The sequence below is a fragment of the Cornus florida genome, unplaced genomic scaffold (genome assembly GCF_030987335.1).
Source record: "Cornus florida cultivar Cherokee Brave unplaced genomic scaffold, ASM3098733v1 CherokeeBrave_3.0.0_Hap2_Chr01, whole genome shotgun sequence".
In the NCBI taxonomy this organism is placed as follows: Eukaryota; Viridiplantae; Streptophyta; class Magnoliopsida; order Cornales; family Cornaceae; genus Cornus; species Cornus florida.
Window position 1 is genome coordinate 27,186,606 of NW_026775571.1, and position 72,089 is coordinate 27,258,694.

Consider the following 72,089-nt stretch of genomic DNA (forward strand, 5'->3'; position numbering starts at 1 on the left):
TCAAATTGGTAGAGGCAGTAGTGGCTCTCTTCTTTGCATTGTCAAGATCCTTTTCCAACTTCTTGATGGAGAGGGATTGAGCTTCAGCAGTGGCGCAGAGGGCCATGGTGTGGTATAGACTCTGTGTAACAGGGAAGCAAATATAAGCATAAATAGAAACATAAGCAAGTAAGAGTAACTTAATTCTGAAGGAGCAATGCGAACCTCTATGGCCTGGACTGGGGCAGAAGGGAGTAGTTGCTCCAACCCCATTTGGCTGATGGCTTCCTCGTCCTTTGGGAGCCACATTCCTCGAGCCACCGCCAGTGCAGCTGAAGGGTCTGTAATCACAGAATCCCCTGAGTGCAGAACTGACCTGTCAGCCCTGGTGAAGGAATGAGTCCAAGGAGCCCCAGTCTCAACTAGAACAAAGGCCCTGACTTCATCTTCAGGTTCGGCCTCTCCAGCCTTTTTCCCTCTGCTTTTAGAAGGGACCTTGCCCTTGCCAGAGGATGAGGGGTTGAGGCGAGATTTCTTCAATGGTGGTTCCTCAATCTCCACTTCATCCTCAGTTGATCCAATGATGACCAAGGGTTGGGCATCTTCGGCTTTCTTTTCTAAAGCCTCAGCCCTCTGTATCTCCTCCTCAGTCATGGGGAAACTGTCAAAGGATGGTAGAGACAGATCTATGAGGTCTGCAGCAACGGCACTGGAGGCAATGTCCTTGAGGTTTGAAGAAGTTAGCAGGTCCTCGATAGGCGAGGGGTCACTCCAGACTTGTTCCTCAAGAAAAGAAAGTCTGTTCCTTACTGCGGAGGATGGGAATGTAGCTGAAAAAACACCAAGAAACTCATAAATATGGCGAAATATTAAGACTTGGCAAGGAAAACAGCCAGAACACTTGGTATGAAGGGAGGTTAAATATTCTATACCTAATTTCCCGAATTTGCGCGGGATAGGGAGCGCAATTGATTGGGACACGAACCATTTTCCTTTAACTACAACCATCCTTTCTTTCCATTTCTTTTCGGATGAAGGGAGGTTTGTGCATATCCTCTGATGAAGGGGAGAAGTAAAAAAGAAGCGACCAGGCTCGGTCCCATGCTTAGATATATTGTAAGTAAGCAGAAGGTCGGCAAGGGTCAAATCCAGAGCCTCTAATTTCCGGCGCACCAACAGTGCCGAAAGGATGCGAAAGAAATTAGGATTTACCTGAAGGGGGGCAAGACCTAGTTTATTGAAAACTAAATGATAGAAGGGATGAAGAGGGAATCAGAGGGCGTTAAGGTGCCCTACCGAAAGAAGTAACTCACCCTCCTCAATTCCCTCGCCGGAGGTGAAATCGGCACCCTCGGGATATTCTGCAATTTCTACTCCCTCAGGAATATCAAATTCTTCCATTACCGAAGCAATAGAGAACTTGATGTGGCGAATAGAGATGATTGCTTTCTTCTCTTCATGGGTAAGAACATAATCAGAGCCTGAGGTGGATGTTTCGGTTGGAAGAGGGGAAGTACCTAATGGATTCAACGAAGGGCGATCTGTAGAAACCCTAGGAGGGGGAGCTCTAATGCGAACGGGGGAAGATGAAGGTGTGGATTCAGAATCCCCAAGGTCTACACGTTCGGGAGTAGATGAAGTACTCATAATGAAAGATTAAAGAGAAAGATGCGAAACTAACCTGACAAAGCGAAGGAAGCGATGGAATGAAGGACGCAGAAGTGCAGCAAGGGCAAATGTAACTCTTGCAAAATCTTGTGTGACGGAGTAATAATGAAAGACCACGAACCGTTTCTGAAGCAAAGTAAAAACCGGTTTCAATTCCCTCTTTAATAGGAGCCATCACTCAATTAAAAATGGAATTTGGGGCAAAGTGTGGAGGGAAAAAACTCCCTCCAATAAAAAGCGCACACGTCACCACTACCCATATCTACATTCCAAGGACATATAAGGCCCATCATGCTCAAGCCCAAGATGAGGGTATTTACAGCCCAAGACCATTGTTATTTGTCCTCCAACTTCCATCAAGACCGAATCAAGAAGTCATCAGCCCAGCTTATGAGTATTTAACATCCGGCCTGTTACTCAAGCCCAGCCGGATCAAAATATATTCGGCCCAAGAATGCACAAGTCCTACCATTTGAAGGATTTACTGTAGAAGGAAAATTCTGATAGGAAGTTCTGTACAAGGCAAGTTCTATGTATGGAAAATTCGACAATGGAAAAAACTCTATTAGAAAAGAATGGTTATATAAAAAGAATTGGAGGGCAAGCAACGCGAGTCCTACCATAATCTTGCAATCTTTTGTATATAAATAGAGGCTAAGACCTCCAATAAAGGATCAAGCAATTCTACGCTTCTCTACACACTGTTCTTATTTATTTTTATTGTTTTTGAGTGAGTTGTTTTATTTTTCTCAATCATTATTGGTTGGGCGAAATTTTGCACCTACAATAGAGAGAGAGAGAGAGAGAGAGAGAGAGAGAGATAGACAGGGATATGGATATACAATTCCATTTCCCAAAAAATCATGATACTGTAATTAGCAGCAGAAAATGTAGAGAAAAAAACCTTCCTTTAGCCGTTGGATGCACTGACAATCTGATTTGAACCCACGTGAATGCATCGGGGCTAGAATTCATTGGATCTATAATTTCCATTGTTCACTTTCCACTATAAAGGAACCACCAAACTTAGCACTGTGCGCTCCTAAAAACTGAAACCAAACAAATCCAAGCAAACTTTATTTCGCAGCTTCTCTCAATTCTGATAGAGAGAGAAAGTGTTCTAGAGAGAGAGAGAGAGATGGAAGCACAAGACAGTGAGTGTGACTGTGTGAATGGCATAAACATGCACGTAGCAGAAATGGGCCAAGGCCCAGTGGTCCTTTTCCTCCATGGCTTCCCTGAACTCTGGTACACATGGAGACACCAGATCCTCTACATGGCGGCCCACGGTTACCGGGCAGTGGCTCCGGACCTCCGCGGCTACGGCCACACCACCGGGGCCACCACCACCTCCGCCGCCGCCTACACCACCCTACAAATCGTCGGGATTTCATTGCCCTCCTCGACGCCGTGGCACCGGACCAAAGCCAAGTGTTCGTGGTGGGCCATGACTGGGGTGCAATCATAGCTTGGTGGTTGTGTTTGTACAGACCTGACAGAGTGAAGGCATTGGTGAATATGAGTGTTGTGTTCACGAATCACACCTAGAAGCCCCAAGAGGAAGCCCCTTGAGTCCTTGCGTGCCTACTATGGCAATGACTACTACATCTGCAGATTTCAGGTTCTCTCTCTATCTCATGCATATATGACAATCTTTGTTAGTATATCAAATATATTTGTAGATCTATTTTTGTTATCAATTGATATGGCAATTATTGGCAAAAATCTTATTGAATATTATTTATTAAAATTGCAGAAAAATAAATGGATCGTTACTCTTAATATTAGTGACATGTGAATATAATTTTCGTTTTTCTCTAAATTTATTTAAGTTTGAATTGTTGGAATTCATGAAACTTTAATTTTGCAGAAGTAAGGATCTTAGTGAAGTAAGATTAAATTATTTCTGCAACTATGGAACTATATATGTATATATATATATTTTAATGTAATTTGTCTGTGTATTGTAGCTATCTTCTACATTGCCATGTACCAAATCAAATGATTCATTAATATATATATATATTTTATGTAATTTGTCTGTGTATTGTAGTTATTTATAAGTGTCACATGGCATGGATTGTCCCGTGCACCAAATTCCCACCTTATTCTGTTGCTTCTTTTATGCATTCAATCAATTATTTTTGGGGATTGTACTATGATCTATTCAATATCTTCACATCACAAGTTGTCTAAGATTGCCAAGTGGAAGATCTAGTATTTACTCTCATAGTCTCATCAGACCAAAAATTCGTTAAAACATGGATTTGATTTAATGTTGACTTCAAATTTCAAAATAGTTTTTTTTTTTTTTTTTGTTACCTAAATTTCAAAATTGTAGTGGTACTCAGACGAATGACTTGCCGTGAATAGACTAACCAAATGATTTTTGATTAATTATTTATACTACATATAAGTAAAATACAAGTAAGTGGAAGACTCACCCACTTATTTCTTGCGTAAATGACCAATTAAAAACGGTAAAAAAATGAATCTTGTACCGAATAGTTGCATTGAATTGCTAAACCTATTATTTTTAATTGGTCATTTATGCAACAAATAAGGAAGTGTGACTTTCCACTTACTTGTATTTAGTATAAATAACTAATCAAAAACCATTAGGTTAGACTATTCACTTGTGAGTATTACTTCTGGAAATGAAAAATGATTCATAGCTGCATTGAATTGCTAGACTTAATGTTTTTAATTGGTCATTTATGCAACAAATAAGAAAGTGAGAGTACTCCACTTACTTGTATTTAATATAAATAATCAATCAAAAACCATCCGGTTAGACCACTCACACTACAAACAATTTATACATCTAATTCGTATATTTCAGCAAATGCGCTTGAAAAAACGCTTCTAGATAGCAAAAATAAATGCACTCGGAGACATTCTACATGGCTAACTGCATGCATGGTGTGCTCATTATTAATTGAGTAATAATATAAAGAGAATCTCATGACAAAAGCCACGAGCTCTTCTTATTAATAGATCTCAAAAGCTGTCTCGATTCAGTGGTTAGTCAACAAACAACTTTTGCCATGAGAGAGCTCTTTTAATAGCATCACTCTTTCAAATATGTTCTTATGAGACTAGTTTGAAATGGATTTAGAGAATCTTGTGATACTTAAAGAAGGATTTAGAGCTGCAAATTCTTAATTCTGATGCTCAAGTGTGAACTTCGGTTTTTATAGAAATGCTGATCACATATTTGGGTGAATTTGAAACTACCCTGTTGTTTACTTGTTTCAGGACTGAATGGATTCTTCTCATAACTTGTACCATCTTTACAGATTTATAAAATCAAAGTATAGTTCAACTGTTTTTATGATTTTTATTTATTTTTTTGTAAATATCTGCTGATCAAACTGTGAACGATGTAAAAAGTCCATATGAAAGATAGACAGATTGGTTAATTAGCCAATAATGTTTCAGGAACCAGGAGAAATAGAATCACAGTTTGCCCAGATTGGTACAAAAAGAGTTCTGGAGAATTTTCTGACATACCGCAGTACCGGCCCGCTTTATATACCTAAAGGTAAAGGGTTTGGAGATTCATCTAATGCTCCAATTGTATTGCCCTCTTGGTTGTCAAAAAAAGATGTTGATTATTATGCTTGCAAATATGAAAAGAGTGGCTTCACAGGAGGAGTGAATTACTACAGGGCTCTGGACCTGTAAGTTATTGGCTTCCAAACTTTTATTTCATTTGAGTGTAGTGATAGCTGAATCATGATGATATTAATATTAAGAAAAAAAGTTAAAAAAATATTCCATCACCATTCTGTGGCTTTGGCCTGTGTACAGCACCATGCTGTAGAATTTTTAGACACAATTAAATCTGTTTTCAACACGTTAAATGTACCTATTTCAACTAGATTTTATTTGTTGAAAAATAGAAATAATTTGTGTTTAAACATAATAAATGTGTTGAAAAGTAGAAGTAAATGTGTTGAAAACCATAATTACTGTGTTGACAAATTACAGCACCACTGCAACAGTAAATGTTTGAAATGAGAATGTGAATTGGCTTTGGCCCGTGTACAACACCGTGCTGTAGGATTTTTAGACATAATTAAAACTGTTTTCAACACGTTAAATGTACCTATTTCAGCCAAATTTTATGTGTTGGAAAACATAAATAATTTGTGTTTAAACACAATAAATGTGTTGAAAAGTAGAAGTAAATGTGTTGAAAACCATAATTACTATGTTGACAAATTACAGCACCACTACAACAGTAAATCTGGGAGCCTGAAATTGAACTTGCTAAGGACAGTTTTTCTGGTTCTTGTCCAGTCCCATGTTGTTGATTTCTCAGTACTTGAAACATTCAAAAAAGTACCTTAATGAGAACCACTAACTTTATTTTTTTTCTTTGTTGTAGAAACTGGGAACTAAATGCACCATGGACTGGGGCTCAAGTAAAAGTACAAGTCATGTTTGTTGTGGGTGACCTTGACATGACCTATAATTCCCCAGGCACAAAGGACTATATACACAAAGGTCAGTTCAAGAAAGACGTTCTCTTTTTGCAGGATGTAGTTGTAATGGAAGGGGTGGGACATTTTATCCTAGAAGAAATGCCTGAAGAGATCAACAAACACATCTATGATTTCGTCCGCAAATTTTCCTAGACACTACGTACTGTGTGTTAGTTTATGCATAGCTATTACGTGTGAGGGACGTGTGCGATTCTTGGACAAGTTTTTTTAAGTGACAGTAATATTAATAAAAGTATTCTATCATTTTCTCTGATTGCATTCATATACTTGTATGATGGGGTCATGAGTAGAAATATCGAATTTGTTTTTGTATTGACTCATTTTTGTCATTGATAACTTTCTTCGCCTTCTTGTGTATCATGGAATTTGCATTGGACTAGCTGAAGGAGATGCAAGCTAGATGTGGACTTGATGATTAAAATGTAAGTCAGCATCCTGTCAAAGGTCTTGATGATTAAAATGTATGACAGAACAGAACTGTATGAGGAGTGTCCATAAATCTGTCTTTTGATAAATGTCACCCTGATCATTTCATTTTATTTTCATTTTCCTTCATCTCTTTCCTTGGAAACAATCAGGTATTATTTGTGCGCCATAAAAACAGAAATTGACAAGTCTAAGCAACCAAATTCTTGGTTCACACCCCACGTACTATTTGCTTGAGAGAGAGAGAGAGAGAGAGAGAGAGAGAGAGAGAGAGAGGTGTATGAGATAGAGCACCAGATGGTAACTGTGTAGGGAAACGTGCTAGTTTAAAAACTTTTCGAGGAAGTTTAATTCATAAATCTTGATTCATCACATAGAGACAAGTTTTATGTAAAAATAAAACATGATGTATCATTCAATTAAAAGATTGAATACTTACATCAAGATTTGAGTAAACCTTAGATCTCTCCTGTAAAGTGAATGTTCTCACTTATTGTAAATCCCTTTTACTAGACACCTTTTCCATGGATCTCCATCTTTTTTGTAATGGTCTTACCTTTAGGAATCACTCATAAGCCTCCATGAATGACCTTGGAAAATTAGGCTTGTGGGAGCCTCTATTAGATGAGAACACTAACTCTAATTTTCTAGAGAGAGAAAATTTATTCCTTTTTCCTTCTTTCCAAAAATCACCCCCAAAATATACATAGACTATGTATATTTATAGGCAACATAAAAATAAAGAAAAGGAAACAACAAATCTTTCTCAATCTCTAATTCATATGTCTCAAATCTAATATGATTCCAATATCAAGTTAGGCTATGAGTGAGAATCCATTGGGCCTATTATTTTATTGGCTACAATGAATTAATAATTGGCCCAGTCTATGGACCCAATTCAATTAATTCATAAATTAATTTCTACTCCACTAAAAGAAATTAATTGAACTCCAATTAAATAATAAATATCCTCTAAGTCAATATTGCACTTTGACCCCTCTATTCTTAATTAGTTATCAGATAAATAAAGCCATCAATCCGACTACTTAATTAATATATTTATTTTGGTACCATTGATTATTTCTGGCTCGATCACAATAAAACATTTGTTTGACAAAAATAATAATTTAAATAAATAAATATATAATAAATCATTTTGTCTAAAAACACACGAAGGCCTTCGAATTTACTTTGTGATCAACCATAATCAATACAAAATAAATACAAGTAGCAATGATGCAAATATTGAAAATATAACCCTCTAACTATTAATTACATAACTACCCAAAGTGTCGGTCTAATGATCCCGAAGAATCCGCCGAACAAATCAAAGTAATTATTAATTAATAAAAGAGTTTATACTTTTCTCATGCTTAAGAGTCAAATGCCATGACGGTGATAGGGAGTAATTGCATACGACGGCTCTCGCAATATATCTCAACCTAACGCGAATCCAATTCAAGTCTTAATTAATTATGAGTCCATCCATAATTACTGATTATGAACAATTTGTGATTACTATTTATATATCATGCATTGATTGCCATCACATACATATATATAAATATCTCTTATAATCAAATGGACACTATCAATTCTATAATGAATCGAAATATAATACATTGAATTCACCAATTGTATAAAACATAAATATTTCAGAAACGTCAGGAACATATGTCACTTTAATCCAAATAAGAATTTGCTATGCTAGGACATATAAATCCCAACAGCTCCCACTTGCCCTCATAGCCAATTCAAATTGCACCTAACTCCAATGTTATCCAGATGATAATCAATAATTATTGATCAATGACACCTTTGATAATGGATCAACAAAGTTGTGTTCCAATGCAATGTTCTAGCTACAAGTACATTTTCTTGCCGGACAATATCATGTAGAACATGATACTTCCTCTCAGTGTATCTTGTTCCTCTATAGAACCTTGGGACATTGGTTTGGACTACTTCTACACTATTGTCGCAATATAGCTTGATAGGCAGGCTAGCATGCTCCACAACCTCTAAATCAGTGAGATCAAACCAAAAGGCTTCCTTTGCCGCCTTTAAGGCTACAATATATTCCACCTGCAGGTTTGAGTCAGCAGTTGAAATCTGCTTAACAATCTACCAACTGATTTCCCTTTCATTAAGTGAACATACACTAAGTCATGAACCTCATAGTATCTACTTCTGATTGAAAATCAGAATTAGCATACCTGACTAGGACCATATCAACACATCCATAAATGAGTATGATATCATTGGTTCTCCTTAGGTACTTAATGATATTTTTCACAACAGACCAGTTATCAAGTCCAGAATTGGACTGATATCTACTGACTATCCCTACTATGTAGTAGATGTCCTGTTTAGTATAGACCATGGCATATATGAGACTCCCATATGCCAAAGCATATAGTTCCAGTCTCATTTGCTCAATCTCCTCTGCTAGTCTTGGAAAACTACTTACTAGAGAGAGCAATCCGTATTAATAAAGCAAAAACTCATCCTTTGAGTTATACATACCAAACCTGGTCAAAACTTTATCAATGTAGGATTATTAAGATAAGCCTATTTTCTTTTTAACCCGATCTTGCAAAAGCTTGATCCTAGGAATATAGCTTATATCTTGAAAAATCCTTCATTTAAAAGTAATTGAACAACTACCTCTTTATTGATGACAAACCTTCCACATCATTCTATATGAGTAGGATGTCATCAATATATATAGAATCAGAAAAATAATAACATTCCCTTGTACACTCATAATTTATTCACTAAGAAATCTTCTGGTATCTTTTTATAGATTAACTTGCATTCCATAGGAATCACCCTACTAGAAAGTTTTACAAAATCCCAGAATTTATTAGAATACATAGATTCCAACTCTGATTTCATAGTAACTCGCCAAAACGATCTGTATCCATATCGGTTCACGCTTCCGTGTAGCTTACTGGGTCCAACTCATATTTAACAGGGATGTCCATAACGGTCTCACCTAAAAACATGATTCTGTCAGATTAGATAATTATCCTCCCACTACATCAATGTACCGATGAAGGAATCTGTGTACTAGACGATGCTGACGCATCAATAGGGAATTCATCTATAATTCTAAATCTCTATACAAAGTGTGTTCATATGTGGTACATCTAGTAGTCATACCATATTCTCTAACACTATGCTACTAGGTATGTGATTCATAATATGATTCTCCTATAGATAAACAATGAGTGTAAACAATCAACTTTTATCATTGAGATCATAAAATAATCCGTCCTAGTGACTTTTAGAGTAGTTATCAAATCTATCATGCGTATAATCTGTTTCCAACTTACTTATCCATATCAAGCGCACATGTGCAAGACTACCCCATATGCGCATGTGATTCAAACTAAGATTTAGTCAAAAACACAGCTCAACGGTATCCTTGAGACAGACTAAGATGGAATGCAGTTCATAATGCGCATCGATGTCATTAACGCTAAACTCTTAAATGAAAGAGATAATGTGGCATAACTGATCATAGATCTAACCATGTTAAGTGGAATTCTGTTATTCCTATTTGACACCTAAATGCATTTAGCGTCAATTGCGGAAAACTGGTACACAACACTCTCATTGACCATATAGTCTTTGCACTATCCTAAGAAATACTCATATCCTCGATCAGATCGAAATGTCTTGATAAATTTACCTAATCTGTGCTCCACATCAGTCTTGACCCTCTCGGAATATACCAAAAGTATAAGACTTGTGTCGCAACACGTAAATTTATCCAAAACGTGAGTAATCTTGCTTGGATGTTCACAAGACCACACGTGTCTGTGTGTACTGACTCCAATTGTTCTTTATGTCTATTTCATTTGGCTGATTAAGCCCTTAGAGTTATCTATCCTTCAAAACAGGATTCACAAGTTTGGTTTAGGCTCCTCTGCCTCACTAGGTAATAAACCTTCTTTGACCAATCTTTGACTCTCATTTTGATTGATTAGAACCCAAAAATTGACACCAAAAAATACAATGAGTCAGGAATAACAAATTTTCTCTTAACATTCAATCTAGAGATGCAACATTAGTTTCTACATCCTGCAAATCTTAAGATTTTGTGATTATAGTATATTAACCATCTTTCAATGCACCAGAAGTAATCGCATATCTATTCAATTTTATAAAACCAATTTTACAAAATAACAACACAGTTTTTATAAACCACAAGTGAAACAAGAATAAGATATCGTCTAACTTCTGTGCATAAAGATAGTTCTCTAATACTAATATCCTCATACTCTCTAATTTCAGATGTAAAACTCCCACTGACTTAGCTACAACCTTGACATCAGGTCAGGTACAAATATTTTCCATATCATCGAGGCTTCTGGATTCCTGAAATCCTTGCAACAAATTGCAAAAATGTTTAGTGGCTCCAGAATCTATCCATCAAGAATTAATAGATACAACCACATAACATGGCTCAATGATTAAATATATATTTTCCTATGCCACGTCATTGCTTAGACAGTTCGTCCTTTAGTGTCTTCGTTAGTAGCAAAAGAAACAATTTAATTTGCCCTCAACATACACTACCTTATTCCCTTTAACCTTTTGGATACCCATGTTTTGTGCTAGCCTAGTCCTATTATCATCCTTCTTCTTTACTTTGCCCTTCCATTTGGGCCTAGAAGAAGATGATATAGACTAGGTTAGATTAATAGGATTGCCTATACTTTTGATTATTCCTATATATGTTACCAATTCTATAAGAATATAGCGAGTGAGAACTCAAACTTATTCCTTATTTAGTTCACTCTGGAAAAACCGAACCACTTTGGTAACAAAGCAATAATCATATCAACTTGAAACTTACCACCCAAGTCAGCCCTATTAATCTCCAGCTAATTTTTAAATAATAAACAATCATTTTCCAAAATTCCATTTCATACTGGAGTTCCTTAGGCTATCTTGATGCTATTCAAGTCTGACATAGTACTTTGGCATACTCTCTATCTAATCTCACCAAAACATCTTATTGACATTTAACATGATGCTTCAAGAAAATAAAATAATGTAAATGTTAGCTTTTGAGCGTATTCGAGGTAAACTCTAGAATGTTACACCAAGTCATCTCATTTGCCCTATTTCACTTATTCAAAGCATTAATGTTCTCTTGGGTATCTTAAAGTAAAAGGATTAGGTTTAGGAGTAATAAATATATTTGTACCCTTACGTTGTGAATAAAATATCTAAGTTCCTTTCCCGGTCAATATTAATAAGGTCCAGTTACATTGAATATGTAAGCAAGCAGATAAACTGAATTAGACATAATTAATCTGAATATAAATGCATTCATACAATATGCAAGGTGAATTATTAATATTGTCATGCATATTTAAATCTCAATCGAACAAGAGATCATTATCATTATTGGTGAACAATCCCTTTTAATTAATGCGGGTCCCTCAACTCTGTAGCATAATAAATCAACCAATCAATATGTCAATAACTTATCCTGTTGGAGGAGTTCATTATTACTATTGTAAAGATTCATTTGCTATTAGGTGAGCACTTCCATTAAAATAATAATATGTGGGTCCCTTAACCACTGCATGAAAAATCGGATAACCAATACGCCAATAACTTATTCGGTTGGCGAAGTTCATTATTGCTATTGGCACGCAAATCCCATCATTTCCATATCTCTTAAGACAATGCCTTGCCTATTTATATGGAATGATTCCTGATTTAGTTTAGCCTTTTCTAAAATCACCTAGTGTAGACCACTCCGTTGGGGAGCTAACACTATTGATTTTAGATTGAGTGTATAACGTTATTAAAGTTCTAATGAAAAATAAAACATTAAATATCTTGTCATTATAATCTAGACTCTTTAAATCATGCGTAGGGTCTTATTTTTAAAGATCTAATTACAATGAACATTTAATATTTTTATTTTCATGAGACAACCATTCTTGTAATATTAAGACTCTTCAAATCATGTGTGGGGCCTTATTTTTGAAGATATAATTACAATGGTTTTAATAACGAAGGCCATGGGGTAATGTATACAAATCCCTGCTCCCACTCAATTTTTAATCATTCATAATTAGGGTTTTCATTTTATTCAAATACATGATATGATGCATGCTAAACGTCTTGATTTTAATCCAATTAAATTTAGAAAATATTTGGACTTTAAATGATTCACTAATATTTAATTTGAAGCACACTTTAAAAATAATTTACAAAAATAAATTTTCGTTTCCCAATAAGTGCCCTCAAATTTATTAGTAATCAAATTCAATTAATTTTCATAATTTTATTAATATAAATCAAGTCATTTAATTAAATATCATGGATCCAATGCATGAATAATAATTAATCAACAATTATCTATCCCATGCATCACATAAATAATCAAACTACAGACAGAAGCAATTTAAATGGCCAATGGATTCAACTTTTAACATTTAATTACTCTAAGTATTGTACAGGCGTCCTCCAACAACTTGTAAACACCTGTAGGGAGTTGGTACGCGCTTACGGAGGCAAAACAGCACTTGGAATGCGCCCGGAGGGCCCCACACGCGCTCACACACGCCTGGGGCATGCACCAGGTAATGGCACGCGCTCCCACGCGCCCCCACTCACTGGGACGCGCCTGTGGTGCGTGGGACGCGCCCCCACGCGCCTCCACGCGCATGGGAACAATTTCCCTTGGCTGGCGCGTGATATCCACGCACCAGCCCATGTCCACCTCCTGGCGCGTGTTCCACACGCGCCAGGTGCACTTCCTTGCGCCGCATGGGATAACTTCCCATCATCCAAAAGCTCAGATTCCAGTTGCACCATATAATTGTGTTCCGCGAAGCATGTGATCATCAGTCCTTCTATCTCCGGCCAATACCTCGCCATTGGCAATTTTCCGGTTGCCAGAAAAATGCCGAAAATTAAATTAAGCCTAAAAAAATTCCAGAAAAATTCCAAAAAATTCAGAAAAATTCCAAAAAATTACTGGAGCATAATTTAACCCTTTCGGACCCTCTTGAAGCTTCATAACATCCTTTGATGAATATTATATGGCTTTAAAAATATTTACAATTTGAAATACAATGGAAAAAATTAAATTACATCATTGAACTTTCAAACGACTAAATCAAAGCCTTAATTACATTCATCCAAAAATAAAATTACATTCAATTGACCTATAAGTTTCATCCATGGCCCAAACACGTATCATTATCCATTCACAATTATACATACATCATCATGTATCAATATATTAAATCATACATCAATATATATATATATATATAATTTGGATCCATGATGATGATTTTCGTAAAAAAACATGATCTCTAGTAATGAATCAAACCATGCTCTGATACCACTGTAGGGAAACGTGCTAGTTTAAAAACTTTTCGAGGGATTTTAATTCATAAATCTTGATTCATCACATAGAGACAAGTTTTATGTAAAAATAAAACATGATGTATCATTCAATTAAAAGATTGAATACTTACATCAAGGTTTGAGTAAACCTTATATCTCTCCTCTAAAGTGAATGTTCTCACTTATTGTAGATCCCTTTTGCTAGACACCTTTTCCATGGATCTCCATCTTCTTGGTAATGGTCTTACCTTTAGGAATCACTCATAAGCCTCCATGAATGACCTTGGAAAACTAGGCTTGTGGGAGCCTCTATTAGATGAGAACACTAACTCTAATTTTCTAGAGAGAGAAAATTTATTCATTTTTCCTTCTTTCCAAAAATCACCCCCAAAATATACATAGACCATGTATATTTATAGGCAACATAAAAATAAAGAAAAGGAAACAACAAATCCTTCTCAATCTCTAATTCATATGTCTCAAATCTAATAGGATTCCAATATCAAGTTGGGCTATGAGTGAGAATTCATTGGGCCTATTATTTTATTGGCTACAATGAATTAATAATTGGCCCAGTCTATGGACCCAATTCAATTAATTCATAAATTAATTTCTACTCCACTAAAAGAAATTAATTGAACTCCAATTAAATAATAAATAACCTCTAAGTCAATATTGCACTTTGACCCCTCTATTCTTAATTAGTTATCAGATAAATAAAGCCATCAATCCGACTACTTAATTAATATATTTATTTTGGTACCATTGATTATTTCTGGCTCGATCACAATAAAACATTTGTTTGACAAAAATAATAATTTAAATAAATAAATATATAATAAATCATTTTGTCTAAAAACACACGAAGGCCTTCGAATTTACTTTGTGATCAACCATAATCAATACAAAATAAATACAAGTAGCAATGATGCAAATATTGAAAATATAACCCTCTAACTATTAATTACATAACTACCCAAAGTGTCGATCTAAGGATCCCGAAGAATCCGCCGAACAAATCAAAATAATTATTAATTAATAAAAGAGTTTATACTTTTCTCATGCTTAAGAGTCAAATGCCATGACGGTGATAGGGAGCAATTGCATACGACGGCTCTCGCAATATATCTCAACCTAACGCGGATCCAGTTCAAGTCTTAATTAATTATGAGTCCATCCATAATTACTGACTATGAACAATTTATGATTACTATTTATATATCATGCATTGATTGCCATCACATACATATATATAAATATCTCTTGTAATCAAATGGACACTATCAATTCTATAATGAATCAAAATATAATACATTGAATTCACCAATTGTATAAAACATAAATATTTCAGAAACGTCAGGAACATATGTCACTTTAATCCAAACAGGAATTTGCTATGCCAGGACATATAAATCCCAACAAACTGTGTGTAGGGGTTCATTTTGTAACACAATAAAATATATAAAATGTGGTGATATTTTAACCACAAATATAAAGGTTACAGAGAATGAGTTGGATGAAGAAGGAGAAGAGACTGATCAACTGAGATCCAGGTGGAGGTAGGCAGAATATGGTTGTAGTTGTGACAAGAGTCTCTGATTGAATGCCTTCTCAAAGAGTGGTATTTATAGGACCTGGACCTTCTTAGTATTACCCAACAATCCATCATATGTCTTGTCCTTTGCCTCATGCGTACCTGGGTAGGTATGATGGCGCTTGGATCCTAAGAGGTCACTCCCCCCCCCCCCCACCCCGTTTTTTTTTTTTAAGAGTAGAGGAATATTTTTTATAAATATAAACAATATGATACAAAAATATCATCCCTATTACAATCATCCCCTAAGGGAAAAAGACAGAAAAACCTTACCTTCATTTAGGTTTTCCTTCTCTGTAAGGTTATGCCTCTCTTATCTTGAACATTAAATGCGTTTTGTTATTATTTGATCGGCGGTAGCCGAACTCATAATGATAATGTCAGAGCATTAAATCTGATGTCATATGTCCACTGTCTCGTATCAAGCCTCTTTGCAAGTGTGAGGCATCCTCTAGCTTCTCATCCACCAATCCAAAATCTTTAAAAGTATCCCAAAGTGAGGTCCCAAGCATCCGAGAAGGCCCTACCTTCATTTTGTATTCTACTTTAGCCAAATTCCAATAGTGCTTGTGGCCTCCTCGGTAAACATTTCCAATATTCTTCCACAACCTCCTCCGAAGAAACTGAGGCCATACCATTACTGGAGGAAAGAGGAGCCGGCTAAGTAAGGTGGGGGAGGTAGCGGCGGAGGATCTATTGGTAGTAGGTCCGTGGTGCTGGCAGAAATATGGACAGAAGCCCATCAAATGCTCACTTCATCCTCGAAGCTACTATAAATGTGGCAGTGACACCAATAAGTGTCCGTCGAGGAAACATGAGTGAGATGTAAAATCTGTAATTGGCATATTTTGGAGATCAAAACAAGTCTATATCGAGTTATAATTTTTCATCTATTATTGAGTCTCGATTTTGGAAGCGGAAAATGGATATCTCGGTTCAATAATGAACAACATTTAGTCAAGGTAAGTGTGTGAGGATCGTTTAAAATAGGTTTGAAATTGGAAGAGAGCAATTTGGGTTTTCACATATTGAACCGGTTGCATATAAAATAGAACTAGTTGCACTTTTTTTTTAACCAAGATAAGCACTCGGGATATTTTCAACTGGTTGCATTTAGAATTGAACCGGCTGCATTTTGCAGCAAAAATGGCACTCGGGAAAAATAGAACTGGTTGCATTATAAATAGAAACGGTTGCATTTCTCCAGAACCAAAAAGGAAAGTTTTGTTTTTACCAACTTGAATTACATTTTTTATCTGAATTAAAGGACATCAGAGCACGAAATTCAAGGTGTTTTCTAACCCTAATAGGATTATCTAATTCTCTATATAGACTTAAATTCACACATAATTATTCAAGGCTTTTTCTTTGCAAAATTCAAAACCCTAGAAAGCAATTTTGTGTGACATTTTTTAGAGTTTATTATTTTTTCTATTTTTGAGAGCACAAACCTATCACTGAGTGATTTAGGTCGTTGTTCATTATTCGATCGGGATTTGTATGATTGAAGATTCTAACTACCAACGGGCCAGTGGCCTAGAGGTATCAACCTCTTACCTCCCAAAGGGAGGTCAGGGATTCAAGTCTCAAAAAAGACATGTGTGTGTGAGTACCAACTAGGGGGAAAAAAAAAAAAGGTTCTATTGCTACTAATTGTCAAACAGATTTGTCATCTACTTTAGACATTCAATTTTTGAAGAAAATGAGGAGAAGATAACATTTTGAAGGGATCAAAACATTCATGCAATGTTGGTTTATCTACCAACAATCCTTGTATAAAGATCAAGAGTAAGCCTGAGGTCAAGAGTTGTTGGACGGAAGAGTCGTAAAGTCAGGGATTATCAGTAATTCATTTTTGGTAGAATGATAGGGTGTGAGCCTAAGTTAGAGTCCATTGTACTTTGCTTCAAACATTGTGGATCTTTTTGCTCAGGACACTATAAGTCCTCGAGGTTTTTTTCCAGAACGATTGGTCTCTTCTGCCAATCAAGGTTTCCTCGTTAAAAATCCGATGTCATCTCTCAAAATTTATTTACTTTACTTGCATTTATTGCTTTATGGGTTTGATTTTAGTTTTATTTTAGTAAAAATTAAAATAAGCAAAAATTGAAAAAGGAGCAAGTGAGACCTATTCACCCCCTCTAGGTTATTTTTAATACAAACTTTCACATCCATTCTGCATTGTGAAACTCAAATTTGGTATTAGAGACATCCTCTACACATTGAGTTGTTCCTTGTGGAATAATTTTTTTTTAAAAAAAAAAAAAAAAAATTATTTTTGTTTTCAGAAAATTAATATGGATAGCATTATTAGGGAAGGTGGATCTTTTTAACAAACTCCATTATTTGAAATAGGAAAGATGGTTGTTTCTAAAGGTCAGAGTATTTGCGTGGTAGTTAAGCAATAATATAATAGTTTTAATATGTCCAAAGATAAAGATGATACACTCAATAGACCTTCAGATGACTACAAGATTTTTGAGAAAGAAAAGTTTGTTAAAACCCATTAACTAACTTATGGTTCAGGATATTAGAATGGAAGAAGATGAAACTTTTTCTGAGTTTTATCTTAAACTAATGGACATTGTTACTTGTTCTCAAAACCTAGGTAGAGAAATAAGTGAACAAAAAATTGTCAGGAAAATTTTGAGATCCTTCCCAACAAGGATTCTTACAGTCATAGAAGCAATAGAACAAACCAGATGTAATGAGCCTGTCATTTTCATTCCTTTCTTTTTCCCTGCTTTTAAGGATTTTTTTTTTTCGTTTATGTTTTCCTTTCTGAGTCCGAGTTTTGACCCTTCAGATCATCGTGAGTGCTCGTGAATAGTTTCTGACACTTATTCTTTTGGGAGATTGGTATCATTCTTGTGAAGATCATGTCATCTCCTTTCTTTTTTTTCGGACATTTTTCTTTTTTGTCTTTTTCGTCTTTTTCCCGTTTGTTACTTCTTTCACATAACCTCACTTTTTGAGCTCAGATTTGATTTCTGACTTCATGTACTTTCATTCCATTTGGTTTCCATGAAATGTGTATCTTTGTTTTTGTAGAAAAGTACGCTGGTCGTTCACTGTGTCCGTAGGGGTATGGATGTAAAGTTTCTTCAAAAACATTCTTCTTTCTTGGGGTATTTTTCGTAAATATCTTTTGAAGATATTTTGCTTTAGGGGTTTTTAAGAAAGTATCTTTTGGAAGATATTTTCATTTTGGGTCGTTTGTGTAATTTCCCTTTTTTATTGGGGCCTTTGTGCAATTAACGAAAGTTAATGCCAAGAGTCTAGTTTTGGGCTTGGATCCTTGTACGGGCTTCATTTTCACTTTTTGTCGAGTCGCGTACTCTTAGAATTGTCTTCCAGTCATTTTTCTCAGTTTTTGAGTTTTTGACCCCGGTTGCCACCGAACTTGTCGGGGCATATCTTTCTGTTCAGGACTTGGTTTTCGACTCCGTTTATTCCTTTGTTCATGTCTTTTCATGTCGGTTCATTTTTGTTCATGGACTTTTCCCATTTGAGCGCGTCTGCGCAGTTTTCACTTTTCAGGGCTGTGAGGAGCCCGTTCGGGGGTTATTTTTTGAAATATTATAAATAGGGGGAGGAGAAGGAAATTTTTAGATCATTTCTCTCTACCCACGGTTGAGGGCTGCACCCCTCCTTCTCTTCTTTTTCCTTTTTCCTTCTCTCCTCCATTTCATCTCCTTAACCTTTGATTCTTCCCTCGCTAATAATGTAATGACCCGGTCATTTTCTTCCTTTCCCTTTCTCGGATTTTCACGGATTTTTTTTTTTCGTTGATCTTTCCCTTTCTGAGTTTGGTTTCTCGTCACTTAGTGTCATGTCTAGTGCTCAGAAATAGTTTCTGAGACTCTTTTCTTTGGATTGACAACTTCCTTTAAGGATTGAGTCATTTCCATATTTTCACTTTTTGAACACTATTCATTTTTTGTCTTTTTCCCTATTTTGTCTTTTTCCCGTTTATCACTTTGTTGGCATAACCTCACTTTTTGTGCTCGAAGTTGATTTTCGATTTCACGTATCTTCATTCTAAGTGGTTTTCACGAAATACGTACCTTTACTTTTGCAGAAAAGTACTCTGGTTGTTCCCGGTGTCCATAGGGCATGGATGCATAGTTCTTCAGAAACATTTCCATTTCTTGGGGTATTTTTCGTAAATATCTTTCAAAGATATTTTATTTCAGGGTTTTTTAAGAAAATATTTTTGGAAGATATTTTCAGTCTGGGCCATTAGTGTAGTTTTCACTTTTTGGAGGGGCCATGTGCAATTAATGAAAGTTATTGCAGAAAGTCTTATTTTGAGCCTAGATCCTCGTACGGGATTCATTTTCACTTTTCATCGAGTCGTGTACTCTTAGATTTTCTTTCTGGTCGTTTTTTCCCAGTTTCAGGGTTTTTGGACCTAGTTGCCGCCGGACTTGTTCGGGGCATATATCTCTGCTCGGGACTCGATTTTCAATGTTGTTTCTTCCATTATTCATCTTTTCTCATTTTGGTTCTTTTTCGTTCACAGAGTTTTGCCGTTTGAGCGTGTATGCTCAAATTTCACTTTTACGGACCCGGCGGGGCCCGTTCAGGGCACTTTTTGAGATTTTCTATAAATAAGGGACCTTTAATTGAAAAATCAGATTTTTCTCTCTCTCTCCCCTCTTTTGACAGGATTCCATGGCAACCATTGGCTGCCACGGGCTACCACCTTCTCTCTCCTCTTTTAAGCTTCTTCTCTTTAGTGAAACGCCGTAGTGCCTTTGTGTTATATGTTGGCCTTGGCAAGGCCTTCGATTCCACCGATTGGAATCTTGTTTTGGCCATTTTGAGTTTGGATTTGAAGTTAAGTTATGATTTTGATGGGGCTTCCTTGGGGTTCTTGTTCACGACGTTGTCCCCGATAAAACCTCGAAGTATTGTCGGATTCGGAGCCGTTTCATTTTGGTGGCTTTTGAGATTTTCATTTCAAATTGAGGTAGGGGATGTTTTAGGATTATGTATGTGTTGTATTGAGTGTTTCCCATGATTATACAACTTGTATGAATGTTTTTGTTCATAATGTAGAATTTAATTTAATTATTTTCTATGATTAAGATTTAATTCTCATGATGATATGCAACTTAGAATTAAATTGTGGCATACTAGAAAATTAAGCTTTAGTATGTTTGTTAATATATATTAAATTTGGATTATTTGGAAAAGAATTGTAACTTTTATTTAATATTTTTCTTTTGTGAAAGTTTAATTATCATGGACGTACCTCGCATAAAATTAAGTTGTGATATGCTTTTAAATTAAGTCTTGGCATGTTCATTAATATACTTTAATTTGAGAGTATTTGGATGAGTATAAAAATCTAGAGATTTTAATTAAAAGGCGTAATTAAAATCTATTTAAAGGTTCCATTAGTTTAAATTAAGTTTTTGATATGGTATATGTAATGACCATGCTATGTTGTTTAACATGTATTAATTAGAGATTATTTAGTTGAGATTTAAAACCTAAAGAAATTAATTAGTTGATTTAATTAATTTTCGTTTCTATTGCATTAATGATTAATCATGTATTTGACATTGGTAGTATGTTTAAAGCATGATTTGAGACTTGTAATGAATTTATGAGTTTATGTTTTCAATATTGGATTATACTGTTATAGCGTGTAACGAGTCGCACACTGAAGATTCGACATGTGATATTATTATAGCGTGTAATGAATCACACTCTGAAGATTCGACATTGTCATCCTATAGTAGTTGTAGATTTAGAGCATGTATTGTGTGGTTTCAACCTACTTGTGCATGAAGGTAGTTTTGTGTACTTTTTAATACGTATATAAGTTATTAACTTATTTATTTTTGAGTCACTTGGGACATTGTTACTGTGATATGGCTAGAGTTTGGCTCTAGTGCGGGAGGTATGAGTTCTCCCCAATTGAGATAGTGCGCACTAGGGTGGTCTTCCCAGCGGGTTAATGCCCGGAATAACCATTTTGATCTTGGTTTACCCCGAGACGTGATGTCCAAGTCTTCCACTATTTGATTTCGCATTCAATTACAAGTTGACAACCAATGTTTAATTGTGACTTGTGGTTTTGGTTATTGGCGATTTAATATTGTTAAGTACATTTATGCATTATGATTTTGAATGAATCATAGCATGTTTTTAATGTTGTTAAGTACATTTATGCATTATGATTTCAAATGAATCATTGCAGGTTTTGATATTGTTAAGTACATCTATGCTATATTGTTCAAATGCAACTTAGGAATGATCCTATAGATTCATCTGGAATATAGACGTTAGGTGGCATTACCCACTTTTATCGTTTTTGTATTTTGGATTTCAAGTTGATGACGTTGAGAATCTATATCATGTCATAGAGGATATGATTTATGTTAGAAATGGTCTAAGGTAGCTTAGGATGCTCCCTGAGTCTCACCTTTGACATAGACGCTATGTGGAATGAACCACAATGATTAAATCATGCAAACTTGTAAAACGTTAGGTCGATGCATGCTCATTTCCTACGAGTAGCTTTATGTTGCTCACCCCAAAGTTACTGGGGCATATTTCAGGTACAGGTTTCAAGATCTGGAGATTTGCACTTGCCTTGGGTGATTTGTAGATTGAGGTTTCTTTTAATGCATTCTCGTTTACATGCAAGTGTTAGCATGTTTAAGTTTTATTTATGAAATGTAATTTTTCTAACTTGGAGGTTTAACATGTCAAGTGTTGTAAATGAATTATAATATGGCCATAGGCCATTGTAGCATGTTTAAAATACCATTTTACACTTGCGTGTATGTTCACATCATCATATAATAGCATATAACGTAATTTGATCATGCTATGGGGGATCCATTTAAGACTTATGAATTTCTCTTCATTTTTTGTGCACAACGGGTTCATTCTTCACATTTTTGACCTGCTTCGGTTGACCGGTGGCTTGTTTTGGTCGACCGATGGCCTTTTAAATTGTAATTGAACAGTAAAAATCCAATTCTAGTAGCCATTTTTCATCTCGAGCCACAAATCGATCGACCGGTTTATCATTTCGGTCAACCGAAATGAAGGCTCATTTTTCTTTTTTTTCCTGACTCATTTCGACCGACCAAAGCTCCATTTTGGTCGACCGAAATGAAGCTGCCTTGTGGGTTTTGTTTGGTTTGTTGCCCAGACAGGTTAAGTGCATTTGTTTGACCCCACAGGACCTTGTTGACTTTGATTAAGCCATCTAATGGCGTACGTGGTCTAGTTTGAACTAGATCTTGTTCCCTTGGGTGTCATTGGTGCCATAGGGTACCATTTGACCTTTGAATCAACAGTTTGTTTCGGTCGTTCGAAATAACCTGAGACTGTCTTGTATTTTTTACTTTAGTTGGCCGAAATGAATTAGGCTTTTATTTCGGTCGTCTAAAATAGCCTGAGGCCTTGTTGCAGCTATACTTTGGTCGTCCGAAATGGTATTTCAGTCGACCGGTTGTGACTTCAGTTTTAGCTTAGCTACTGCCCAAATCGGTCGTCCGATTCAAATTGTCTTTCCATTTCAGTCGGCCGAAATGGAACTTCACTTTCAAGAAACCTATTCTAATTTACACATGATGTTTATGTTTCTTGATTATCATGCAAGTGATTTAATGTATAACCCTAGATATGTAAGCTTCAAAATGTTCATACATACTTTGACAAAGGTTCCTATTCCCTCACCACCTTAGCTACCCCTTGATCATTAGTATTTGCATGATCATTTGATTGCTTGGATGATCTTAATAGCTTCCGATTCAGACTTGATGTCTTTAGTATTTCCTTTATGATCCGTCTGTGTTGTGATGCAACTTTTCATCTGTGGTTTTCTTGATATGCCTTGATGGATACTAAGAGCTGTGATTTGACTCAAGATAGATATTAGTACGCATATAATCTCATTAATGAATTGTAATCATCAAAAGTCATTCAAGGTCAACAGAATGAAATATTATAAACAACACAATATCTAATATCATTTGATTTATTAATTTATAGAGGTGAAAACAAATACACGTTTTTTTTTTTTTAATAAAAAAATCATATTTTAAAATAAATTTCAATTTGTTAGGGGAAAAAAATATTTTTGTTTGGTTAGCCAATATAGATGTTAAGGCACTGTTTGGGTCAGCCAAACAGTACCAAAAATGGTTATAATGTCATTAGGAACATTGAAATTTTTGAAAAGGAAAAAAAAAAAAATTCATGTTTTTCCAAATTTTTAAAACTTTTTTTGGCCCAAAAAAGTATTTAAGGCACTGTTTGTGTCAGTCAAACAATGCTTTAACGGCATGTAGGTGCAAAATTTCGCCCAACCAATAATGATTGAGAAAAATAAAACAACTCACTCAAAAACAATAAAAATAAATAAGAACAGTGTGTAGAGAAGCGTAGAATTGCTTGATTCTTTATTGGAGGTCTTAGCCTCTATTTATATACAAAAGATTGCAAGATTATGGTAGGACTCGCGTTGCTTGCCCTCCAATTCTTTCTATATAACCATTCTTTTCTAATAGAGTTTTTTCCATTGTCGAATTTTCCATACATAGAACTTGCCTTGTACAGAACTTCCTATCAGAATTTTCCTTCTACAGTAAATCCTTCAAATGGTAGGACTTGTGCATTCTTGGGCCGAATATATTTTGATCCGGCTGGGCTTGAGTAACAGGCCGGATGTTAAATACTCATAAGCTGGGCTGATGACTTCTTGATTCGGCCGTGATGAAAGTTGGAGGACAAATAACAATGGTCTTGGGCTGTAAATACCCTCATCTTGGGCTTGAGCATGATAGGCCTTATATGTCCTTGGAATGTAGATATGGGTAGTGGTGACGTGTGCGCTTTTTATTGGAGGGAGTTTTTTCCCTCCACACTTTGCCCCAAATTCCATTTTTAATTGAGTGACGGCTCCTATTAAAGAGGGAATTGAAACCGGTTTTTACTTTGCTTCAGAAACGGTTCGTGGTCTTTCATTATTACTCCGTCACACAAGATTTTGCAAGAGTTACATTTGCCCTTGCTGCACTTCTGCGTCCTTCATTCCATCGCTTCCTTCGCTTTGTCAGGTTAGTTTCGCATCTTTCTCTTCAATCTTTCATTATAAGTACTTCATCTACTCCCGAACGTGTAGACCTTGGGGATTCTGAATCCACACCTTCATCTTCCCCCGTTCGCATTAGGGCTCCCCCTCCTAGGGTTTCTACAGATCGCCCTTCGTTGAATCCATTAGGTACTTCCCCTCTTCCAACCGAAACATCCACCTCAGGCTCTGATTATGTTTTTACCCATGAAGAGAAGAAAGCAATCATCTCTATTCGCCGCATCAAGTTCTCTATTGCTTCGGTAATGGAAGAATTTGATATTCCTGAGGGAGTAGAAATTACAGAATATCCCGATGGTGCCGATTTCACCTCCGGCGAGGGAATTGAGGAGGATGAGTTACTTCTTTCGGTAGGGCACCTTAACGCCCTCCGATTCCCTCTTCATCCCTTCTATCATTTAGTTTTCAATAAGCTAGGTCTTGCCCCCCTTCAGGTAAATCCTAATTTCTTTCGCATCCTTTCGACACTGTTGGTGCGCTGGAAATTAGAGGCTCTGGATTTGACCTTTGCCGACCTTCTGCTTACTTACAATATATCTAAGCATGGGACCGAGCCTGGTCGCTTCTTTTTTACTTCTCCCCTTCATCAGAGGATATGCACAAACCTCCCTTCATCCGAAAAGAAATGGAAAGAAAGGATGGTTGTAGTTAAAGGAAAATGGTTCGTGTCCCAATCAATTGCGCTCCCTATCCCGTGCAAATTCGGGAAATTAGGTATAGAATATTTAACCTCCCTTCATACCAAGTGTTCTGGCTGTTTTCCTTGCCAAGTCTTAATATTTCGCCGTATTTATGAGTTTCTTGGTGTTTTTTCAGCTACATTCCCATCCTCCGCAGCAAGGAACAAACTTTCTTTTCTTGAGGAACGAGTCTGGAGTGACCCCTCGCCTATCGAGGACCTGCTAACTTCTTCAAACCTCAAGGACATTGCCTCCAGTGCCGTTGCTGCAGACCTCATGGATCTGTCTCTACCATCCTTTGACAGTTTCCCCATGACTGAGGAGGAGATACAAAGGGCTGAGGCTTTAAAAAAGAAAGCCGAAGATGCCCAACCCTTAGTCGTCATTGGATCAACTGAGGATGAAGTGGAGGTTGAGGAACCACCATTGAAGAAATCTCGCCTCAACCCCTCATCCTCTGGCAAGGGCAAGGTCCCTTCTAAAAGCAGAGGGAAAAAGGCTGGAGAGGTCGAACCTGAAGATGAAGTCAGGGCCTTTGTTCTAGCTGAGACTGGGGCTCCTTGGACTCCTTCCTTCACCAGGGCTGACAGGTCAGTCCTGCACTCAGGGGATTCTGTGATTACAGACCCTTCAGCTGCACTGGCAGTGGCTCGAGGAATGTGGCTCCCAAAGGACGAGGAAGCCATCAGCCAAATGGGGTTGGAGCAACTACTCCCTTCTGCCCCAGTCCGGGCCACAGAGGTTCGCATTGCTCCTTCAGAATTAAGTTACTCTTGCTTGCTTATGTTTCTATTTATGCTTATATTTGCTTCCCTGTTACACAGAGTCTATACCACACCATGGCCCTCTGCGCCACTGCTGAAGCTCAATCCCTCTCCATCAAGAAGTTGGAAAAGGATCTTGACAATGCAGAGAAGAGAGCCACTACTGCCTCTACCAATCTGAAGATAGCTTCTGAAGCCAAGGATGCGTATAAGAGGCAGTTGTCAGCCTCTGAGGCTAAGGTGGATTCTCTTCAGGCCGAGGTTCAACGCCTGACCGAGGCTCTTACTACTTGCTTCAAGGCGGGGAAGCAAATGCAGGGGCGCTACTCTTGTCTTGCGCACCTGGCTAGTGCTAAAGCGTTCCGGTCTGGCTATAATCAGGGCTCAGGCCCTAAGACGATGGATCTGGACGCCTTTGACAAGAAAGTGGGGGTGCACTTCCCATACGATGAAGGGCCAGAGGCTTTGGAAGCTGAAATCCGCTTTGCCGAGATGGTAAAGGCACACCTGAAGGGTACTCCTAGCTCCCCTGCTCCTGCGGCTTCAGCTCCTCCTACCTCAAGTCCTAATGTAGTGGATGCTTTTGAATCTACTCCCTTCGATTCGAAAAGGAAATAGAGCCATGTATTTTGTTTTTATGAACAGCCTGTTTTGGGATAATGAATATAATTTTTCGTTTTAGGCTTGCCTGACTTGTTTTTGCTGTATGCTCTTGATACTGTTCATATTTCTCTGTCTGGTAATGTGTTTAAACACTAAACATTGTCTTTATGCTTCGGATTTATGCTATCCGTGAAAACGCAAGGATTGTGGGAAGATGGAGATCCTTTTAACAGTTTAGTTGATATCGCAGGATGATTCATATGGACAATGATTTAACTGTTAAATGAACCCTCCTTGCCTTTTATTTGCCTGTAGTAGACGTATACATACTCTTTCCTTCTCATGTGTTCCTGATGTGAGGTGGAGTATGATGAACTTATGATATATCCGCATCCACAGGGTATTAAACACTTGGAGTCTGGTGGAAAGAGTTATGACCCGGGTACCAGAGGTCTAAAGCAAATTAGTCCTCGGCACTGAGTGTGGAGGGATATTGCTGAATAGGACACTTAGGGTCCAATTCTGTCTCGGATACTTAGGATTCGAGGCGAATTATCCCTCGGTACTGAGTCGTGGAGGACTAATGCTGAATAGGACACTTAGGGTCTGAAGCTGTCTCGGATACTTAGGATCCGAGCCGAATTATACATTCCCTGGCGTGGAGCCGGAGGGGGGTTTCGCCGAGCCGAACACTTAGGGTCCGAGGTGAGATTTTCGCCGAGCCGAACACTTAGGGTCCGAGGCGAGATTTTTGCCGAGCCAGATACCTAGGGTCCGAAGCGAATGAACTACTCCCCGGCGTTGAGCCTGAGAGGAGGTTGTGCCGAACCGGACACTTAAGGTCCGAGGCAAATGGATTATTCCCCGGCGCTGAGCCTGAGGGGAGGTTTAAATGAATCACTCCCCAGCGCTGAGCCAGAGGGGAGGTTTTGCCGAGCCGGACACTTAGGGTCCGAGGCGAGAGAACTACTCCCCGGCACTGAGCCTGAGGGGAGGTTGTGCCGAACCGGACATTTAAGGTCCGAGGCGAATGAATTACTCCCCGGCGCTGAGCCTAAGGGGAGGTTTAAATGAATCACTCCCCGGCGCTGAGCCAGAGGGGAGGTTTTACCGAGCCGGACACTTAGGGTCCGAGGCGAGAGAACTACTCCCCGGCGCTGAGCCTGAGGGGAGGTTGTGCCGAACCGGACACTTAAGGTCCGAGGCGAATGAATTACTCCACGGCGCTGAGCCTGAGGGGAGGTTTGTTTTATATTTTTCCACTTATCATGAGGCCGAGGACTCAAAAATGATAGGAGGCCAAGAAAGCGAGTAACAATGGCTGTGAAGTTTTCCATTTGTTGACTTTAGAGACCTGCCTCTACTGATACTCCCTTCTTGGCAGCCAAATGTTGTGGACCACGCATATATGAACCGCATTTCTTTTCTATTTCTATCCGATGTGGGACATAGACTAAATTTCGTCAAAAAAGTCAGTGTAAGGAATGCCTCTGGTATTGAGCTTGACAGCCTTAAATACCAGTGGGCCCTCCTTACACCATGATTAACTATTTGAATATTTCCATATATAACAGAATGTGGCACATACTTTTTTGTCGATGTATGATAGAAAGGTTTAAGCACAGGCCATAACTCATGTTTTGTTGCTTTTTGCTTTTTGTTTTTTTTTTTTTTTTTTTTTTTTTGTGAAAAAATCAGACTGAAAAAAATCAGACGAAATGCCATGCATAGTATGGCCCCCCATTTTTATAAAAAGAAACAAAAATAGCAAAATAAAGAAAAGCTTGTCTGACTGTGGACATACGCAGCTTTATTTGTAAAGAAGTTGTAGCAAAATGGACAAACTTAACTAATGGAAATACCTTTTCAGGTGTATTGCGTTCCAAGGACGCGCAATGGGACGTCCGCCAGCTTCGGCCAAACGATATGCTCCTTTCCCCACTACTTCGGTAACCCTGTAGGGTCCGGTCTAATTAGGTTCCAGTTTCTTTACATGAGCTGTATCCTGCTTCAAAACCCAATCGCCTACCACAAAGCTCCTGAATCTGACGCGTTTGTTATAACTGTTACACACCTGCTGTTGGTATGCCGCGAGACGAATTGCTGCTGCATCTCTTCTTTCGTCCACCAAATTAAGACTATGTTCGAGTTGTTGCTCATTGTTCCCCTCCAGTACCAAGGATGTCCGAAGGGTTGGGATTATGGACTCGGTATGAATGACAGCTTCGGATCCATATGCCATAGCAAATGGGCTTTCTCCCGTGGGTCGTCTTGGAGTGGTTCGATAGGCCCAAAGCACTTGAGGGAGATTCTCGTACCACTTTGTCTTCAATTTCTCCAATTTTTTCTTTAAGCACCCGAATATCGTGCGGTTAGTTATTTCAGCTTGCCTATTGCCTTGTGGATGACTAACTGCAGCCAATTTTTGCAGGATTCCATGTTCACTAAAGAACTTTCTTGTACTTCTGTTATCGAGGTTCTTACCATTGTCCATTACGATGACTTTTGGTACCCCAAACCGGCAAATAATGTTGCTCCAAATGAAATGCTTTACTTCTTCGTGGGTGACGCTAGAGAAGGCTTCAGCTTCCACCCACTTGGTGAAGTAATCCGTGGCCAGAAGCACATGCTCTTTTTTTTCCATGGTTTTGGGTAACGGTCTTACTATATCAATCCCCCATTGGGCGAACAGCCATGGATTAGCTATGGAGTGCAAACCTTCGGCAGGTTGATGCTTTATTGGACCATGGCGCTGACACTTGTCACATCTTCTTGAGTATTCCTCGGCATTCCGAGCCAAGTATTGCCAAAAATACCCCTGGGTTAGAATTTTGTGTGCAAGGGATCTTCCTCCGGAGTGGTTTCCACAATCTCCTTCATGAACTTGTTTTAGAATTGTTAGAGCCTCAGTAGGGGTTAAACACTTGAGATAGGGACCGGAGAATGACCTTCGGTACAACTGGTTATTGATGATTGCGTACTTAGCCGCGGTAAGCCTGAGCTTCCTTGCCTCAGCTTTCTGATTCCGGAGAACCCCTTCCTTGAGGTAGGCCTCGATTGGATCAATCTAGCAGGGCTCGCGTGGTACTTCCAGGATCACCATCACCTCTTGCTGGGGATTAATGCTGGGCTCTTCGAGAACATCGATTGGAACAAGCCGAATCAACTCTTCATCTGAAGATGATGCGGCTGCAGCCAATCGATCTGCTTCGGCATTTTCATCTCGTGGTACCTGATGGAACTTGATTTGATCAAACTCCCGAATAGCACTCTCTACAGCATCTTTGTACGACTTCATACGTTCCTCCTTGGGAGAATATTGCCCTGTCACTTGATTGATCACAAGCTGTGAGTCACTAAAAACTTTTAAACATCGTACCTGTAGCTGTTTAGCTAGCCGAAGTCCGGCGAGCATCGCCTCATACTCGGCCTCGTTATTAGTAGATGGGAAATCTAGCAAAATTGACTGCTGCAGCTTGGTACCCTCGGGTGTTGTGATGTCAATCCCGGCCCCGGCCCTTTTCCGGTTGGAAGAGCCATCAACTCGTAACTCCCAGTATGGCTCTTAAAGTGTCGGTTCCTCAGGTTGATCTTCGTACTCTAGTAGGAAATCCGCTACCGACTGCCCCTTGTGAGATACCTTCGGTGCATAGGTGATGTCAAAAGAGCTAAGTTCAATAGCGCATTTTGTAATTCAACCAGACAGGTCTGGTTTAGCTAGGATAGCCCGTATAGGGTGATTTGTAAGTACCACTATGCTGTGAGACTCGAAGTAATGTCGAAGTTTCCTCTTGGCATAAATTAACGCCAGGATTACCTTTTCTGTCTTGCTGTACCGTGTCTCGTTGGCTGGAGGCTCGTGAATCGGAGGTAAATTCCGGTTGGGGGGCGGTGCCGCAGCATCGCCTGGTGGTGGTTGTGGCGTTAGCCTGGCCATGGCCGTGTGCAGCGTATGAGTTTGCTGCTGAAGCGCAGCTATCTGGGCGACACTCGTATCGTTTGCTTGCCGGAGTGTCTCAAATTGGTGCAAGAACTCTTCTCGCATCTTTTGCATCAATTCTATCTGTTGATTCATTGCTGACTCTCCGTTTGACATTCCAGACACGATTAAAGGATTTAATTTGAAGAACAAGTGGGAGTATATTTCTATACGCTTCCCACAGACGGCGCCAAAGTGTAGGTGCAAAATTTCGCCCAACCAATAATGATTGAGAAAAATAAAACAACTCACTCAAAAACAATAAAAATAAATAAGAACAGTGTGTAGAGAAGCGTAGAATTGCTTGATTCTTTATTGGAGGTCTTAGCCTCTATTTATATACAAAAGATTGCAAGATTATGGTAGGACTCGCGTTGCTTGCCCTCCAATTCTTTCTATATAATCATTCTTTTCTAATAGAGTTTTTTCCGTTGTCGAATTTTCCATACATAGAACTTGCCTTGTACAGAACTTCCTATCAGAATTTTCCTTCTACAGTAAATCCTTCAAATGGTAGGACTTGTGCATTCTTGGGCCGAATATATTTTGATCCGGCTGGGCTTGAGTAACAGGCCGGATGTTAAATACTCATAAGCTGGGCTGATGACTTCTTGATTCGGCCTTGATGGAAGTTGGAGGACAAATAACAATGGTCTTGGACTGTAAATACCCTCATCTTGGGCTTGAGCATGATGGGCCTTATATGTCCTTGGAATGTAGATATGGGTAGTGGTGACGTGTGCGCTTTTTATTGGAAGGAGTTTTTTCCCTCCACACGGTACTTTAGTTTAATTATGTTGAGGAAAAAAAAAAAAGGCCAAAAAAACGAAGGCAATGCTCATTTTCCGTTCGAATATATTGGGCACTTTCTGCTCTGTTTACCAAAGCATCGAAAATTGTATAATTTTCTTATTTTTCAAAATGAGGGGAGTGTTGGTGTAGGCAAAACCGTGCATGATATACTCATTAAATACATTAAAAATTTTGTTCTATTTGCTCACATAATAAACCAATGGTTAATTTAATTATTTTCTTTTCATTATCTTAACTTTACTGTTTTACTCCTCGATAACATATTAATTGTCCTTTTTTTGGTAGTATAACTCCACATGCCATTAATGTATTACGTACTTTTAAAATTATTTTTTAAAAATAAAAAATTTCAAAAAAATAAAATTATAAGTTTTGATTTAAGTTTAAATATGTATATTATGAAGTTGAGAATTATTTAAAAATTTGAAGATAATTATAGAAAGATAGCATTTATATTGAGTGAAGTGACTAATTTGGGATGTCACAGAAAGGAAAGAGAGACCACTCATCTTTAACTAAAAAAAAAAAAAAGAGACCACTCATGTGGGACAAATTAGATGGGATAGAGGGACTCTACTTTTCTAGCAACTAAAATGCTAAGCTTGATTTAGTTTTCTTCAGAAATTCATAAATTTATACAAAAATTTGTTTTGTTAATAATTTTTGGGAATTATTTTTTAAAAAAATCAGTCAAAAAATAAATAAAAATTGGGCCTACTTTGTTTCTAATTCAGAAAACAGTTCTCAAAAATATATAATTGATTTAAGATAAATATAAAAGAAAATTATTTAAAAACAAGCCTTTTATAACTAAATTTTCATTAAAAAATTTAGAAAATTAAATCAAACAGAGTTTTGTAAAGTTTTTTTATTCTTAGTACTCTGAAAACATAAAACTATTTTCTGAGTGACAAATCAAACAGGCCTTTTTATTTTCGGAGAACTGTCTTTGTAATTTTCTAAGAATAAATTTGTGTTTTGTGAATTTTTGAAAACTATATTTTGGATGGTAAATGTATTTTTATTTTTTATTTTTCTTCTCTTTATGCTTCGTTCGGTAGAAAAGAATAAAAATTGGATGGAAGGGAAAAAAGTAGGAATCACAGGACATATGACACATCCTAAAGATATTTTTGATTGGTTTGATGGAAAAGAAGAGAATATACTTACAATTTATCATTCATTAGGTGATGAGAAAAGAAAGTTTTTAATTTAGGATAATTTATTATATTTATATAATTCAGAATAGTAGTATTTAAAAACTTTTATAATAGTCTCACTTATCTTCCCTACTCTCTTCGTGACTATGAAACTGTTCACATGGAATAAGGGTTATTTTGAATCCACAGAGTAGCGTAACTTTGTATCTACAGAGTTCAAAAAAATTCAACTGTAGTACATATATTTATAAATAAGTAGTCTAACAGCATAAGAAATCGTAAAAATATAAGGAAACTAGCAGCGGAAACTGCTCAAAATCAAACTTTCTCCAAAAATTCTGCAAAAATAAATAAGAAAACTAATTGCTAAAAACTACTAATACCAGAAAAACAAGTAATTCAAAATCCGTGTAAACTTCTAACAAAAATTCCAAAATATTTAAAATTAGAAACCTAATTGATTGAATTCGGACAAAAGGCACCCTACTTGAGCCGCTAAGTTGCTGATTTTTGCGACTTAAATGTTGTTTGATAACTCAATTTAGCACTTAATTTGCACGGATTAATCGCTTATTAAATTAAGTGCATTTGATTATGCAATTTGAATGTCACTAAAAATGGCATGAATAACGCTGAAAATTAAAAAAGTTATCAAAAAATATTTATTTTTTAATTACTATTTAAAAACTTCAGCACTTAAAATTTAGTCCCTTAGGCTGTTTCCGATCAAACTATGATCTTTTCAAGTCAAAACGATTGGTTGAAATTATTCGTAAGAAATTGAGTCAGCCTATCCATTTAACCTTTTGATGAACTCCAAAATAACAAAAGAAATAAATTTTGTTATTATTCTTTTTCTCCTTGTCTACTTTCTATTGAACAAAACAAATTTATTTCTTACTTTCCTATCTTCCATCCACACCTCTTTCTTTCTTCCATTTTCTCAAAGCTTTAACAAATTTAAAACCAAATCACATAAAATTGGCCCGATAATGTAGGTTGTATAATCTGCAAGCTCTTCGCTATCTTTATCCTTGATTTCCATAAAATTAATTTGTAGGGTACATGCCCATCTTTTAGAAGTAGTAATCAATTCTCATTCTTCTCTGCTTTTCAGTTTTCACCACTTGACCTTCTCATCTTTCTCTTTCCTTTTCCATAGAACCAACCAGACCCCTATAACTTCCCAGTTCACATTTCACAGTTCTTACTCATTTCTGGTAGAGAGAGAGTTTATAAAGAGAGAGAGAGAGAGAGAGAGAGATGGAGGGAATACAGCACAAGACAGTGAATGTGAATGGCATAAACATGCACGTAGCAGAAAGGGAACAAGGCCCAGCGGTCCTGTTCCTCCATGGCTTCCCTGAACTCTGGTACACATGGAGACACCAGATCCTCTACATGGCGGCCCACGGTTACCGGGCAGTGGCTCCGGACCTCCACGGCTACGGTGACGTACACCACCGGGGTCACCACCACCTCCGCCACAGGCTACACCACCTTACAAATCGTCGGGGATCTCATTGCCCTCCTCGACGCCGAGGCACCCGACCAAAGCCAGGTGTTCGTGGTGGGCCATGACTGGGGAGCAATCATAGCTTGGTGGCTGTGTTTGTACAGACCTGACAGAGTGAAGGCATTGGTGAATATGAGTGTTGTGTTCACACCTAGAAGCCCCAAGAGGAAGCCCCCGAGTCCTTGCGTGCCTTCTATGGCAATGATTACTACATCTGCAGATTTCAGGTTCGCTTTCTATCTCATGCATATACTAGTAATATATATATAAAAAATAAATTTGTAGATCAGTTTATGTCATCAATTGACTTGACAATCATTAATATAAATACCTGTTTTTTAATATTCTACTGGCAAAAATTTTGTTGGACATTATATATTAAAAATATTGATACATGTGCATATATTTTACGTTTTTTTTAAAAAAAATTATTTAAGTTTGAATTGTTGAAAATCATGAAACTTGTAGTCATTTGGTAATTTTGCAGAAATAAGGATCTTAGTGAAGTTTGAATAAATTATTTCTGCAACTATGGAACTGTTTTTTTTTTTTATATATAATTTGTTCGTGTATTGTCGCTATCTTCTACATTATCATGTACTAAATCAAATAATTCAATTTTAGTCACATGGCATGGATTGTCGTACGCACCTAATTCTCATCCTATTTAGTTGCTGCTTTTTTGCATTCAATCAATTATTTTTCGGGATTCTAAAATGATCTATTCAACGAGTTGTCTAAGATTGCCAAGTGGAAAATTTAGTATTTAATCGATCTCATCAGACCAAAATTCGTTAAAAAGGGATTTTGATTTAATGTTTTGACTTTAAATTTCAAAATAATTTATTTATTTATTTTTTTTGGTTAACCTAAATTTCAAAATATGTCAAGTATGGATAGAAAGATCCATCATGGATTCAAATTGAATCCGAATATGAGTCAACATGATATGTATTGGAGTTTTTCTCTTGAGATCAAACTCAAATCAAACATTTTATTATTATTATTTTTTTTATCATGATCTTGTAATGCTAATAGTTGAATATGGATCTGGGCTCGGGTTTACTTGAATCCGTTCCATTTTATTCCCTAATGCTTTGTTTGGTTGATAGAAAAATAAATGGAAGGGAGAGTAGACAGATGGATGTGACATTCATAAGGAAGGGAAGGTGCCTCCCTCACTTTCTCTTTTTCTTTTTCTTTTAATTTGAAAGAAGGGAATGAGAGTTGTTATGTTCCTTTTACCAATAAACCCTCATTTATAAAATTATAACACGCCTGGGTTTAATAACAAATTTTTGTGAAAGTTAAAAATGAAAATTACATATTTGTTAGTAGTTAGTCTACATTCTCTTTACTCAATTTTGGACAAATAGAAAAACATAAAGGAATGAGGAATGAAGCATCTCTCTTCACTTCCTTCCAACCAAATATGACATTTTTTTTTATTTTTTATTTTTTATTTTTACAATATTACCCCTTCTCATCCATCCCTCCTCAAACATTCCCTCCGTTTAACCAAACATACCATAAGTGAAACCCAATTAAATAGCCACACATTTTCCCATACTCTTCCAAGGAACCATCTGCTCAAGGTTATTTTCGACCTTCAAAAACACCATATTAGTATTCCATTGGTACAAAATAAACAAACTTTACAATGGAAAAAGATGATCGAGCACTTTGAAAAGGTGACCACATTGAGGGGTGTTTATCTCCTTGTCATCCGCTCTTGCAATGTTCTGCTCATAGATCAGTTCCGTAAGTGCTCCATATTAATTGATACATATCTAATTTAGATCTTTATGTGTGTACATATATTTATATATTATGTATATATAAATACTTCTGACGTAACACGTTTTCTTTTGGTAAAATTATTATTTTCTCAGTGAAAACATAAAAAAATTATAGAAAAAGGCCAACTCAGTGTATGAGACCCATCAATGAGAGGGCATTCATCACTACGTGGTCTGAGAAGGTAACACGACACATCACTACGTGGTCCGAGAGGGTAACATGACGCATCACTACATGGCCCGGGAGGGTAAGGCACGACTTGTATGTACCCGGGAGGGTAAGGCATGACTTGTACGTACACTGAAGAGATAAACCAAAGAAATAAAACTAGAAACAACGTTTACATCTAATTCGTAGAAATAAAACTACAAATGCACTTGAAAAAATGCTTATAGATAGCAAAAATAAACGAACTCGAAGACATTTTACATGCCTAATTGTTGGGATATGTGTGCCCTAGTATAGCAAATTTTTATTTGGATTGTAAAAGTCATGGTTCTTTATCTGAATATTATTATTAAAGCATTATACAATTGGTGAATGGAATGTATTATTTTTCGATTCATTATGGAATTGATTGTGTCCACTTAATTACAAGATAAATTTATATATGTATGTAATGACAATTAATACTAAGTTATAAATTAGTGATCATAAATGGTTCAAAGTCGGTAATTATGGTAGGACATTTAATTAGTTAAGACTTGAACCGAATCCACGATAGATTGAGATATATTGCGAGAGCTGTCGTATGCAATTGCTCTCTATCACAGTCATGGCTTTTGACTCTCAAGCATGAGAGAAGTATAGACTCTTTTATTAATTAATAATTACTTTGATTTGTTCGGCAGATACTTCGGGATCCTTAGATCGGCACTTTGGATAGTTATATAATTAATAGTTAGAAATCTATATCCTCAATATTTGCATCAGTGCTTTTTGTATTTATTTTGTTTTAATTATGGTTGATCATAAATTAAATTCAAAGGCATTCGTATGTTTTAGACAAATGTTATATATATATATTTATTTAGTAAATTATTATTTTTGTCAAATAAATATTTTGTTGTGATCGAGCCGGAAATAATCAAAGATAACAAAATAATTATATTAATTATGTTGTCAGATTAATGGCTTTAATTATCCGATAAATAATTATGCATAGAGGGGTTAAAGTGCAACATTGACTTAGAGGTTATTTAATTAATATTTAATTGGAGTGCAATTAATTTCTTTTAGTGGAGTAGAAATTAATTTATGAATTAATTGAATTGGGTCCATGGTTTAATGGACCGAACCAATTATTAATTTATAGGAGCTAAGAAAATAGTAAGCCCAAAGGATTCTCACCAATAGCCCAAGTTGATATTGGAGTCCTATTAGAATTGGGAAATTTGATTTAGAGATGGAGAATGATTTCTTGTTTCCTTTTTTCTTATTTTTATTTTGCCTATATATACATGGGTTCATGTGTATTTTAGGGGTGACTTTTAGAACAAGAAAAAAGAATACACTTCTCTCTCTAGATTTTAGGGTTTGTTTTCTCTTCTAAAGAAGGCTACCACAAGGCTTGATTACAAGGTCATTCATCAAGGCATATTGGTGATTCCTAAAGGGAAGATCATAATCAAGAAGAAGGAGAAAGGATCTTGCTAAAGGGATCTACAATAAGTAAGAACATTTACTTTAGAGGAAGGATTAAAAGGTTTACTCAAATCTTTTATGTAAGTATTAAATCTATTTATTGAATGATACATCATCTTTTATTTGTTTTTGCATAAAACTTGTCTCTATGTGATCAATCAAGATCTATGATTGCAAATCCCTCAAAAGTTTTTTAAAAACTTGCACGTTTCCTAACACTAACTGCATGTATGATGTACTTATTACCAATTGAGTAATGCACTACTAGCTCTTCTTATTGACCATTAGATTAAGAAATTTAACAAAATATCCATTTGATTTTTATAGACGACAAAAACTGTTTGAATCCCATGGTCAACAAACAAGAGGGTTCACAACATTTGTGATGAGAGGGCTCTTTTCATAGCATCACTCACAAATATGTTATTCCAAGACAGTTTGAAATGGATTTAGAGAATCCTTGTGATACTTAAAGAAGGATTTAGAGCTACAAATTCTAAATTCTGATGCTCAAGTTTGAACATTGACTTTATAAATTTATGAAATCAAAGTATAATTCAACTGCTCTTATGTGTTGACTTGCATGATATTTCTATACATATCTATTAACCAAACTGTGAATGACATAACCTTCCCAAAAAAGAAAGAACAAAAAAACTGTAAAGGACATAAATCAATGGACATTAGCGAGATGGTATGATTATGATCTCTCCTCTTCAAAGGCAAGGTTGAGTATTCGAGTCCTGTTACGGACAGTACCATGATTGGGGTGTGTCATTTGATGTGAATGACCTAACAACCCATCTAAAAGATAGATTGTTTCATTACTTAATAATGTTTCAAGAACCAGGGGAAATAGAAGCAGAATTTGCCCAGATTGGTACAAAAAGAGTTCTGGAGAATTTTCTAACATACCACAATCCCAGCCCGATTTATATACCTAAAGTTTAAGGGTTTCGAGGTTCATCTGTGTTGGGGATAATTAATTCCCTCCAACCTACTCAACGGTCGGCCGTTGTTGAAAGTTAAATCCATTCTTCATCACGCACAACGAAAGCATTATTACATCACATCAACACAAGTATATATGAAGATAACAATCAAACACATCAACGCATAACACAATATTTTACATGGTTCACCCAACTCTAAGGTTATGTCCATGGGAGAGAGAGATTTCACTATTATGAATCAAGGAAGAGAATATACAACCACATGTCAAAACCCCACTCACTCATCTTCTTTTTTTAGGCTACATGTATATACTCGAGAATTACATATACTTTCACCTCTCCTCACAACACTCACCCTTAAACCCCTTACATCTTTTCTCTCTTCTCTCTCTAAACCTCTCAAACTCATCTCTATTTATAGAATCTTCAAACCCAATTCCTTGTTGGATAAGTATTCCTCAAATCCAATTCCATGTTGGACAAGGATCAACTTACTTACAAGAAGTTACCATATCAATATCAACTCTAAAATAAAAACTTAATGGAACACAATTTCCTTCAATAATTTCAACCTTCTAAAACGAAAAAGGAAATCTAATTTTTTGCATATGAATTTTGAGCCACAAACCCAACAATCTCCATCTTGGCTCAAAATTCTATCTCACATTCTTCTCTCCATAACTCCACCTCAAACAATGATCTCTTCATACTTCCAGCTTAAACTCTTCGTAGCTCCACCTTAACTGAAGATTTCTCCACCTCAAATAAAGCACTATAATGAACTTGAGAAACACTTTTATAATCTCTACCTTTTCTCAAATTCATTATTCTTCATATATATATATATATATATATATATATATATTTCTCTATCCATCCCATTGGTGTTCAATTGCTCACACATGGTAATCCACCAATTTTTAACTCATCTTCATCAATTGCTTTTCTGGCTTAAGGCAACAAACATCTCCTCTTCACTCTTCATATTCCTCTTTGCTATTTATCGGGCTTAGAGCAAACCCCTTCATTCTTCACACCCCTTGCCCTATCTTGAGAACTAGCACTCACTCTTAGCTTGTCCCCAAGACTTGTTCATCATGGGCTTCACACCATCACCTTCTTCATACCTTCTTGTCATCATCAACTCTAATTGAATCTCCATAGCACCTCACGATCATCCCCTGCTCTGACAAACTTCACACCAATTTTCTACACTGATCTTCAGGAACTATTCACAGGCTCTGACCCACCATCGGCTCTGATACCATTTGTTGGGGATAATTAATTCCCTCAAACACATTCAACGGTCGGCTGTAGTTGAAAGTTAAATCCTTCATTCATTACGCACAGTGAAAGCATTATCACATCACATCAACACGCGTATATATGAAGATAACAATCATACACATTAACGCACAACATAATATTTTACATGGTTCACCTAACTCTAAGGTTACGTCTATAGGAGAGAGAGATTTCATTATTATGAATCAAAGAAGAGAATATACAACCACATGTCAAAACCCCACTCACTCATCATCTCTTTTGAGGCTACATGTATACACTCGGGAATTACATATACTTTCACCTCTCCTCACAACACTCACCCTTAAACCCTTTACATCTTTTCTCTCTAAACCTCTCAAACCCATCTCTATTTATAAAGTCTTCAAATCCAATTCCTTGTTGGATAAGTTTTCCTCAAATCCAATTCCATGTTGGAAAATGATCAACTTACCTACAAGGAGTTACCATATCAATATCAACTCTAAAATAGAAACTTAATGGATCACAATTTCCTTCAATAATTTTAACCTTCTAAAACGAAAAAGGAAACTAATTTTCTGCACATGAATTTTGAGCCACAAACCCAACAATTTGATGCTGCAATTGTCTTGCCCTCTTGGTTGTCAGAAGAAGATGTTGATTATTATGCTACCAAATATGAAAAGAGTGGCTTCATTGGAGGAGTGAATAACTACAGAGCTTTGGACCTATAAGTTATTAGCTTCCAAACTTTTATTTCATGAGTGTAGTGATAGCTGAACCATGATGATTTTAATATTAGGAATATATATATTCCATCACCATTCTTTGCTTGAAAAAATTGCAAAATTCAGTATTGTTTTCTGGCTAATTTTGTTGTATTCTTATTATTTTTATTACTTGCCTAAAGAAAAGGGAAAAAAAAAAGTCCATCAAAATAGTATTTTTTTTTATTATTAGATTTCTTTTTATGTAGTTTGTCAAACCTACCTTCAGTTATGTTATGCAGTCTTTGTGTGTGTGAGAGAGGGGGGAGGGAGTTAAGAATACTCTCAACTTACTAAGCAGAACAATGGTGGCTGATTACTTGAAATGAGAATGTGGATAGGCTTTTGTGACGACCCTGGTTTTTAGGCCAGCGTGTCCTGTGATGAACTGTAAGGATGATCCAATAATGGATCCGAATGCGGAAGCGAAAACAGAAAAGAAGACTCTAAGAAGTCAAAGTGACCTTCTATAAGGTCGTGAAACTCAACAAGAATTGATGCAGAAGCAAAAGATCGAAAATATGACAAATAAGCCCCTAGGGGCAAAATAGTCATTTATGAAAACTGTAGATTCGAGTGCCACTGAGTACATCGCTAGAAGGACAACGAAAAACTAATCAAGATGGACTCAAGAATCGCATGATTCGGAGTCCAGACGAAGGAGAAACGACATGATGAAGAAAAACGAGTACTTAAGGAAAAAAGGGTAAACAGGTAATTATTCAAGAAGAACCGAGTGCAACTGAGCACACCGTTGGAAAGACAGCGAAAAATTAGTCAAGTTCAAAAAAAAATTCACTTGAATCAGAGTCCGGACGAAGGAGAAAAGCCCAAAAGAAGAGTTGACGTCACGGCGACCCGACGAGGGGCCATGGCGCACACGGCGCCCATGCGCGAGCCCACCGGCGTGCATGCCGGTGCCCAAAAACATGGCTGGTGGCAGCCCTTGGCTGCTGCTACATTTTTTTTTTTGATCTGCGCAGAACTGAGGCATGAAACGGAGGTCAAGACGAGTATTTCTGGAAAAATACGAAGAAGAAACCCCCCCTAAAATCGAGTTTTCTACCCGACATCGCGGACGGAATCGAAAAAAACTCACTGTGAAATCCCGAAAATGCCCCTAGATCAGAACTGAACAAGAGGGTCATAAAGCTGCTAAATGAAAATTGGAAGCTGAAAATTCACAAGGGATTTCCGGTACCAAGACGACATTTTCTGGAAAAACACGAAGAAGAAACCCCCCCTAAAATCATGTTTTCCATTCAACCATGTCAAAAGAAGAAAATAAAACTGATGTGAAAGGTCCATAATGCCCCTAGATCAGAATATGCAAAAAAAATGCAAAATTAATTCACAAGAGGCTCAAAACACAAACGATAAGGTTTTGCCCGGAAACGACCATGCACGCAAACGTAAATTACCTATTTAGACGCGCTACAATGGTCCATGGCTTAAAAGTATAGCCGATACAAAATTCGACCCCCCAACGGGTAAAAAGGCAAAAATGGACTTGGAATGGAAAACATGGAATCCAAAAATGTAAAATAGAGTCAAATGACCATTTGGCCCTTGGTCACACTTCATACAAGATTAATAAGACCCTATGAAAGAATGAAAATGGAATTCCCACACTCGATGCAACCATGGTGAAGCAATGACTTGCGATTTTTCAAGGTTTTCATAATATTTCATGAAGTTAAAAAGTTGTATAGAATACAATACACATGTCATTGGCCTCCGGCCTCATCTCATACATGTCAAATACATTGAAAGGAGTGCACTTATGTGCACATTACATACATGGAATCAAATATACATATTTTGACATATAAGTCTACGAAATGACATTTCATGCTAACATTTGCATGAAATGGAAACTTGAAAGCTGCACGACATCCAAGGAATGCTAGGCTTCACGAACCAAGTCTTCGTACCTGAAATATGCCCCAGTATTGTAGGGGTGAGTAACATAAAGCTACTCGTAGGAGATGAACATGCATCGACCTAGCATTTTACAAATTTATCACCTTAAGGTGAAACATGTTAAAGGGGCTCATGCCACCTAACGTCTATGTCCAAGTGAGACTCGGGGAGCATCCTAAGCTACCTTAGAGTCTAAGCAACAAGAATCATGATATACATACGTGTATGAAACGAATCATAGTTGGGATAATCCAAAGAACACGACAAGAAGAATGCTTGAGCATAGATTAACATGAATTGCATTTTCAATACAATTGAACTAGGTCTAGAGTAATCCATACAACATGACAAAAGCATATTTGAATACAAGTTAACAAGAATCACATTATCCATGCAATTCAACAACAAAAGAGCATGTTATACAATGCAACAAGGTTTAAGTTCTCAAAGCCATCAACTTAGAATCTAAAGCACAAAATAACAGTAGTGGTTCATGCCACCTAACGTCTATGTTATAAATGAATCAATAGGATCAATCCTAAGCTTTATTAGAACGTCAAAACACGATTTTTAATATCGATGCAATTTAATCAACATTGGAAATTCCAATACAACGCATAAAGCACAATTTCGCAAAGTTAACATCCTGTAACTTAAAATGGAACGACAAATGAGAAACAACAAGTTACAACATCATCTAGTTATCAACTTGAAAATGAAATGCGAAATCAAACAAAGTGGATACTCGGACGTCACGCCAGATCAGACCGACAACATAGTTACTTTAGGGTTACTAGCCCATGGGTAACCTCCCTATGTGCACACTAGACCATATAGAGGGACTATCCCCCGTACTAGAACCACGTCCTAGCCATAGTCAAACAACGACATCCCCAAGTTTCCAAAATCAACAAGTTGTGCAACAACGCATATATCAACAGGAATATGCAAGATAATCAACTATCTACTAAGCACAACCAAATTTGGAAACCTATACAATACATGCACTAAATCCACAACTAATATGATATGATGAATGTCGAATCTTCAGTGTGCGATTCGTTACATGCTATGCATGAAAGATGTTAAACACGAAGTGTGCAAATCATTACACAAGACAACAATATATTCAACAAGGAAAACATATTCTCATGAATACAAACACAGCAACTATGTTATCCAATGTTCAAAACATAACCAAATGAATATATAACAAGTCTAAGTCCATGATTTGAATATAACCACTTCTAAAACACAACTAGATCATGGAGCAAATTGAAAGAATTTAAATAGATAAACACAATTAAATTCTCTAGATTCCGATTCAATTCCAAATAACCTCAATTTAATACATGTTAAAGGATATGGTATGGTCATCACCTATATCCATTCCAAAACTCAATTAGGTTGTTAGAACAACAAAGTAGAACTTTAATTAAATCATGCTAATTTAAATCCCAAGATTCTAAAATAACTTCAAATGGTCCCAAATTAATATATACTAGTAAACAAGTCATGGCCAATACAAACATCAAGTTAAAACCTTAATTAAGCTAATGGGACCACAAAATAGATTTTAACTAATTCTTTTAATTAAAATCTCTAAATTTTCAAACTTAACCAAATGCTCTAAATTTAACATATCTTAGAGAATATGCCAAGGACTAATGTAATATCACATTACAAGCTTATTTCATGCAAGTTACACCTATGTAAATTAAACTTTCACTAAAGTTAAATATAAAATAAAGGTTGCAATTCTCATGCAATTAATCCCAATTTAATATATGTGAACAACCACACCAAGGCTTAATTTTCTAATATGCCACAATTCAATTCCAAGTTGTATATCACCATGAGGATTAAATCTTAAACAAGGAAATTAATTAAATGAAAGGTTTCAAAACCTCACTGAATATTCTAAATCAAATATATGTGAAGCTATATGGCATGTAGATCAAGAATATCAAGTCAGAATTCAAATGGAGTGAATAGTGCGCTTGGGGCAAATTAATTAATCAAATTAATTAATAATTACTAATTTTCAAAACACCTCCAATTACTTTCAAATTCAACTATGTTGAAGAGCATGCTAAGGCCTAATATAATATGCTAACACATATTAATTTCAAGCTAGTTAAGGTCATGTGAATTAATCTTTCACCTAAGATAAATATTAAATAAGATCTTTAATACTTATTCAAATGTTCCAATTTTAATACACGACAATGAGCATATCAAGGGGTAATATAAAATCATGCTACATATTTAAACCAAGTCATGAGCAACCAGGAAAATTAGATCCCGTACAAGAAAAATAAATAATAAAATTTCTAGATTTTATATTTAATTATGCAAACAAGTAGTATAAGCATCACAAGCATGCTATATAACAAGAATTTAAACCTAGAACATCCCCTACTTCAATTTGAGATGAAAATCCCAAAGGCCCACCAAAATAAAAGTGCTCCGAATTCGACGATACCGAGAGGTTTTGTCGGGGACAACACCGTGAACATAACCCCCATCAAAGCCCCATCAAAATCATAACTTGACCTCAAAACCAAACTTAAGAAATGGTCAAAACTGAATTCTAATAAGGGGGAAAGGTAAAGCACGGCAAGGGGAACAACAAACGTTAAGGCCGAAGACTTTCCATCAAGGAAAAGTGAACCAAAAGAGGAGAGAGAAGATGGCAGCACCCCTTGGGCTGCCATGGGAGCTCCAGGTAGTGCATGAAGAGGGGAGAAGATGAAAAATGAAATATCTCACCCCCCTTTTATAGAAATCTCAAAAAGTGCCTCGAACAGGCCCCGCTGGGTCCGAAAAAGTAAAATTTGAGCAAACGCGTTCAAATGGCAAAACTTTGTGAACGAAAAAGATTCAAAATGATAAAATATGAACAACGGAAGAAACGGCGTAAAAAACCGAGTCCCGACCAAAAAGTTATGCCCAAAACAAATTTGGCGAAAACTAGGGCTAAAAACCCTAAAACTGGAAAACATCGACCAGGAGGAAATTCCAAGAGTATACAACTCGACAAAATGTGAAAATGAATTCCGTACGAGAATCCAGACTCAAAACAAGACATTTTGCAATAACTTTCATTAATTGCACAATGGCCCCTCCAAAAAGTGAAAACTGCACTTATGGCCCAGAATGAAAATATCTTCCTAAAATATTTTCTTAAAAACCCCTGAAATAAAATATCTTCAAAAGATATTTATGAAAAGTACCCTAAGAAAAGAAAATAATTTCAAAGAACTTTGCATCCATGCCCCTATGGACACCGGGAGCAACCAGAGTACTTTCTTGCAAAAGTAAAGATACGTATTTCGAGGAAACCATTCAAGATGAAGGCATGTGAAGTCAAAAACCAACTCTGAGCATGAGAAGTGAGGTTGTGCCAACAATGTGACATATGGGGAAAAGACAGAATAGGGAAAAAGACGAAATAGGGAAAATGACGAAAGACGCATAGTGTCCAAAAAGTGAAAATGTAGAAATGGCTCGATCCTCAAAGGAAGTTGTCAATTCACATGAAAGAGTCTCAGAAACCAATTCTGAGCACTCGAGATGACACTAAGTGACATGAAACAGAGCTCAGAAAAGAAAATTAAACGAAAAAAATTCATTCGTAAAATTTCAAGAAAAAGGAAAGAGAAGCAAATGACCGGGTCATTACAGCTTTGGCCTAGATAAGGCATTATCCCTAATATCCTTAATTGGAGTTCAGTTCCTCTGTTGTGTAAAGCACCGTGCTGTAGGGTTTTTTAACACAATTAAACGTGTTCCCAACACGTTAAATCTACCTATTTCAGCCATATTTAATATGTTAAAAAATAGAATTAATGTGTTGACATGGAATAAATGTGTCAAAAAGTAAAAGTAAATTTGTTGAAAAACATAATTATGTGTTTAACAAATTACAGCACCACTATAGCAGATGATCTGAACGTATTGAAAAACAAAATAAATGTGTTTGAAAAATTACATCACCACTACAGCAGATGATCCAAACACCCCAAATTGATATTGATAAGGACAATTTTTTGGTTCTTAGTCCATTCCCATGTAATATTCCATAAAATCAAAAAGTATAATAATGAGAACCACTATTTGAGTTTAAGCATAATACATTATTATTTTTCTTTGTTGCAGATGGTGTTGTGCCATCCCAAACCCAAAGTTTGTGCACCAATAGATAATGGTGTAGAGCTATGATGAATGTGGCCAAGTTTTACATTTTGAAATTGCCACTACTACCTTTCACTAAAAATATAGTTAGGGCAAGTATGGATCGTCCAAAGGGATTGGTGGGTCGTACTAGGTTGTGGAATCGAGATTAGGGTTAGTAAGTCGAGTGATCAAAAGATTGGTTGGTGGTTGAATTACACTAAGATACAATTTAAACTAAAGTAGGCAATTAAATATAATGGAAAGAAAATAAGAGAGAGATCTTGGGGTTTAGAGATCACCACTAAGCATAGCTTTTCTACACCCTTAATGAATGATGAATGAGGGGGAAAGCATGTATTACAACATAGTGTGTGTGTGTGGTTGTTTCAACAAGCATAGATGACAAATTAAACATATACTATCTAAGCAACATGGTATATAGCACAATATATCAAACTAAGCCATTAATCATTTCTTTAAGCTCACAATCCAAACACATCACAAGGTTAGAGATATGTGCTACTTGCTTTCATAAGTATGGAACATTAAACAACAAGCATAGATTGTCCTCCCATTTAACACCTAAACTACAACTACACTACAATTAAGCTAATGACATAAAATTAAACTAAGTAAACTAAGGGAGAGGCACAATCTATCAAGAAATGAGTATGAACCATCAAATAAACCATAAGAGCATTCCATTAAGTACTATGTCTTAACAATCTCTAGATCTATAGCATTAATACACATAGACATACATCAATAACACAAGAAATAGAGACAAACACATGAATATCTATTCTAACATACATAAACATATGGATAGAATGAAATGATCAATTGGAAGCATTAAATCACACAAACCATTGAATAAACATGATCTATATATATAAAAGTGTCAAAACATGTATCACAACACAAATCCCCTCAAAAATACATAAATCAAGATGTAAAAAACATGCTTAGGGCTAACTCTAGCCCCAAGAGGATGTCTAGCCACTTATGGATGGTGTCCTCCAACCCTCAAGGGCTAACTCCATGGTAGAGATTGCTCCTCTTCTTGGTCGGTGAAAGAACTCCAAGCTTGTGTCTCTAGCCTCCTTCTTTCTTTTCTTCCTCCCTAAGAATATAGAAATTGTGTCGCTATTTACTCTCAAGTATATATGCTCAAAAAGTGGCTCATATTCCTTATATAGGTAGGTTAAATATCACCCCAAATGAGCTGGGCTCGTACACCAATATTCCTTCCAATGATTGGATATGAGACAACTTTTAATGAGCTGAAAATTAGATTTTCTCGAGCTTTGGGAAGTTCGATCGATCGAACTTGTGATGAGATTAATCGAACATGGCTGAGATTTATCGAATTTAAGCTGGATCGATCCTCTATGGCGGCACCTTTTTGGATAAAAATAAATCTGAGATATTTTGAAGATATTTTTGGAAAAGAGACAAATGTGGTAGGTAGGATGGTACAAGTGGATAAGATGGAATCTTTCCGATCGATAAGAATAAAGTTGGATCGATCGAACTTTGTGGGATCTTTGGATAGGGACAAGAGAGATTGGATCCATCTTGGAATGCTGAGATCGATGAACTTTCGATTGATCGAATATTTTCTGAGATCGATCGAACTTGCTGATTTCCACCATTTGCTTCCTTCTTTGATTCATCTCAAGATTGCTTCAATTATGCTCTTATTTAGCTGAGTTAGCTTATTTTGGGAATAAGTACCTGAAAATGAAAATAATACAAAATCAATCTAAAGCGGGAAAATAAAATAGATAAAGGTTCCAGAACACCTAAGCTTAAGGGGTTTAAATGCGCACTTTTCAGCGCTCATCACACCTCCAAACTTAAATATTGCTAGTCCCTAGCAATGAACTAGAAAGTAAAGGAATGAAATGAACAACTATACAACTATGAACTAGAAAGTAATAAATGGATAATACCACTTTCGTAGGGAACACGATTATATTTAGCATATGCAACAAGCCTTTTAAACCCCTAGGTTATCCTTAGTGGACGAGTGAAGTCTCGTGAGGGTTTCCAAAAATGATAACCACAAACATTAAGCTCATTCCTTCAAAAGAGGCACCAATATTGCAAACAAGCATTGGGAGTAAACTACCTCAAGTATGCAATTTTTCAACCCTTTCCAAGCAATCTCCCAAAATTTTAACATCAAGCAAGAAAGTATGGTCCTCCACACATCAAGAAAATGATCATGCAAATCAAAACAACTCTAGAATCCTTTTTAAGTAGACCGGCATCAAGTATGTTGCTATCTTAGCCAACTAAAGAAATGATCACATCCTTACCCTCAAACTAGCACACAAATCTAGTCTCGATCACCAAGATAAAGAGTGGAACTTTTATTAAAACTTTATTATTCTAGGTACGCTTATTCTTTTCACTCGATTTTTTTTTTTTTTCATTTTTTTTATTTTAACTTTTTTTTTAGGATTAAAAATGGAAGCATGGTGCAATGTGTTGATCTATTAAGCTTTCTAGTAATTCATGAGGTCGAGCGTTAGGTCAATGACTCCCAAACCAGACGGTTTAGGACATTAGGTGTTCAAACACCCCTAAGGACTTACAAGCTCAAATCAACTAGACTACAAATCAAAACAACCTCCATCTAATCATTTCCCACTTCTCACCTTTTTGGAGAAGTCCTCACTTTTTATTGCCTTTGCATTTTTTTTTTTTTTTTTTTATAAGTTCATTTATAAACCTAGAGTTTGGGCCCTCCACCTTTCGACGTGAGAAGTTCAGTACTTGATGAGGCTAGAATCCTGGTTACTTAGTAAAAAGGGGTTGTTATCTACCTTTATCAAGAATGAAAGTTTTCAACAAATTCAATAATCAACAAAGCATGTACCCAACAAATGAATGCTAGTATGCACTTGTGCTAGTGTAGAATACTAGAGTGAATCTCAAAACAATCATAAGATCAGGATGGTGTGGACCATAAGTGCAAGCATGATATCAATTTTTCAAAAATTTACTCCTAAATGGCATCAACAAGGCATACAAGGAGTATTGGACTCTCAAGTCAAGCAATTTTTAAATTTTAAGCACTATTGTCCTCAAAAGATCAAAATCATAGCTAGTTATGGACCAATCATAGAAAATTCCTCAAATACACAAGTCATGCTAAATTTTTTGAATTGAGAGCAAATACTGCAATTAACACCATTACCCCCCCCCCCCCAAACTTAAATAGCACAATGTCCTCAATGTGCAAAGAGAACAAAGGTAAGAGTATACCAGTGCAGCTATAGTAAAGAATAGCTGGGACAGAAGTATCCAAAGTAGGTGGCATAGCCCCCCAAACTTGGGATTAACTGTGGTCCTCAAAATTTGGCACTTGGATAAAACTCATCAGATAACAAAAAGGGATAATAACAATACACAGTGGACATGGAAATGTAAATGGGATAGCAACTAAAAATAGAGAGAGGTATAAGGTGGTCCTAAAAATTTTGGGCAGTACTCTCTCTCACTGAAGTCACTGGGATGCAACAAATGGAATCAGTTACAGACAGATATATCAATAGAAGAATATGACATCCAAAAGATCATGGATAAAATAGAAAAATAGAATAAAGTATAGTACATCCAGTGAGATATCAAGGCCAATAGACTGGCCGTAAAAATAATATAACAATATCAAAATATGCAGATATCCCAGATATATAAGAGGAATAAGAAGATATGGAAATCATGAAGAGGAGGTAAGACGGGCAGGGCGTGCTCCGCAGATGTCTCCGGATAGATCATGTAATGCAACTATAATATCCATACGGAGTGAAGTAATGTCAGCTCGGATAGAGACAGTGTCTGCTCGGATAGAGACTACGACATCCTCCAAAGCCTGGATGCACTCTCCAAATTGGGTGTCTGTGCTAGAGCCTCAGGTACCGCTGGAGCTGGAGACTGATGATCCTGAGCTTGCTCCTCATCCTGAATGGGCGACCCAGCCGAAGAGTGATGCTCCTGGTCCTCTGCGGGCTACTCTAAGTCAATATCTATGTGCATGACAGCCGGATCGACTGGTATATCGTCCGCCGCCTGCTCTGCTGCTGCTGCCGTTGCCTGCTCCATCTCCTCTCTTTCTATCTCCTCAGCTTCCTCTACAACGTCATCCTGTAGGCTCTTGATAAGAGCCTGGTAGCTCTTATCCCAATCCTTCTTCTTGAATGAGCAAGCTCCAGACTCAGTATGCTCCCGTGGCTGGAAGGAATAATGCTGGTCTCTCAGAATCTGTGTGATGAGATGGCCGAATGGGAGATACTTAGCCCTTTTGGGCTTGGCCTTGTTGATATGGTCAACATACAGCTTCATCATAACGCTCTAAGTGAGCGCAAGAATGGATATCCAGTGCCCTGTATAGAAGGCATATAAAGTTGTCAGAAAGTCGTCGCGCCTCTGTATCATATGGTCGGCCATGAAAACATTTCGGTATAGCACCAAATCGAAGAACCACAGGTCGTCTGGTAGATAAGTCCGGGTGGCGAAAGTCTCGCCACCGGTATAATGACCTGTGAGTGCAACGGCTATGACTGCATAGGAGGGCCTCCATAGAGTAGGATAGGTATCCTAGAGATCGGGAGGGCAGACGTGTGGACAACGGCAAGATCTGGAAAGAGTGTCCACCGTGATACTGATAGGGTGGTCGTCAATGGTAGTTCGCAGCTCCGCCAGGTTACTCGGGGCAGGTTGGAGGTTCTGGAAGAACATCTGGACCAACCTCGGGTATACTGGGTATGTAATAGGGGCTAATATAGTTGAGATACCCCTCCGGTCTATATCGTCATATGCTGCTCTAGTAAGAACAGACCGAGATAAGTAGTCTATGTCAAAGACAGACTCGTGCGCCACCCGAAGGCGTGAGTATCTCGGCAATGGCCGGTCTAAGTGCTGGGCTGGCTGAGCTGGTGGTGGTGATGGAGATGGTATATGCTTAGCCTCAACGTCAGGCTGTGAAGAGGATTCCTCGGTTGAAGACTATAGTCGACTGTCAGATGGAGATTGAGGTGGAGTGGGCGGCTCCTCCTGAATAAGAGAGGGCTCTGGCACGGACTCCTGAATGGGGTCCTAGGCGTGAAATAGACCTGCCTAGTCGTCCAATCTCCGCCTGGCCCTACGGTGATAGTGTCCACGAGCAACAGTCTTTACCCTAGCCATGGCCTGCAAAATAAAAGGAAAACTTGCAAAAAGGAAGTCAGTGCCGGTATAAATAATTAAAGCACATGATGGTGTGATGCTATGGCCGTTTCTCACACGCCAAAATTGATGTAGTAAATGTGCGGTTCAAGAAAAGCCTTTTGGGTCAAGTTTAAATTTATAAAAACCACTACCAACACTACTACTAACGTAGTAAGGGTGAGTAGGGATCGTCCCAAGGGATTATGGGGATTGAGCAATGTCGGAGTTGATTGTGGAATCGCAATTAGGGCTAGTAGGTCGAGTAATCAAACAATTGGTTGGTTGGTTGATTAAAAAGCAACTAAATTAAACTAAGAAATAGCAAAAGAGTGTAATTAAGAGTAAGTAGGAGAGAGAAGAGTCTTGGGGTTTAGAGATCACCACCAAGCAATGCATTTCTATATTATTGACAAGTGATTAATGAAGGCAATTAGGGTGTTGCAATATTGGTGTGTGTGTATTTGGTTGATTTAACAAGCAAGGATGACTAGTTAAGCATGTATTGTCTAAAAATCATGTGAAAAGCACAATATATCTAAGCAATGAAGTATATATTGTCTAAACAACATGTGAAAGGCACAATAAATCAAAACAAGTCATTAATCCTTTCATTAGGCTCACAATCCAAATACAATACAAGATTAGAGACATATGCTAATTGCATTCAAAAGCTTGGATCATCAAACAACAAGCATAGATTGTCCTCCCATTTAACACTACACTACAACTACACTACATCTACACTACTAGCATGAAAATAAACTAGGGGAGAGGAATAATCCATCAAGAGATAAGCATGAACCATCAAGAGAATCACAAAAGCATTCTTTTAAGCACAATGTTTTGACAATCTCTTAAATCTATGGCATCAATGCACATGGATATGCATCAATAACACAAAATCTAGAGACATGAACATGAACATCAATTCTAGCATACATAGACATATGAATAGAATGAAATGATCAATTGGAAGCATTAAACCACACAAATCATTGATTAAACAAGATCTATATATATTAAGGTGTCAAAACATTAATTACAACACTAATCCCTCAATAATACACAGGATTGGGATATAGAAAGCGTGCTTGGGGCTAACTCTAGCCCCAAGAGGATGTCTAGCCACTCATGGTAAGGATGCTCCAATCCTCAAGGGCTAACTCCATGGAAGAGGTTTGCTCCTTGTTGATGGAGATCTCCAATGGTGTCTCTAGCTTCCTCCTCCTCTAAACTTCCTCTCCAAGAGATGATATGAAAAAAATAATGTTGGCTCCCCTTGAAAAAGTAATCCTTATCCTTATATAGGTAGGTCAAAATGACACCCAAAATGAGCTAGGGTCGTGCACACAATATTCCCTAATGATTGGATAAAGGACAACTTTCAATGAGATGGAATTTTAACTTTTTCGTACTGGAGGAAGTGAGATCGATCGAAATTAAGTGAGATCGATCGAACTTAGACTGGATCGATCCAACTGGCTGAGCTTTTTGGAAAAAGACAAATCCGAGATATTTATGGGAGATATTTATGGGAAAAGAACAAAAGTGGTTGGTGGGTGGTACAGCCGTGGATAGGATCAATCATTTGGATAAGGAAAAAGGTGTTCGATCGATCAAAGAATGATGTTGGATCGATCGAACTTTTGAACTTAAGTGCTTTGGGTCAAGGCTTGGATCTATCTTAAAGTGCTGAGATCGATCAATCTTCGATCAATCGAACCTTGGACTTGGATCGATCAAACTTGCTGCTTTGCTTCATTTTGCTTCTTTTTTTCTCCACTTTGCTCCTTTCTTTGTTTAATCTCAGAATTGCTTCAATTAAGCTCTTATTTGGCTGAGTTAGCTTATTTTCGGGATAAGTGCCTGAAAATGGAAATAATACGAAATCAATCTAAAACGGTAAAGTAAGATAGATAAAGGTACTAGAATGCCTAAGCTTAAGGGGTTTAAATACGCACTTTTCAGTGCTCATCACACCCCCAAACTTAAATATTGTTAGTCCCTAGCAATGAACTAGAAAGTAAAGGAATGAAATGAACAACTATACAACTATAAACTAGAAAACAATAAGTGGATAACACTACTTTCGTAGGGAGCACGATTGCATTTAGCATATGCAACAAGCCTTTTAAACCCCTAGGTTACCCCTAGTGGACGAGTGAAGTCTCGTGAGGGTTTCCAGAAATGGTACCCACAAACATTAAGCTCATTTTTTCAAAAAAGGTACCAATATTGCAAACAAGCATTGGGAGAAAACTACCTTAAGTATGCAATTTTTCAACCCTTTCCAAGCAATCTCTCAAAATTTTAACATCAAGCAAGCAAGTATGGTCCTCCACACATCAAGAAAATGATCATGCAAATCAAAACAACTCTAGAATTCTTTTGAGTGGACCGGCATCAATGTGTTGCTATCTTAGCCAACTAAAGAATTAATCACATCTTTACCCTCAAACTAGCACACAAATCTAATACCGATCATCAAGACAAAAAGTGGATCTTTTATTAAAACTTTATTGTTCTAGGTGCGCTTATTCTTTTCACTCATTTTTTTTTTTAGAGGATCAAAGATGGAAGTATAGTGCAATGTGTTGATCTCTTAAGCTTTCTCGCGATTCATGAGGTCGAGCGTTAGGTCAATAACTCCCAAACCAGACGGCTTTAGGGCACTAGGTGTTCAAACACCCCTACGGACTTACAAGCTCAAATCAACTAGGTTACAAATCAAGACAACCTCCATTTAATCATTTCCTACTTCTCACCTTTATTGCTTTTGCAACTTCTTTTTTTTTTATTTTTTAAACAAGTTCAATTATTAACCTAGAGTTTGGGCCCTCCACCTTTCGGCGCGAGAAGTTCAGTGCTTGATGAGGCTAGAATCCCGGCTACTTAGTGAAAAGGGGTTGTTATCCACCTTTATCAAGAATGAAAGCTTTCAATGCACTACTAGCTCAATTGAGATATAACCAATTCAATAATTAATAAAGCATGTACCCCACAAATGAATGCTAGTGTGTGCCGGTGCTAGTGTAGAAGACTAGAGTGAATCTCAAAACAATCACAAAATCAGGATGATGTGAACCACAAGTGCAAACAAGATATCAATCTTTCGAAAAATTTACTCCTAAATGGCATTTATAAGGCATATAAGGAGTATTGGACTCTCAAGTCAAGTAATTTTTAAATTTTAAGCAATATAGTCCTCAGAAGATCAAAATCATAGCTAGAAATGGACCAGTCATAGAAATATCCCTCAAATACATGAGTCATGCTAAAAGTTTGAATTTAAAACTATCACTGTAAAGCACCATTCCCCCCAAACTTAAATTGCACAATGTCCTCAATGTGCAAAGAGAACAAAGGAAAGAGTATACCAGTGCAACTGAGCAAGAATGATCGGGACTGAAGTATCCGAAGTGGGTGGCATGGCCCCCCCCCCCCCCCCCCCAAACTTAGAATGAACTGTGGTCCTGAAAATTGGCACTTGGATAAACTTATCAAATAACAAAATGGGATAATCAGTGCATAGTGAACATGCAAGTGTAAATGGGATAAACAGATAACGAAATGAGAGAGGTATAAGGATGGTCCTGGAAATTGGGTAGCATTCTCTCACTGAAGTCACTGTAATGCACCTGATGGAGTCAAACATACAGATATGAGAATACAATCATATGACATCCATAGCAAAAATAGATATATAAAATAGAGAAAGTGCAGGTACAACAAAAATATCAAAGCTGACAGACCGGCTGTAAAAATAATACAATGACAATAATAAAGTATCAAAAGGAGAGAGGGATCAGAAGATAGAAAAGACTAGGAGCTCAGGAAGATAAGGTAGGACGGGCAGGTCTGGCGCCGCGGATGTCTCTGGATAAATCTCTGAACATGGTCGCAACATCCGTGCGGAAGGTAGCGAACTCCGCTCTGTGGGCCGTGAGGTCAGCTCTGATGGCAATAACAGCGTCCTCGAGCGTCTGCAGACGCATTTCGAAACCGGGGGTCAAGTCTGGTATGGATGAGTCAGAAGACAGCTCCTGAGTCTGCTCCTACTCGTGGATAGGTGACTCGGCTGGAGAATGCTGAACTGCATCATCCGCTGAGTGCTCCAAGTCAATGTCTATGTCAATGTCATCATGCTTGGCAGCTGGATCGACTGGTGCATCGTCCGCTGCGGGAGTTGCTGTTGCTGGCTCTGCTGGTGCCGGGGCTGCCTGTGCTGTTGTCTCCTCCTCTAACTCCAGTTCTACAGCCGCCAGTACGGCATGGATCTGCAGGCAAGTGATAATAGCTCTGTAGCTCTTATCCCAGTCTTTCTTGAGGAAGTGACAGGAACCTCTCTCGGAGTCCTCCTGCGGGTGGATGGGACAACGCTGGTTAATGAGAATCTAGGTGATGAGGTGGCTGAATGGAAGAGACTTGGCCCTTCCGGGTGCCTCCTTGCTGACGTACTCATCGTAGAGCTTCCTCATCACGCTCCAGATAAGCGTAGGAATAGACACCCAGTGGTCGGTATAGAAGGCGTACAAGGCTGCTAGATAGTCGCCCCACCTCTAAATCTTGTGTCCTGCCATGTATATGTTTCGGTAGAGCACCAAATCTGTAAACCACAGGTCATCTGGCAAGAATGTCCGGGTGGCGAAGGTTTCGCCACCGGCATGGTGACCTGTGAGAAAAACGGCCATATCGGTGTAAGAAGGCCTGTGGAGCCTGGGATAGGTCTCCTGAAGCTCTGGTGGGCACCGATGTGGACAGCGAGTCGAACGGGCCAGAGTATCCACTGTAATGGTGATCTCATGGCCATCGATAGAGGTGATGAGCTCGGTTGTAGTGCGCGGCGACGGTCGGAGGTTCTAATAGAACAACCGTACCAGTCGCGGGTAGATCGGCTCTGTGACTGGGGCAAGAATAGCTGAAAGGCCCCGCAGAATGATGTCCTGATAGGCAGATCGAGTCAGCACCGATCTGGAGAAGAATGCGGTGTCGAATGCTGACTCGTGCTCGATAGTCATGTGTGTATATCTAGGCGCGAGCCTATCGCGTTGTAGATGAGCTGGCTGAACGGGTGGAGCCGGCTGAGCTGGCTGCTCAGCGCCTCTATGCGGTGGAGATGGTGATGGAGTGAATGCTGGACGAGTTGGCAACTGGGGTGGAGTAGGGTGTAATGGCTCCTCTGTATGAGAGGGCTGCGCAGTCTCCCTAGTCCGCTGTCGGACTCTCCTCTGTGTGTGCTCGGGGCTAGGATCCCGGACATGAGATGGACCGGATCCGTCGTCAAGTCTGTGTCTGGTGCCATGATGGTGTCTACGCGCTACAGTCTTGACGCGAGCCATAGTCTACAAATAGAAATTCAAAAGTTAGTGCCAGCATATATAGAATATAAAGCACAATATAGAAACATGTATGTCAAATAAGATAGACAAAACAAAATATCGCATGATTCTATGCAAGTGGCAGAATATGAAACATGCAAAACAATGTGGGTATAAAATGCATCCAATGTGGAATATTGATCGGTTGAGTCGATTACAATTATAAATCAACCTTCGCAATAGCACGAATCATTGTAAAATAGGGCTATTGGTCGGGTAAGTCGAACCACTGGGACTGCGCTAATCTATGGCAACCTAAGTGTCTAGAGTCTTTTTAGAATGAAAGAGGTGTTCATAGAGGATTTGTTGGTTGTCACTTAAGCTATGAAATTAAAGTGCATAAAGTAAAAGTTTGCAAGAGTTGAAGGGAGAAGAAATACAAGTAAAGAGGACTAGGGAAGTGAATCCGCCTCCATCCCTATACACATGCTAGATTAGAGCTAAATTGGGGGAAAACAATATATATATATGGTCATGATACATAACACACTTGGTTGCTATAATATCCTCAAGAAATTCATTAAATCTGAAGCAAGCATAATCCATCAAAGGTTAACATGTTTAGACTACCTAACTAAGGTGTAGCTTAACCACATTTACTTGAATGAAAGACTATCAAGCCCTAGATAAAATGATGAAGCACATGAAGGCAAGAAATAAGCATAAATCATCAAAGGTTTCACCTAAGCAATGATCTATCAAAGTCCTCCAACTCCATGCCATTAAAATAATTCCATGATCTCACTACCATTGTCACCATGCGAGTGCAAGCAACATGATTAAAAGAATAAACCATTAAAGATAGATAATTGACTCAACATTAATCATTTAAATACATGAAGATCCATTACAAAAGGCAAGATACTCTAGACCATGAAAAGACCAAAGATTATACATTGCAATCCTCAAAATAGAACTATACTAGGACATGCTTATAAGGGAGGGGCTTCATCACCTCCCTAGAAGGAAGTTTAGTTACCCATGGGAGCCTTAGAAGAAGGAAGAAGCTTGGTTGGAACCTCCATTTTCGAGCTCCCTTTCATTGGCTTCAAGAACTCTATCTTCTCCTCCTCTTTCTCTCTCCAAAAATCTTGCAAAGATGAGATATAATTTGTTTGTGTGGTTCCCCTCCTTTGTATAGACATCTCTCTCCACCAAACAAGGCACAGAAAACCACCAAAAGACATCTCCAACCAACCCATAAAGATGAAAATCAGAGATGAAAGAAACAAGGTGCAAGTGGGCTGAAGTGATGGTTCCCGGAGAGGAATCTGCCTGGAGTTCGAGCGCTCGAACTAAGTACTTCGAGCACTCGAACTAGCACTTCGAGCGCTCGAACTAAGGACTTCGAGTGCTCGAAGTTAGTCCAGTGAGCTCCTTCCTCTTGACCTGCTTTGCACAACTTTGATAGAACAGCCATAACTTTCTGCTCCAAACTCCAAATGATGAACCGTTTAAAGATTTTGAAAGTTAAATCGAAGCTCTAAATATGTCATGTTTAAATGGAAGTCCAGTTCTCGAGTTTGATTGGTCAAAAATGGCAAGCAAAGTCAGATTCCGCTGCTGCCAGAACTTAGCCTTGAGCGCATTGCTATTCAAAGATTGAATAAAACACCATTTTTGCTCCTTTTTGGCCAATGAACCTGAAAATAAATAAAAGCGTGCAAATAAAGATAATTTATAAAGAATAATCAAAAAATGGATTTAACTAATGCAGCTAAGGGCGCTTGAATATGCAATATTCGGCGCTTATCACACCCCCAAACTTACATTTTGCTAGTCCCTTAGCAAAACTAAAATGAAAAACTCAATTAAATGACAACAATGGAAATGCTACCACAAAATCAACTATGGCAAAATGAAATATATATATAGTTCGAATATAGCTCGAAACAAACATAGGACTGGAAACGGGGTCATTGAGGAGACTACCATGCATATATGAAGCATTGAAACAAAAAAAATTGGTTAAACACATTTCAATAAACACGCATCAACATCCTAGTCTATATAAATAACTCAATTGTCATCTCTTGACTGGAAATCAACTCTAACTTCAGTGAAAGTGGATTGGATTCACAACATGCGGCTTTTACTTTCTTTTTCCAGTTTCAAGACACAAGTCTTCAAATTGTTGAATTCCCTTGTAAATGAAGTCCCTAAGGCATGAATTAAATTACAAACAACTTTGTTGCTTGTTGACAGTTTATTTTAACTCAAAAATGAAACATAAAATGGTTGTGCAATGCTGAAATCCTTTAAGCTTTCTAACCAACCCGTATAGCAAGCGTTAGGCCAACAACTCCCAAACCAGATGGCTTTAGGGTGCTCAGTGTAGAGACACTCCTAGGGCTTAATAACTCGAATTGGCAAGGCTACGAACTCCAACGAACCATGTTTAATAAAAATATTTTTGAATGACCGTGCAATGTCTAAGTCTTTTAAGCTTTCTGACTAATCCTTATAGCAAGCGTTAGGCCAACAACTCCCAAACCAGATGGCTTTAGGGTGTTAAGTGTAGAGGCACTCCTAGGGCTTAATAACTCAAGTTGGAAAGGCTACAAACTCAAACTGGTCAAAATTTTTATTTTTATTTTTATTTATTTTTATTATTATTATTTTTTTTCACACCAAAGGTATCCATCTATTAGGTTCATCAATTCAGATTGACTAGGTCAAGATCACGGTTAATCAAGTTACATGCCTCACGGTTAAGTTTTCAATGTGCATCTGTGCATTGTGAAGCATAAAAGAGTAGAAAATCCAACGAGAATCTAATTGAGACATTTATACATACTAATTTGAATCCACATGATCATTTTAAAATCACATTTTTTTTTTTTTTTCAAAAAATTCACAATTGCTTCTATATCCACTGTATTAAACATATGCTTTATCTCTGCCCAGTTTCAAATTATACTATCATTGCTTAGCAAAAATATGGAACGAACAATGAAAGTTGCACCCCCAAACTGGAAGGACACATTGTCCTCAATGTGGGAGACAAAGATGGAAAAAATAAAGGGCAAAGGGGATAAAAGGAACAAAAATACCCAGTGAAGCGACGAAGGCAAAGGTTTCCAGCTATATAAAAGCACAAAATGCGTCCCCCAAACTTGAAATGTGCCACCTGTAATGGGACATGAAGAAAAAGCAGAACACCGACAAAAATAGTAACAAACAGTAAAATATGGACGGAAAATGTCGAAAAAGAAGATAACAGAAATGCTAAAGGATTTTTATTTATAAAAACATGATTACAAAAGGAACTGAGAGTCAATCATGTTGAACTAGAGCAACTTGTGCATAGCACAATCCTAAAGTTGAAAAGTAAAAGAAAAACAGAAAGGAAACATACACAATTACGAAACAAAATGAAAAAGTCCAACACTGGCAGCTATCTACGGGGCCGGGGGAAAACGGGCGAGGATGGCATTGAGGAGGGATTGAGTCTCACGCTTGTCTTCCTGTGCCATGCGACGGTCCTCCGCCGCAACACGGCGGTCATCGGCAGCAAGACGACGGTCTTCTTCGGCACGGAAGTAGTCCTCCCGCACAGTCCGAGTGTAGTCGGCTAAAGAAATCTCAAAACGATCCATCCGCTCATGAAGACGGGCAAGACTAGCCCGGAAGAAGGCTTGGTTGGGCGGAAGATCAACAGGAGGCTCGTCCTTTTCAGCATCTTCCGCCATAGGGTCATCCTCAGAAAAAGGAGGAGATGGAGAGTGGGGCAAAGGAGGAGCAGCAAGTCGAGGGTTCCGAGAATGGCTTAGAACATTGGTCCACCGGCGGAGAGTAAAAGTTTGAATCTTTTTGCCCCTTGGTTCATGAGGAGGAACCATGAAGCCCTTGTACTTCAAGAGCTTGATAACAAAGAATGGTAATGGCAAAGGCCGATTTTTAAGACGCTGCTGCCGTGCGTTGATACACTCGTCCCAAAACCGCATAAATGTGTCCCAAATGAGTTCTGGGACAGAGAACCATTTGCCTTGGTCCATGGTATACAAGGCTTGCAACATCAGGCCTCGGCGCTCGGTGCTATGCGCCAAAGGGTAAACATTATGCTTGAGAACAGAGTCAAGGAACCAAACTCGCTCCGGAAGGGTGGATTTGAGGGTAAAGCTTCGAGGGCGATGAGGGTCATCCACGTTGCAAATGGCAGCGACAACCTGTTCCACAGTAAAAGTATCCGGCTCCTCATATAAAGGGAGATTCTCACGATTGACAATGTCATCGGGGCACTCCAGAGGACAGCCAGAGACTGCCACCATGTCCGTAAGAGTGGAGGAAAAAGGGATGCCATCAATGGCTGTGGTGAGAGTGACCGGCGGCTCTTCGGGGCAATTAAGATTCTAGAAGAAGAGCCGTACCACACGGGGGTAGGTGACCTTGGAAACGGGTTGGCAAATGTGCTGAAGATGCCGGTTAACTAGCTCCGCGACAGCCCATGAAGTGGTGGAAAGAGTGTCAAAGACACCCGTGAGCGGGAAGAGAAGCTCATAATTGAGCTCTTTGTCGAGCCAAGGGGCTCGGGGCTGTTCATAAGGAACGACGGGAACATCCTCAGAGGGCCTAGGACGACGGGAAGGGCCGGCACGAGACATGTGGAGAGGCGAACTTGGTTGGGGAATTTCAGCGAGCACCTGGTATGCATAAAGAAAGAAAGAAAGAATGTGAGAATGAGAGGAATCTATGAAGAAACCCAAAAAATTTCAGACACAATGCTCTCTATGATAGAGCATAACAACAAGCACAATTAAAATCCAAAGATTTGATGCCCATACTCCTCAAATGTAATAAGAAAACACAAAAATTGAAAAGAAAGAGGGAAGAGACATACCTTGGAAGAAGACTAGAGAAAGGCACCGGTAGAATGAGGAGGAATAATGGGGGTGATGGTCATATATAAAGGGATGGATGAAGAAGAAGGAGAGGAGTGGGATGTGGGTAGGAGTTAATGGAGGAAGAGAGGAAGGTGGAAAGGTTGAGGTTGTGGGTGATGGAAGGAGTGAGGGGGAAAGAAGTTAATAGAGGAAGAGAGGAAGGTGGAAAGGTTGGGGTTGTGGGTGATGGAGGGAGTGGGGGAGGTAGGAGAGAAGTAATGGGAGAGAGAAAAGGTGGAAATGGAGGGAGGAGGTCGTGGGTTGTGGAGCTGGAAAGGCGCGGGAGAGGGAGAGATCAAATTTAAAAACTGGGGCAGGGGGGTTCGAGCGCTCGAAGTTAGGCAGTGAGTTTCGAGCGCTCGAAGTGTGCACTTCGAGCGCTCGAAGTTGAGGCAGTGAGCTTCGATGGACTTTCGAGCACTCAAAGTGTGCACTTCGAGTGCTCGAACTTGAGACAGTAGGCTCTTAACTGAAAAATGGAAGTTTCAAGGGCTCGAAGCTTGGACTTTGAGTGCTCGAAATTTGACCAGGGAACAAAGCTTAGGTGAAATGACTGAAATTGCCAATTTGTCAACATCTCTTCAATGCATGAATGGAAGTTGGAGAAAATTTTCCAATAATGCATTAAAAAAAATAGAGGTCATACCCATGTGAAGCATTATAACAATCCAATAAAATTGCCGGATGGAGCTGAAAATTTCCAAGTATGAAAACAAGGGTTGTAGAAGGCCTAAGAGAACCAGTTTGAATTGTTGGACACAATTTAAGATAATTCCAGATAAGGTTAAATTTTGGCTTTCCTTAGCAATTTCCCAGAAAATTTCAAAGTCCAGGCAATGAAAATGTAGAGAAGCCTGGAAATAGAAAGAAGTGCTTCTCTTGCTGTGCTAAATTTAAAGTCGATAGCTAGACGAAGCTAGAACAGGCATCAATCCTCGTAAATTGGGTCTGTCAAGAGGACTTCCTCAATTTTTTGGGTTCGGACTATGCCGTCAATGCAAGGCTTAAGTCGTTGGCCATTAACTTTAAAGAGTGATCCTCTTGCCGGATCTTGGAGTTCGATTGCTCTATGAGGGAAAACAGTAGTGACGATGTATGGACCATCCCATCTTGACCGGAGTTTACCGGGAAAGAGTTTCAAACGGGAATTGAAAATCCAAACCTTTTGTCCCAGGGCGAAAGACTTGCCAACAATGTGCTTGTCATGAAAAGCTTTAGTCTTTGCCTTATAGATTTTGGCATTTTCGTATGCATCATTTCGGATTTCCTCAAGTTCATTCAGTTGCAAAGCACGATTAAAGCCAGCCTATTTGAGATCAAAATTTAGCCTTTTTATGGCCCAAAAAGCACGGTGCTCTAATTCTATTGGAAGATGACATGCTTTGCCAAAGATAAGTCGATATGGCGACATGCCAATGGGTGTCTTATAAGCCGTCCGGTAAGCCCAAAGTGCATCGTCTAGTCTTAGTGACCAATCCTTGCGGTCCGGTCGAACCGTTTTTTCCAAAATGTGCTTTATCTGCCGGTTAGACACCTCTACTTGACCACTCGTTTGAGGATGGTAAGGTGTAGCAACCTTATGGATGACGGAATACTTAGAAAGGACGGATTTAAGATAACGATTTCTGAAATGTGATCCACCATCGCTGATGATTGCTCGGGGCGTATTAAAACGACTAAAGATGTTAGATTGAATGAACTCGATCACAACTTTATGATCACTGGTTCTGGTGGCCACGGCTTCCACCGATTTGAAAACATAATCCACCACTACAAGGATGTACTCGTAGCCATAAGAAGATGGAAATGGTCCCATGAAGTTGATTCCCCACACATCAAAAATTTCAATTATTAATATGGAATTGAGGGGCATCATGTCTCTTTGGGACATGGATCCGAGCCTTTGGCATCTTTCACATGATTTACAGAAATTGTATGCATCTCGGAACAAGGAGGGCTAATAGAATCCGCTTTGAAGAACTTTGTGAGCGGTCTTTTTGGCACTGAAATGGCCTCCACAAGCAAGAGTATGAGAGAAATTGAGAATGCTTGTAGTCTTAACTTTGGGAATACATCGCCGGATGATTTGGTCCGGGCAGTATTTGAATAGCTCCGGATCTTCCCAAAAGAAATGCTTGACTTGGGAAAAGAACCGGTCCTTCTCTTGTTTGGACCAATGAGTTGGAATTTTACCTACCGCAAGGTAGTTAACAATATCCGCAAACCATGGAAGATTTGCATAGGAAATCTGGAAGAGTTGCTCATCCGGAAAAGAATCACGGACAACAGAGAAATCGGACGATTTTTCAATGAGTAAGCATGAGAGATGATCGGCGACAACATTGTCTGCCCCTTTTTTATCCCGAATTTCGATGTCGAACTCTTGAAGTAAGAGTATCCATCGAATCAAGCGGGGTTTGGTCTCCTTTTTTGATAGCAAATGCCGAAGGGCGGCATGATCCGAGAAAACTATGACCTTGGAACCTAGAAGATGGGAGCGAAATTTGTCCAAGGCATAAACTACAGCTAGCAACTCTTTTTCAGTAGTTATGTAATTTAATTGAGCATCAGAAAGAGTTCGACTAGCGTAATAAATGACGTATGGGAGCTTGTCCATACGTTGGCCCAAAACCGCGCCTAATGCATAGTCGGATGCATCACACATGATCTCAAAAGGAAGAGACCAATTAGGCGATTTCATTATTGGGGCAGATGAGAGGAGAGTGCGAAGTTTAATGAAAGCTTCCATACAAGCTTCATCAAAATCGAATGGAACATCCTTGGCTAAAAGGTTGCACAAGGGCCGTGAGACTTTGCCAAAGTCTTTGATGAAGCGCGATAAAAACCAGCATGGCCAAGAAAAGAACGGATTTGACGGACGGAATTCGGAGGAGGAAGATTAGAAATTAACTCAACTTTTGCCTTGTCTACCTCGATTCCCCGTCTAGAGATGACATGACCTAGAACAATGCCTTATTGGACCATGAAATAGCTCTTCTCCCAGTTTAGAATTAGATTTGTCTCCTTACATCTTTGGAATACAAGAGATAAGTTGTTGAGACAAGAATCAAAGGAGGAGCCAAAGACAGAAAAATCGTCCATGAAAACTTCCAAGAATTTTTCAACCATATCGGAAAATATGGACATCATACATCTTTGAAACGTTGCAGGAGCATTGCATAGCCCAAAAGGCATGCGTCGATATGCAAAAGTTCCAAAGGGACATGTGAATGTTGTTTTCTCTTGATCTTGAGGGGCGATTGCCACTTGGTTATAGCCGGAATAACCGTCGAGAAAACAATAGTAACTTTGGCCGGCTAGCCTTTCTAGGATTTGATCAATAAATGGTAATGGAAAATTATCTTTCCTAGTTGACGAGTTGAGCTTTCAGTAATCAATACACACACGCCACCCGGTGGTGGTTCATTATGGCATGAGCTCACCCGCTGAATTTTCAACAACGGTGAGACCGGATTTCTTGGGAACAACTTGTGTGGGGCTTACCCACTTGCTATCAGAGATGGGGTAGATGATTCCCGCATCTAACAATTTTATTACTTCCTTCATTACCACTTCCTTCATGTTAGGATTTAACCAGCGCTGAACCTCTCTAGTAGGCTTTGCATCATCCTCCATATGAATGCGGTGCATACAGATGGAGGGGTCAATTCCCTTTAAGTCAGCCACTGCCCAACCAATAGCTTCTTTGTGCTCTTGTAGCACCGCTAAAAGTTTGGTTTCTTGGTCCTTTAGAAGATCCGATGCAATGATGACCGGGAGAGTTTGATTTGAACCAAGGAATACATACTTGAGATAGGTCGGGAGCGGCTTAAGCTCAAGTAGCGGTGGAGATTTCAAAGACGGAACCGGAGGAGTAGTGGAAAGTTGAGGAAGCGGCTCTCTTGGAATTTTCCAAGGGGGAAAATCCATGATAGCGTCGACATTAAGCAGAGAATTAACTTCTTGGATGGATTGGTCAATATCAAAGTTTAAGAAGTCGAAATGAGACATGCAAGTCTCAAGGGGGTCCTTGCTTAGAATGAAGGGGAGAGATTCTTCAACCACTTCATCAATGACATCAACAAGAAAACAATCATCCTCATTGGAAGGATGTTGAGTTGCATGAAAGATATGGAGTTTGACTTGCATGTTTCCAAAAGTAATGTCTATCACCCCGGTTAGGCAATTAATTGATGCATTAGCCGTAGCTAAGAATGGCCTACCAAGGATCACTGGAATATGCTTTTTTGGATCATGGACCGGTTCCGTGTCAAGAACCACAAAGTCTACCGGGAAGTAAAATTTGTCCACTTGGATGATAACATCCTCAAGAATGCCTCGTGGATGCTTGACCGATCTATCGGCAAGTTACAAAATCACGGAAGTCGACTTTAAATCTCCCAGGCCAAGCTGTAAGTAAACTGAGTATGGAATTAAATTCACACTAGCTCCTAAGTCAAGGAGAGCCCTCTCGATTTTGTTGTCACCAATGACATAAGAGATTGTGGGGGCACCCGGATCCTTATACTTTGGAGGAGTGCTGTGCTGAATGATAGCACTAACATTTTCAGTTAACCTCACTTTCTTTGGCAAATGACTTTTAGAAGTGCGCTTTTGAGTACACAAGTCTTTGAGAAATTTCGCATAGGGAGGAATCTGCTTGATAGCATCCAAGAGGGGCAAGTTGATCTTCACTTGCTTGAAAACTTCCCACATGTCTTGAATTTTACAATTCTTGTTCCCAATGTGTGTTGACTCTTGAAGACGTTGTGGAAACGGAGCTTTTGGCTCATAAGTAGTTTCCACATTTGGGTTAACATGTGTGGGATTTCCGTGAATGGTATTTGGACAAGAAGAGCTTGGAATTTGATTGGAAGAGCTTGAATTTGGATTTCTCAAAGGAGGTTCTTTTCCATTTTTGTCTCTATCAACCTTGTTGTCAACCACTCTACCACTCCTAAGGGTGGTAATTGCTTGAACATATTCATCAATTGCATGCATCCCTCTAGGATTTTCAAATGGTTGAGCAGGAAGCTTACCCTTGTCCTTTTGAAGCAATTGGTTCACAGAGTTAGCTATTTGGCCCACTTGATTTTCGAGCTTAGCTATGGATTGAGTATGAGAGTGAACCATTTGAAGAGTAGGTTACAAAGATGTTAAGAGTTGCTTGTTGGAGTCCATGATTTGCTTATTTAATGACTCCATCATTTGCTTGTTTGTAGCCACAATTTCTTCAGTTGGGTAGACCGGAGGTTGATTAGAGACATTTGGATTATACGGAGGATGGTAGCTTGAGGAGGCTGGAAATTGCCTATTTTGAAATTGAGGAGGGGGCTGATTTTGATGCCCTTGATTTTGGAATTGGAAATTTTGTGGGGCTTGTTGTCGCCACAAAAAATTAGGGTGATCTCGCCATCCCAGATTGTAGGTATTGGAATAGGGATTATTCCCGGATCTTGAGAACATGGCATGAGCTTGTTCTTCATTTGGATTGGAATATTGCTCTGGTGTGGGACAATCTTCCGTGAGATGGAATGGACTAGTACATAATGAGCATACCGAACTTGCCGAATTTTGAGATACTGAAGGAGAGAGATGTGGTGCCATTAATTGATATAATTTATGAGCTATGGCATCCACTTGAGATGATTCCTCCCTTATTAATTTTAGTTGACACGGGTTGGTGTTCTTTGCATTGGTTAAGGTTGGAACCCTACGAGAATTATGTTGAAGTGAATTTTTGCTTAAATTCTCTAGTAGGGTCCAAGCCTCATCTGCATTCTTAGACATGAACATCCGCCACAAGAAGAGTCAACCATGAATCTATGGGGTTCGGTTAAGCCAGCATAGAAAGCTTGCACTAATTGCCATTTTGGAATCAAATGATGCGGACATTTTCTAAGAAGGTCTTGTAGCCTTTCCCAAGTCTCGTAGAGTTGTTCTCCATCCGTTTGAGAAAAGCTAAGAATGGAATGCCTCATTTGGTTGGTTTTACTCACCGGATAATACTTCTTAAGGAATTCTTGCTGTAATTGAGCCCAAGAAGTGATAGAATTTGGAGTGAGTGAGTTTAACCAATACTTTGCCCTATCTTTTAAAGAAAATAGGAAAAGATGCAGATAGAGTGCATTCTTAGGAAAACCTCTCAACCGGATGGTCGAACAGATTTCAAGGAATTCATCAAGATGCTTATACAGATCTTCATTATCAAGGCCATGGAAAGATGGAAGCATTTGAATGGTACTTGATTTGATCTCATATTGAGCCGCATCAATGTTTGGCATCACTATGCATGAAGGTGAAGCATATGTAGTAGGGATGAAATGGTCCCTGAGAGTCATTGGCTCTTCATTTGGAATTTCGGCCCTAATTCCCTCATTTCTGGCATCTCCTACATTTTCAGCCATTGTGTTAAATTCAGTTTCAAGCTCTCTTACGCTAGAAGATTCCCTAAGGTTTCGTCTAAGCGTTCTTTTAAGTGAATTTATGTCAACTGGCGAGTCAAGAGTTGGTAGGGAGAGCGATCTACGGCCAAACATCAACAATATAGAATGCTATCAATGCTACTATTCATCATTCCCAACTCCATATACAATGTTCCCATTCTCCTCAATTATCAAGACAGAATTTAAATGGCCACGACAAGGACCGATGCTTGTACACAAAATTTAAACAAGATAAGACCCTCAACCAGGGCTTTAAAACTAAATTATTACTAGGGTTAACAAATGCACAATATATTACAAATTCGAAACTAGAAGGTCAAGAAACTTACCTGGAGTCCCCTAAACTTACAAATTTGCTAGCGTCCCCTCAGTGAGCCCCGAGTTCCTAGAATCTCACACACTCACAACAACAGAGTTGTCAAAACCACACAAGGAAATATTCACAAAACACAATATTAACAATCAAACTAAAATTATCCCTAGAACTTCGGTTGCTAACCAGCAACGGTGCCAAAAATTGATCGGTTGAGTCGATTACAATTATAAATCAACCTTCGCAATAGCACGAATCATTGTAAAATAGGGCTATTGGTCGGGTAAGTCGAACCACTGGGACTGCGCTAATCTATGGCAACCTAAGTGTCTAGAGTCTTTTTAGAATGAAAGAGGTGTTCATAGAGGATTTGTTGGTTGTCACTTAAGCTATGAAATTAAAGTGCATAAAGTAAAAGTTTGCAAGAGTTGAAGGGAGAAGAAATACAAGTAAAGAGGACTAGGGAAGTGAATCCGCCTCCATCCCTATACACATGCTAGATTAGAGCTAAATTGGGGGAAAACAATATATATATATATGGTCATGATACATAGCACACTTGGTTGCTATAATATTCTCAAGAAATTCATTAAATCTGAAGCAAGCATAATCCATCAAAGGTTAACATGTTTAGACTACCTAACTAAGGTGTAGCTTAACCACATTTACTTGAATGAAAGACTATCAAGCCCTAGATAAAATGATGAAGCACATGAAGGCAAGAAATAAGCATAAATCATCAAAGGTTTCACCTAAGCAATGATCTATCAAAGTCCTCCAACTCCATGCCATTAAAACAATTCCATGATCTCACTACCATTATCACCATGAGAGTGCAAGCAACATGATTAAAAGAATAAACCATCAAAGATAGATAATTGACTCAACATTAATCATTTAAATACATGAAGATCCATTACAAAAGGTAAGATACTCTAGACCATGAAAAGACCGAAGATTATACATTGCAATCCCCAAAATAGAACTATACTAGGACATGCTTACAAGGGAGGGGCTTCATCACCTCCCTAGAAGGAGGTTTAGTTACCCATGGGAGCCTTAGAAGAAGGAAGAAGCTTGGTTGGAACCTCCATTTTCGAGCTCCTTTTCCTTGGCTTCAAGAACTTTATCTTCTCCTCCTCTTTCTCTCTCCAAAAATCTTGCAAAGATGAGATATGATTTGTTTATGTTGTTCCCCTCCTTTGTATAGACATCTCTCTCCACCAAACAAGGCATAGAAAACCACCAAAAGACATCTCCAACCAACCCATAAAGATGGAAATCAGAGATGAGAGAAACAAGGTGCAAGTGGGCTAAAGTGATGGTTCCCGGAGAGGAATCTGCCTGGAGTTCGAGCGCTCGAACTAAGTACTTCGAGCGCTCGAACTAGCATTTCAAGTGCTCGAACTAAGGACTTCGAGTGCTCGAAGTTAGTCTAGTGAGCTCCTTCCTCTTGACCTGCTTTGCACAACTTTGATAGAACAGCTATAACTTTCTGCTTTGAACTCCAAATGACGAACCGTTTAAAGATTTTGAAAGTTAAATCAAAGCTCTAAATATGTCATGTTTAAATGGAAGTCTAGTTCTCGAGTTTGATTGGTCAAAAATGGTGAGCAAAGTCAAATTCCGCTGCTGCCAGAACTTAGCCTTGAGCGCATTGCTATTCAAAGATTGAATAAAACACCATTTTTGCTCCTTTTTGGCCAATGAACCTGAAAATAAATAAAAGCGTGCAAATAAAGATAATTTATAAAGAATAATCAAAAAATAGATTTAACTAATGCAGTTAAGGGCGCTTGAATATGCAATATTCGGCGCTTATCAAATATCACAGGCATTGGGCATATATAAGGTAGCATGAACATAAGATAAGATGAATGAAGTGTGTATATAAGATCTGTGAAATTTGATTGATCAGAAAAAGGAATGAGATTGATCACAAAAATTGGATCGATCGAAGGTTGAGTTGGATCGATCGTAAATATTCGATCGATCGATCGAACAATGCGATAATGAAACCTAACAGTCACAGATCTATGACTTTTGAAGCATGGAGCCCACACGAGTGAGTTCGTGGTCCCTCTAACAACACAAATGAATCCTAATTCCATCCCAAACATGGCCCAACATCTAAATCTAACCAAAATCCCCAAAACATATACACATATATATATACAAAGACATGGATGCTCAAGCTTGGAGAATGGCAGATTTAACATGAAAGCAACACGATTATGTCATTTAGAAACAGCTATTGATGCATGATAGTTCAAATCCACGGAGGGTGTGTCAGAACTTACCTCAAGAGAATGAGAGAAGTGGAGAACGAACTGAGATAATCTGAGATGAAGAAGATGAAGATGGACTGAGATTCAAGGTGCTTGGATCTCGCCGGAGTGGTGCCTGAGCTAAGGGAGATGATTTGCAGTAGAAGGGAATGAGAGGCTAGGGTTTGATGTGTTGAGATCGATCCAAATGATCGATCTCAAGACCCTTGGTTCTGTTTTTAAAAAACATTTCCCGACTAGTTCGATCGATCGAAGATGAGTTGTGATCGATCGAACTTTAATGAACTCCTTTCAAAGTATTTTTGGATTTTTTTTTTTAAATTAATTAATTAATTGAAAACTAAATAAATTAAAATATTTTTGAATTTTTGAAAACTTATTGAAAATTAAAACAAAATAAAATGAGAGTGAAAATAGAATAAAATAAAAATGAAAATATTTTTGGATTTTTGAAAAGTTGAAAAGTCAAACTAAAAATAATGAAATGAAGATTTGTGATCGATCGAAACAAGAGTTCGGTCGATCAGACAGAGAGCAAAAATATGTAGGTTTTTGGTTCAAAAATTTGGCGAAGTGTTGGAACATGGGATCGATCGAACTGGAAAGTTGGATCGATCGAAGAACTTTTAGATCGATCTTGGAATGTTTCGAACGATCAGATAGAGAGCTGAAATATGCAGGTTTATGCAGGCTCAAAATTTTTTCTAAGTGTTGAGTCCTGAGATCGATTGCACTTGGAAGTTGGATCGATCGAAGATATCTGATCGATCTAAGAATGAGTTCGAACGATGGGACAGAGAGGTGATTTTGGATGCAGGTGGATACA

The 72,089-nt window shown here is 38.1% G+C and overlaps 1 pseudogene; it reads left to right on the top strand.

Annotated features, from left to right (window-relative positions):
* Positions 1-2,785: 2,785 nt before the first annotated feature.
* On the top strand, positions 2,786-50,787 carry LOC132270220 (uncharacterized; annotated as a pseudogene).
* The last annotated feature ends 21,302 nt before the right edge of the window (positions 50,788-72,089 follow it).